The sequence below is a fragment of the Marmota monax genome, unplaced genomic scaffold (genome assembly GCF_021218885.2).
Source record: "Marmota monax isolate L192 unplaced genomic scaffold, Marmota_monax_Labrador192_F-V1.1 WCK01_AAM20220418_F8-fsc00040, whole genome shotgun sequence".
NCBI lineage: Eukaryota > Metazoa > Chordata > Mammalia > Rodentia > Sciuridae > Marmota > Marmota monax.
In genome coordinates, this window is record NW_026692782.1 from 1,262,413 (window position 1) to 1,334,501 (window position 72,089).

The 72,089-nt window shown below is 33.4% G+C and overlaps 1 pseudogene; it reads left to right on the forward strand.

The window, feature by feature from the left end:
- The first annotated feature begins 7,173 nt into the window (after positions 1-7,173).
- Positions 7,174-31,513, forward strand: LOC124094772 (proteasome activator complex subunit 3-like; annotated as a pseudogene).
- Positions 31,514-72,089: the final 40,576 nt, after the last annotated feature.

Consider the following 72,089-nt stretch of genomic DNA (forward strand, 5'->3'; position numbering starts at 1 on the left):
CCCAAACCATTGGTCCAGGGAGGAGGATCCCCAGTTTACTCAAAGATAATCCTCAGTTTACTCAAAGTACGTTTGCAAATTGGAAATGTGGGGATGGCTGTATTTCTACACAGATTTATTAAAATTGTTTGAATGTGAATCATTAAAAACTAGGGGTGAATTAAATGGTCATTTTTAAAGGGGGGGAAAGTAGAGATAAGCAGTATGTCTTAAAGGGAAGCTGAGCAAGCAAGGAGAAATGACCATTGAGGTAGAATGGGAAAAGTGTCCCTAGATGGGCAGCTGATTCCTGAGAGTGGGGTCCATTCCATTCGGTTTTGCTCTTCCTCAGTTTGGGAGCAAACTGAGTTCAGGAATGTAGGGAAGAGAGAGGTCTAATTAAAGCAGAGGAAAAAAAATGGGTGACCATGGAACCTCAGTCAAAACGAAGCTTTACAGTTCTTTTACCAAATGATGACTAGAAAGTGAATAACCCATTTTTAAAATGAATAACTTTCTCAGTAAATGAACACTAGTCGGGGTGTTGTTTCACATGTGCTTTGCTTATAATAGGAATAAAATGCAACTGCAGACCTCTATCCTAAAATCTGACAGAACTGATGAATTTATACCTTATACCCAAACTAGAATTATACCAAATGGAAATCTTGCTTAATGTACTCAATGAAAATCTTGTTTTAAAATTTGGATTGTGATTATAGAAAACCTATTAAAATATGTATTTATGATAGATGCAGCGGCACATGCCTGTAATCCCATGCACTCGGGAAGCTGAGGCAGGAGAATCACCAGTTCAAAGCCAGCCTCAGCAAGGGCGATGTATGAAGCAACTCAATAAGACCCTGTCTTTAAATAAAAAATACAAAATAGGGCTGGGGATGTGGTTCAGTGGTCAGGTGTCCCTGAGTTCAAACTGTGATATAAATAAATAATAAATAAATAAAAATAAATAAATATATATTTAGTAGGAAGCATTTAGTGACTTGTCAGACCTCATCCTTAATTTTCCTCCCTTCTCTCTTTCCTTCCCTCCCGTTCTTTCTTTTTTCAGTATAGGCAAGTGTTGTACAACTGAGTTACACTCAGTTCTAGTTTTGTTCTCAAATATTAAAATGATACAGCTCTGCAGCTATCAGTGAGAATAGGCTTTTTCTTCATATTTGTTTTGGAATATCAGCAGGTGATTCCATTAAACAAGAACAATGTTAATAGTCAAACATGTAAAGGAACCCAGCATGTTGCAACTTTTATTGGAATTAATCTACAAAATTTCCTGTGAAATATAACATATCCTCATAGTATATTTCAATAAGTGAAATAATCATTGAATTTCAAACAACGTTTCATATAAGATAAAGCCAGAAGTAAGAAATATTTAACTAACATTATTGATACAAGTTGGTGTCAATTTATTTTTTCATTCTTAGAAAATTGATGCAAACATAGAGAAATACATTTGAAATTATATTGATTTAAAACTTCTATAAAATATTCAGATTAAATTTAAGTGTAATATTGTAATATGTTTATTTCAAGAAGTTTCATAGTTAAATTAATACTTTTACCTCTTGAATGAAAAAGACCAAATCTTCCTTTGGATATCATAGCAATAGAGTACTTTTAAATTTCATCATTGTCCTAATAGAATATACTTCAAAACTAGTTAGATAATATTTTTCTTATACTTTCAAAAAGGGAGTGCCATTTAAATTATATAATGTAAATTTAAATTAAGTAGACACTACTGAATACAGTTAATACTTAATAGGGATCAACTAACAACTGATTAAAATGTTTTACTCAAAACTAACTTTTCCCCAAATTCTTTAGTAGCCTTTAAAATCTATTAAAATACTATACTCTTGGAAAGCATAGTGAATATTAGGCACAGATGAAGTTATCTTTACTTTGCATGGACAACTTTTATCCCATAGGAGATACTGACATGATTCTAATGCTCTATTTTATTTTTTAATGTATATGGTAATTCAATTTATATGTATGTAACTACTGAAAGCATCACAGTCTTTGATATTAGTATTTAAGGAGTCTATGTTTAGTCTTTGTCTCTAGCTCCTAGAACAAAACTTCCAAGACCTTTGCAACTTCTCAAGTGACAGGAGTAAAAAGAATGTCTTTTGTTATTCATAACAAGCCTTTTCCAACCATATCTGGTTTTATGCTAATTAGATCACTCTTGGAGGATGGCAGGTGATTAGCAGGTTGGAAGGTTTATTTCCATCCCCTGACCTCCAGGGAGGGAAGAAGAGCTAGAAATTGAATTCTATCAGCAGGGGCCAATGATTCAATTAATCATGCTAAGGACCTACCCTTAGTTTGTGTCCTATAAACTTTCTCCAGGAGGTAAAATGGAACAATTTTCAGACTTGAATCATGTTCTTAGGTCTAACAAATAACTGTCCTGTGCTGTTTACTGTCCAATTTCTAAAAACTCCCTTTCATGTATTTTGTCTGTGCTTTCATTTTACATAGCAGAGGGATGACTCCATCAAGGTTGAAAGCAGAAGTCTTATTGCCCAAACCAATAAGGTTTGTTGTGGTTGTTATTGTTATTACAGCTTTTATTTCTGAACAGATTCAAATAACAGAGTATTTCAATGAACCTAAAATGCCATTGATTTTTAAATGTACTATTATTTTATGTACCACTAAAAATAAATAAGGCTTCCAGTTTTATTTTTATATCCCATCACTATGTGCAGATTTCAGAAGTATAAAATTTGAAAAAATGAATACCAAGTTAATGAACTGTGATCACATTGACAATATATAGCAACCGTAATATGAGATTAAAATTCATAAGAAAATTTTAGCTAGTTTCACCCTTTCTAGTTTTTATAAGTAGATATAAATAAGTATTAATTTCTGTTAATAACTATTCTACTAAGCAAGCTCTTTGCAGAGTAAGTCAATGCCTTTTGGGAACTGAAAACTATATAAAAAATCAGAGTTCATGGCATTAATTGGGCGTTTAAAAGCTTATGATATATCTCTCTGCAACAATGACAAACTGAGAATCTCTATAAATTTCTTATACAATTAGAGACTTTAAATGGCACTGTAGTGTTTCCTTAATCAAGTTTTATGGAAAGAAAATATGAAAAGGGAATAAAGATTATGATGAAACATAACTTTTAAAATCTTTCGGGCAAATGCTTATCACATCACTATTCTGAAATTGAATATTCACATTATTATATTTCCAGCTCAGCAATCCCTGACTGGGTGACTGATGACATTCCAAGCTGAAATTCAAGTTTGAAATCTAGTCCAGTTCACAGGATCTTCTATAAACAAACTAAACTAACTCTCACAATTCCATGAAGCTTGGTTGCCTAAGGATATGTATTTAGTCTGTAACAAATAATTATCTGATACAAAATACAACAAATGAAAATGATGACTGAGACATCTATGTGAAGTTGACAAGTGCAAAAGAAAAACTATATTCGGATACTGTTTAAGTGTTAAGGGATTATCACGGCAGGTGGCAGGACTCTCTCAACAAGGGAGAATAATCAGGTTCAACACAAGAACAAGTGAAGGATTATAGCCAAGAAGCGAGCAAGGAGGTATCAACAGATTAAAAATCACTCAGGGTTGTCAAATATCACTGATGGGGAATAAATAATCTGATGAGTTACTGAAAGGGATCAGATATTAAGGATGCGTAATTCTCTCTAAATGGATTTAGCAGGAGTCTTGCTAAAATAGAGTGATATAAAGATGGACACAGAACCCCAAAATGGAAATTAAGGACATAAAAGGGCTTAGAGGATCCAAACCAAAGCCTGTTTAGGGAGAAAATCTTATCACTCTCCTCTTTTTCATCCGGTCACTTTTTAAACTAAAGATTAAGCTGAATTATCTGTTGAGACTTGGTCATAAACAGTATTTCTAGAATAGTGCAAGCCATCAGGCACATAAATAACGGTCAATTTCTATAATAACAAATAAAAGCAAAATTTAATGGATCCAGTTTCTGGTCCAGAGGATCCCCAGTCAGAGGATATGGATATCTGGATACTGGCTTGCAGCACCTTCACGTGGTAGCATGAAGACAGAAGCAGCAACCTTACAGATTTCCTGGTTTTCAATTTGAATGTCTTTGTTGATGTCATAGACATCAGCATCAAAGTCAGGTTATTGCTCATAGCAGAGCCCAGCAGTGTCCAGCTTCAGCTGGCAGAGCCTTATTAGATTATCCCAGTAAGGATCGGGGCAGCCAGGTTTCAGTTTTCAGCAGGGTCAAGTCAGAAGAGTAGGTGAAAATTGAAAACATTAATTTGGAGAGTTATAGCTAGCTATTGAAGAAAATTAGAACTGAGGAACTGGTAAGGACTGTCAAAATATTCAAAGACAGAGGATCCAGCTTACAAAGAGATAACAAAGTAAAAGATAAAATAACAATTCTAAGAAGTAAAAATAGGTCAAAGAATATGAAGAGAGCACCATAATGTAATAACCCACAGTGTTGCACTACAGTTTCTATTGAAACATAAAATTTCTATCTACTATCACGTTGTTTAATTCTTGCTTACAAAAAAAAAAAAGAAAGGTCTTATTGGGTTTGGACTAACTATTGATGTGAGTACAGAATAGTTATTGACCATGTAGACCTTCTAAAATTTGCTTAACTGAAACTTTCACAAGTAATCTCAGACTGGACGTTTAACATCTTGATGCTGGGAAGCAAAGCCAAGAACTGACCATTAGATTTCACCAGCAGCCCCTACACATGCTTGGAATTCTTCTTTTCCTGAGGTCCTAAAATATACCAAGATTTCTAGATTTGCTAGGAAGTAACTTTCTTAACTCATTGGTATCATATGTAAATAATATGAGTTTCTGAATTTTAGAAGGTCTATTAGGAAAAACAAAGTTCATTTAAAAAAAAAACTTATAAACAAATACATTGAATATCAGCCAATTTGACTACAGAAAATATTCCTTTTCCACAAACCTTCTAGAGTTTTCTCTAGCCATTTAGTTTTTGTCCTATCTATTTCCTCCTCCTCTTTCTGGATCTCCTTCTCTTCTTCTGCTTCCTGTAACACAAAATTTTACTCTTTTCTCTTAACAAATAAGTCTTTTATTATACATTATGTATTTTTCTTTGTTGATAATATATCCTGCTTTACTTTATATTTTTTATAGAATGTTGTTTTTCTTACTATATTTCAGAACTTTACTTCATATATTGGTTATAATTTTATTTTATTTTTGTTTTTTGTGTGTGTGGTAGTGGGAAGTGAACCCAAGGTCATGCTACCACTGAGCTACAGCGAGTTGCTCTCCTTGAACTTGCAATCCTACTGCCTCAGCCTCCTGAGTTGCTGAGATTATAAACATATGTCACCACACTTGGTTTATTGGTATAATTTTAAATCATTAGTATTTTTTTCTCTTACAGGAAATAAATAATTATGAATATATGTTGTATCTCAGCATTCTATAGCAGCAGAGCAAATTTACAAATATGCTATCTCATAATTTTGTGCTTCTTTACAGTACAGTTTTTCAGTATGTTAAAAAGAACAATTATTAATGAAACTTAATATCTTTAAGAATTTTATGACATATAAAAATAGAAAGACAAAATTAGAGAAACTAAAACTTGTCCTTAATAATTAAGGTTTCTGTAGTTCATCTCAGACATTATCAGGAAATTATTGTCAGGCATATTATAACATTAAACAAAGGTAATCATCATCTCAAAATATTTAACTGTTGATTTTTTATAACAAATGCATATTAGACAAATATCACAAGATCTCAAAAGAACAAAAACTGAATATGTTAAGTACATTTTTAGTTTTGATACTATGCTTAATACACAAAGTAATCCATTTTGATGAATCTTTACTTGCATATTTATTCTTAGGTTGAACTTACAATTTTATAAAATTAACATGTAGCAGTTATAATATTATCGCTTTTGGCTAATAAAACTAAGTAGAATAAAAATGTATGCTCATATTAAACGTAATATTGATAACAAAATGCAGAGTTGTTTCTATGAAATGAACATTATTAATCTTATCATCGAAGATTTACCCAAATTCTATGAAATCTAAAATGATTTGGATTACTTTCTGGAGGTTTTACAAATATTTAACTTACATAAACACTAATTTCTAAACTAACTTCAATAGACCTAATGAAGGCAATTTATAAATTAATTTTTCAATACAGTCCAGAGGCAGAAAAATCCACATATATGAATTGCAAATATACATATAAATCACACATACATAGAGTCAGATACATATAGATTCCACGTAGCTCCTATTCAAAAATTTTAGCCATGAATCACATAAACAAACTAGTATCGCTCACTAGTTTATATGAAATAGTTGACTCATCCTTTCTGCACTCTGTATTTCTTATCTGAATTATGTTTCTTGAAGACAGAACAAATTCAGTTTACCTACCCAATATGAGGTCTAATTCTTACCACCAATATTTATAGAGGAGACTTTTAGGATTTTCTTTGCCCTAATGTGTACTCTCACAGAGGCAGTGAACCACATTTAACTGAGAGGGTAAGGGCACATCAGGCAACTTTCTTGACTTCTGCAAAGTTCACCTAACACCTAAGTGGACAAAACATCAGACAAATTGCAAATAATTTTTAATTTTTTTTTCTTTTTCGGCCTCAGGTGGTTACTTTTGGGCGTCCTTGAGCTCTCTTAGGAGCTCTGGTGGGGCAAGGGCCCGCAGATCAAGTGACCACAAGGAGATGAGGAGCTGATGTAAGAAGGGAAAAGTCTGGCAGGGTGGACAGAGGATTGGAGGAGGTACAGGTTTAAGGAGAGACATACTGAAGGATTATAGGAAAATGAAGGGAACACTGAATATAGAAAAAAAAAAGAAAGAAAAGTGGAGATGAGAAGAAGAGAAGGTCTTAGCGGAGACATCCAGAGATGGTGGTTTGAGTTGACTAAGAAGTTCCCACTTGTTTTACAAGTGGTAACTTTAAGCTATGAACAAGAAAACCCAGGACCCTAACTCAGCCTCTGATCCTTATTACCAGTCTCTTAAACACAGAAACCCTGCACCTTAAACTAGTCTGTCTGTCTGGGACGCCAACTGAGTTTCCAGGATTTAGTCAGAATCTTAAGAATCACAATCCTTCCTTGTTATGCTTCAATGGACTCTCTATCTTCCAGAGCATGGGCTCAGGAGTCAGAACCACCAATGGATCTCTCATCAATTGTTCAGAGCAAAGAAAAACACTTTGAAGGTGCCAACTTGGGTCCTGGGGTTCAGCACGAGACCCTTGAAGTTGATCCTGTCAGTGACAACACCATAAACTGCTAAAGAAAACCAGAGATTGACTGAACTTAAGGAAGTAAAAATAGCTTTTACCTCGAAGCTATTTCAATGGGGGAATTGAGTTCATTTCTATTTTGAGGTATTTTTTTTCATTATTATTATTATTCCTTAATAAAGTCTGTTTTTACTGCTTTAGTTAGTGTCTAATGCTGGTTTTATTTGACACAAAATATTTAAAAAATGTACGTCCAGTCTACCACCATTACTAATAATTTTTAAAGTTAAGAACAAATGAATTGGGCCTTCAATAAGTATCATACCAAATCTGTGAACTCATAAAAGAGAATCACTGTGTTTTTAGCTTCCTTTATGATATTTGGATCATTATAAGCACTTAAATAGTGGTAGAACTGAGTCATCAATGAGCTGTAGAAAGGTAAACCTCTAATATCTCATAATCACAGTCAAACTCAATGTTCACTAATGAGAAAACAGTAGGCTCCTGACTCTATTTATCTGGGATTGTGCACTTTCATAAAATGTTGAAATAAACAAATAGGCAATCATTACAGAGACAATTTATGATGTGGTGGAACATTTTATATCATGTTGAGGCTTCATCACTAAGCATTTTTGTTAATGAGGTAACTTAGAGTGGTTTAACTATAGTTTGGAGAAAGGTCACCATGAACACATTTGTGTGTATCATAAAATAAGGATTGCACAGTAATTAATTTTATGGTCCATAACTATGTAATTAAAGATATGAAGCTATCAAATTAAGTGTAACTTCAAGTGATCATCCCTAGTGGCCATTTAAATTAAATACATTATTGTGCAGCTCTCTTGTATGACTGAGTGATAGTTTGGGGCTTTACAATAAATACACAGCCAAGTCTATGTAGCTCCTGGTTGAGTGCATCACATTCCCATTTTTATGAGGGACAGAAACTTAATATATTCAGAAATCAAAGTGGATTGATCAGTATCAGAAATAGAACATCAAGAGGGAACAGTATACAATTCATTAATTTATATCACATGATCTAACACATAGATTTGTAAATTTAAAGAGAACAAAACATTCTTATTACTTCTGTAATGTCAAATGTTCAAAAATCAACTCCTCATTCATATGAGAATATTCAATAAGTATCTGTTTTAGAATTCACCATCATTGTTGTTATTGTTGTCGTCATTAAGCATACATGGAACAACAAAATACACTCCTTTCCTTGGAGAATATAATAGACTTGGGCATCCCTTTAATCTATTTACTGAAGGAAATAAAATTCTATCACATTTGATATTGATATTCTAATAGGTTTCAATGGCAGTGAAGCAAATATCTGAAGATTTATGGAGTCATGACCATGATAATATATGATTATTAAAAAGAAATTCATACTGGAAGAAAAAAATTAAAAAAGGTTCTCTAGTAAATCATCCCCCCAAATCATGAAAGACTGATGGAATAGTACTCACTGCCAGAAATGGTCTTTTAAGATTTGGGGGTAACAGACAATGACTTACTTGCCTCTGAGAAGTGGAAGTGCAGCAGATTTTAATTCACTAATGGTTATTTTTATCCTAGGTAACATTTAGTAATAGTTATTGAATTTCAACTACAATCAATTTATTGCTACAGAAAAAAACTTCTTGGGAAAGAAAAGTATAGAAATAATTAGTAAATGACTAAAAGTTCCTCCAAGTGTTTTGCAGAGGAAGAGGCTTAAAATAGGAAAATTAAAGCTGAAGGGCTAGCGAGCTGGAATGCAGATCAGAGACCCTGGAATTGCAGGAGTAGCAGGGATGGACTTGGAGGTCAGCCTCACCCTTTTGAGACTTTTCCAGAGTATGCAGAACTGTTGGAAGTCAGAAATGATAGCATCCGCTACCAACAGTATCAACGTGAATAGTTAAGACACCATCCAAAAATGGCAGATCAATCACAATGTCTAACATCTGAGGATCTCCACATGACTTCCCAAAGTCTCCACACAGAGATATTGGTCTGTCTTCCACATCTTTCCACTCTGCATTTTGCCATTCATTAATGGATACTGACAAGAGCTCTCCTAGCAGGGGAGTTGGGGAAATTAAATTTTCAGGCTGTCTACCTTCATGGAGAAGGAGAGAAGCTTTTGAAATGGCACCAAATATGAACAAATATCTGGGCTCTCCTTTCACCATGCTTTCATATCTGCCTTGTTAAATCAAGTAATTATATCTTGGTGTAGTCCCTTACATAATTATGAATGTTTGTAAAGTATGTATCTTTGACAGCAGTGTCTTGGGGTGATGCACTCACGCTTCTTCCATTCCAGCAGCTGGATGCAGCCCCCCTATTGAAATTCTTCCTGCTAATGGCAACAGCCTAGTTGCCAATGCTCATGGCACCTTTAAAATTCTTGTTACGTTTTCCTCTTCATGGTATTTGTAATTCTCCATAACCTTGAAGACCCGTTCACTTGATCTTTGCTTACTTGACCTTTATTATTGACCTTGTTCGGATTCAGATTTTCTATTACAACTTCTGCTTTTGCCTCTTTCTGGCTCTGCTTCCTTTACCAATACTGTATTTTATTTCCCTGAATCTTGTTTTCTTCTTTTTCTACTCTATAGATTATCTCTGTACTATCAATCCACCCCATGATCTCAGTGATGGTTATAATTCACACAAGTTCATATATATACTCTCAAACTCTGACCTGAATAGAGATCCATAAATTTAGCTTTATACAGAATAACTCTCTTCAAATATAACACAAAATTTATAACTAATAATCTTTACACCAAACTTCAGAGTAGTTTTTTTAATCTTCTTTTCCTCCAGTGCCTGATTTGGTTAATAACTTCGTTATTTATTCAGGGAATTAAATGATAAATCTAATTACCTCATGGTCAGAGGCAAAGATGAGAAGTCTGTGTTACTTGTCACCATGGTTCAGAACACAGAACACTGATGGCTAGGAAAATAAATTGAGATATTTCTCTAAACTACACTACAAAATATTGTGTAAATGAAGTTGAGAAAATGATATGGAAGTAAAAATGTTCAAAGCATCATTTGATAATAATCATTCCCCAAATCAGATCAACTCATTCTGATAGAAGTGTGTGATGATGATTATCAAGATGGGAATACCCAGGGGTTCACATTAGTGAATATTTATTTGTACATGAATGAATAATGTACATTTTTTTATCAAAGGGATATGCTTATCTCAAAAGTGCTTATGTTAATAAAAGGAAATTGGCAGATTACCAAATGCTTGCAGAAAGTACATGGAGAAGACAAGTCACCTAGTTGAGTTGGTAAAGGGAGTTATCTGAAAAAAAGGTTGCAGATCAGGAAGCACACATACAACTTGCATTTTCCATTTGCAGGAGACTCATATTAGTATCTTTAATTTAGACATAGGGATTATTGACAACAACATATCTATGCTAGCAGTCCGAAGTTAATATTCTTTAATATTTAAAGGCTCACCTTTCTTGACACACCAAATATGCATTGAGTGTTTCATGTCACTTAAAAAAAATCATGGTACATTGTCATAAATCAAACATCAGTTTTACTACCTACTGTACATTGAAATTAACTGGTTACTTATGTGCCTTCATATGTATTGGAGAATGTGCTCAATTTTGTTAGTTTCAGATAAATGTATATTGAAGCCACAACAGGAGGTTGCCATGCACTTACTAGAATGGCTTAAAAAATGGCAATACTTAGTGTAGGCATTGGAGAAACTGGATTTCTCATCATTCCTATCAGTAATCTATGGTACTTCATTATGATTTAGATTGACATTTCCATAATAAGACTAATATTTTGAGCTTCTTCTCTTCTGTTTTTGGTTATCTATGTATCATCTAGTCAAGTTTTTGCCATTTTTTTTAAAAAAATAGGGCTATTTGTCCTTTCATTGCTAAATTTTAAGTTATTTATGTATCCTGGATACTATCTTTCTGCCAGATATATGATTTGCCAATATTTTCTCCCATTCATTTTTTTATTTTTGTATATTTACTTTTCATAATGTCCTTTTCTGCAGAGAAGTATTTAATTTTGATGAAGTCCTACTTACCCATTTTTTTCTTTTTCTTCTAGTGCTCTACTGTTATATCTAAGAATCCATTGCCAAACCTGGGGTCTGGATACTTGTCCTTGTGTTTCTTTTAAGAGTTTTATGGTTTCAGCTTTTATATTTAAGTTGTTGAATGATTTTGGGTAAGTATTTTATGTGGCATGAAATTAGGGTCAAAATTATTCTTTTATATGCGATTCACTAGTTGGCCGAGCACCATTTGTTGAAAACACTAAATTTTTCCTCAGTGAATAGTCTTGAAGCCCTTGTCAAAAATAACTGGCCGTAGATGTGTATGTTTACTTTTAGATACTCAGTTCCATTCCATTGTACCATATGTTTATCCTTATGCTAATACCAAAATCTTTTGATCACCATATCTTTGAAGTAAGTTTCAAAATCAGGAAATATGAGTCTTTCAAATTTATCATTTTTCAAGATTATTTGGGTATCTGGGACACTTCCAATTACCTACAAATTTGAGGATGGGTTTACTCTTTGTCAAAAGAAAAAGGCCATTGGAATTTTAATAGGGATTTATATTAATCGTTAGGTTGCTTTGCTAGTATCAACCTTCTGAGTCTTCCTATCCATGAACACTAAACGTCTTCTTATTTACTTAGGTCTCCTTTAGGCAATGTTGTATACTTTTTTAGTGTTCAGGTTTTATACCCCCTTGATTAAATGCATTCCTAGGCATATTATTTTTTTGGATGTACCTGTAAATTGAATAGCTTTCTTAATTTTCTTTTGGGTCATTTATTGCTACTTTAAAGAAAAGTAACTGATTTTTATGTATAGATCTTGTGTCTTGAGCCTTGTGGAATTTAGTAACTCTAGTAGTTTTTTTCTTCTTCTTTTTTTAATGGGTTCTTTATGATTTTATCTATATAGGTTCATGGCTTCTTGAAACAAATAATTTAATTCTTCCTTTCTAATTTGGACACATTTTATTCCTTCCCTTTCTCCTCATTGCTCTGAAAATGTACTCAATAAAAATGTTAAACAGTAGTAGTGGAAGCAGGATCTTTATTTTGTACTCTATCTTAAGGGGAAAATATTCAATCTTTTACCAGGGAGAATGTTATCTGTGAGTTTTTTGTTTAAAAATGTTCTTTATTATTTTGAAAAATTTACTTCCTAGGGTACTAAACACCATAATCATTATTTACGAACAAAATTTTACCTGTAATTTTCTTTCCTTTTGATGTCTTAATCTGGGTTTAGTAATTGTTATGGTTTGAATATGAGGTGTGTCCCCAAAGCTCCTGTTAATGCAGGGATATTCAGAGGTGAAATGATTGGATTGTGAGAGCTGAGACCTAATTAGTCTGTTCTAGTTTGAATAAACTGGGAGATGACTGTATGCAGGTGGGGTGAGGATGGAGAAGGTCACTGGGGGTGTACCCTGGAAAGTTTGTTCTTCTTGTGGCCCCTCGCTCCACACCTCCTCTGCTCTTACTGACATGAGCTGAGCAGATTTCCTTCGTTGGGCCTTTCCCCCATGATGTGCTCCTTCAGTTGGAGCCCAGAGCAATGGAGTTGACCTTGTATGGACTAGGCCTCTGAAACTTTTGAGTCACAAATAAAACTTTTCATCCTTTAAGTTTTTCTTGTCAGATATTTCGGTCAGAGCAATGCAACAGTGGACTAAAACAATAGAAGTAACGTGACTTTGTCTTCCCTCCTCTTTTATATTTGGAGTGGTTTGAAGAGATTTGTGTTAACTGTGTAAATGCTTGGTGATATTTAACAGTGAAACCATCTTGTCTTGGACTTCTCTTCTTTGGAAATTTTTTTGGTACCGTTGCTTTGTTTCATTGCTGCTGTTGTTGTTTGTCTTTCTCTAAAAGTTGCTTCTTCTAGCTTCTGGCAATTTGTTTTTCATTGCTTGTTTTGGTAGGGAGTTCGGTTGGATGAAGAATTTTAGAGTTTCTAGATCCAGTCATTTCACTGTTGTCACCTAGTAGTTTCTTAAATGTGATTCGCTATGTCTAAACTAACCTCATGCCAACAAACAATAAGCTCTAGGAAAATGAATTTTGTTGGCTATCCAGCATCAAAATTTTGATTTCCAATGCTACTCTTTTGTAAAAGGAAATGGGAATCCTTGAGGAAATCATTGTTTCTGGGGATGCCTGGGGGCTACCCATGATGGCCTGGACCTTCTTACAGTGTCAGTAAGTACACATAGGTATGTACACACACCGACACAATGACATGTGTATGCTACAGTGATCTAGGAACCAGTTCAGTTTTTGTTGTTGTTGTTGTGATGATGATGATGATGGTGATGATGATAGAGATTGAACCCTGGATTATCATGTACTTAGCAATGTTGCTAGTGAACTAAACTCCTACCCCAGAAACCTATTTCAAAAAGGTCCCAATGGCCAAAATTGGAATAATTTGAAGAATAAAATCAATGAGGGAGGGTCATTTCCTAATCTAAATTATGAAACAAAAATTCATGAGTCCACACTCATATCAATAATTGAGTAAGTAAATAAATTCCAACAAAGGACAAAATTCTTATGTAGAGGGATTTCAAATAATTTATGTAGATATTAACCCTAAGATTAAGGGTGTAAATAATATTTCTTTTATGATACTATGTTTGGAAAGGAAGAAGAAAGGGTAACTTTACAGTGAAGAAATCTATAAACATCCCAATCAGGTCTGTATCCTTGAAATGACTTAATGAAAATGGTGCTTGACCTTTGAGGTTTATCCATTTCCTGTCCTCCCACAAAGTTCTCTTCACCATAATTGATGTCTAACCCAGAGAAAAAACATCACATACACACCCAAATTACAGAACAATCTATAAAGTGCCTGGTAGAATTCTTCAAAACTATTGAGAATTTTTGAGAAACTGTCACAGTCTAAAAGAGCCTAAACACACACCACAAATTAAATACACTGTGGCATCCTGGAGGGGTCCTGGAACAGAAAGTGACAGTAAATAAAGACCACAGCAGTTTGGATTAAGTTTTCCTTCTACTTAATAGTGGTATACAATGCCATTATTCCTGGGTGACCCTGAGCGATGGATTATAGAATCCTCCTGTATAACAAAGTCCATGGGTACACATGTCCTTTATATAAAATGGTATATAGTTTATACATAGAATCTATACATATTCTTCCATATATGTTAATTTCCTCTAGGTTACTTACAAAATCTAATATGATGTAAAGAAAAGTAATATCTAAGACACCTAAATATTACATGAATTTAAAATGTTAAGATTCACAAATAAATTTTATTAGCGTGTATACACAACTAAGTTCATTAGTTTGTTTTGCACTTGGTTTTTTATCCAGGCATAATAGTTAACATTATATACTAATAATTAAGCTTTTTTTCGCCGAGTTTTTCAAATGTATACATTGCCATATTTTGTTATGTAATTCTAAAACTCATGGATTAATTTTACCATGGATAGTATTAGAACATTTTTTCATTGAAGCAACCATTGTATAACTATGGTAGCTGAAGAGTTTTATATATGCTTTAATTCTCCTCATAAAGAATAGTAAACCTATGTAGACATAAGAGTTACCATTTTATTAAAATAAATAATATTATACTCAATTATATAGAACGTTTGCCAAGGTCACCAGGGAATGTTCCACCTTGTTCAGAGAAGACCCACCCTCCCAGGAATGAGCTCATTTAAATCCTGCTCCTGCCTTCATCCTTTGTCACTGGCTAAGACTCCATAAAGAATTTCATAGTTTAACAACTGGGGCCTACAGTCAGAGTTCTGAGACACACAGTCTCATGGCTGCAAACATCAAGAACATTTTTAGGGAAAACTGGAATTATTTTTGTCTTTCATGCAAGTGTTTAATAGTCATGAGTACCATGTCTAACAGTACACTTATTGTAACCAAAACCAACACATTGTTCTGCCAAGGCATTGTTTTACCTCCTAAGTACAAATATCAACACAATGAAAATGGCGAATAATGTCTTAACATTATGATGAAAAAAGCTTTATCTTGAGAACCCCCAGAAAAATCTTGTAAGTTGTCTCCTCTTTTTTCCTTACTCTAGAGATTATGAGAACTGTTGTGTTAGATCAAGATAAAGAAATATGTGGCCACATTAAATTGCATATCATTCCTTTTTATTGCTGAGCAGTATTGCATGGCATGGATATACCACAGCTTGTTCATTTATCCTCCAGTGATACATAGATTTTTTTTTAGAGTTTTGAAAAAGTATGTGTATTGTTGCTATAAACATGTGTAAACATAATTTTTTATTTTCTCTGTGTTAAACTTGTAGGAGCAGAATTGTTGTAATTCTATTATACTTAATGTTTAAATTTCTGAGGAATTACCAAACTGCAGCATATTTTTAATTTCTACAAGCAACATCTGAAAACTGTAGTGAAAAAGAATGTATCAATCATGGTCAGTGATTCAGAAATTATAAATGTAAAAGGCACCACTTTGGTGGTAGTTTGGGGTGATGACCTGTTTTTCATTCTGATTATGGTACATTATATAAATATACCTAGGCAAAAAAAATCAATGAATTGTGTGTAATAAAATAATCAACTTTACTGTATGGTGACATAAAAAAATTAAAGCAAAACTAACTGATTATGGGGGTAGTAATTGAAAAACAAAACCAAGTGAAAAACAAAACCAAGACTTGTTTTAATAATGTTTTGTTTCCATTTGCATTGTTACTTCTTTGTTGTGGCATTACATAGAAAAATGCAATATATTTTATTATTATATAAAAACCAAGAATCAGTGTTTTAAAGTACAACCTCAAATATATGTTTCTTTGAACTGAAACAGAAACAAGTGGATACAGGCACACTGCCATCTAAACAGATGGGCTTGATTCTCTGTCAGGCATTTAGATATGTGTTCATGTATATCAAACAGACAAGCATCCCTGTTCTTAAAATCAGAATTTATGTTACTTTAAAATTACCCATATATTTTATTGTATATGTTGCTGATGTAGTTATAAAAAGTAAAGAAAATAATATTGTAAAGCCAGTTGATAGCTAGTATTTCCAGCAAAACCCGAAAATCTTTTCATTTTCTCCTTTCCTGGTATCCATCACTGCTTTATTTTCTGTATTAAAAATAGTCTGCAACAATATTGTATTTTGTTTTGTGACCTACAAATGTCCTTTCTCAATATGTTCTGAATATAATTTTTTGGGAATAAAAAAGCCCAGCCCAGGCTGAGATGCTGTGCTATCAAATACATATGAATCTCAGTCTTGAAATCAATTGACATAATGACTCAAACATAAAAATATTTCCTATAATAAAGCGAAATAAACAAAGTAGAACAACAGAATGGGTTTTCCTATAGTAAATGATACCTTTAGTGATTGCATAAAAGTGTCCTATAAATTATCTCATTTGAGCTTAATGGCCAACCATGGAAATAAGTGAAAAGGTATATGATTTTCCCAATTCTAAAAGATAATGTAGTAGAAAGGAAAATGCCTGCTGCCCAATGATACCAAGGCCTAGTTTATGGAAACTTATCTCTTACCTTGCTTTGTGAAAGGGACTTTGGAAATACGGTTTTATGGATTGACTTTGCACCATCCCCCAGGCCGTGGCATAGCTTCTGGGGTGGACAGAGCCTCGTGCATGTATACAGGCCCCACCTGTACTGAAGTTGAGCAACACCCCAAAGCAGGCTGCCCTGGGTTTTCTCCCCAGTGTCACTTGGTGTGCTGGTCTAACATGTTGAAGTACATCCTGCTCTAGGCAGGTGCTGCAACAGAGTCCTTATTTATCTAGGAATATTGCAGTTCAAACATGTTCTACAGTTATTCTTAAGAACTGTAAGTGAGAAAAAGAGAGTGAGGAATTGAGTCACTCTTAGGTCACCAGAACCATCACGCAAGTCAAATGAAGTTTTTTTTTTTTTTTTTCCTAAAAAAAAAAAAAAAAAAGACAGAGGAATTGCCTATAAAGTAGATTGCCCTGAACTTTTAAATTCATTATCTTTCTCTCATTCTCTCTGCATAGAGAGGCCTTCTAAGTTGTCCCTATCCTTGACTGGATCTTTCCACTGGAAAATGGATTTGAGTGGAGATGTGGGAAAGTCTTATTTTATGTTGTGTTAAGTGCTGCATATTTTTTTGTAGCCTCTGTGCTTTGAGTAAATAAAAAAAAATAATCAAAAAGACTTCACATTTGCTCATCATTTAACTTCCCCTAAAACTATTTCTTACTGGAATGTTTTAAGATGATATTTTGTTACTAACTTAATCTCTACTGTCTTGGATATAGCAAAAATATTGAAGTTTTTTAACTGAGAGGGCAATGTTGAATTCTTTGAGGTCTTTCGATCTTGATGAACCTCATCTGACATTCATTATCTGTACCCAGTTATAACTCATTGATAGAAATAGCTTCTCAATATTCGTCCTGGTTTTACTGCCCCAATCTTCATCTATCACTTCTGCTCTGTTATTCTTCAAGGGGGTTAAGTAGAAAGGGGATGTCTTACTTTTCTGTAAAAATCTATTCAACCGTTATGGAAGCTATCCAAACTATGCACCTCAGAACAATGTCTTATATAAATTGTACTCCCTTCCTACCTCTACTTTACATAATATATATTTCCATATTATATAATGTTGGTTAGACTGTGGTTTTAAAACTAGATGAAATTGTCTTCTTCTGCATCTGATCATCCTTCAAACCTCAACTCAAGATTCTTTACCCACCTATACTTGTCTGGATTCTCTAGAGGAACAGACTCAATAGGAAATATGATTATTATTATTAAAAAGGGATTTATTAGATTGGTTTATACCATCAGAAGCTGGATAGTTCACAATGGCTGTCTGTAGGCTGGAAAGCTGGAGGAACAAGTAGCTTCACAGTCCAAGATGCTAACACCTCAGAACAAGTGGAATCAATGATTCTATTCCAGTCCAAAATTTTCCTATTAAAATTTTAATAGGAAACTCCCTGGAGAATCAGAGTTTGCTTTGGAGAGGGAAGGAATGAAAGTCTGAGGTCTTAAGGTGATCCCAGCAACAATCAAGAACCCATTCAAGAAGAATCTAGCTTGTATCTTCAGCTGCTTCTTTGTTCTTCCAACTTTTTATTCTATCCAAGCCTCCATTCTTTTGGATGCCTATAAGTAGGAGGGTCTCCACTTAAATTCACTGCCTCACATGTCAATCATTCCTAAACACACCCCATTGACACACCCAGAAGGTTCTTTATCTTAAGCATTTCTTAATCCAATCAAGTTGACAGTTCACATTAACTATTACCCTACCTTTGTCTGTGTCACATTTTTGAAACTTCTAGATTCATGGCATCAGTGATTAGTAAATGCTCTTATTTTCACCAACAATCATAATTGATTGCGTGTATTTATTTCTCTCTATAAGACTATGAGTACTTTAAGCTCAGTGACTAGTACATCATCCAATTTCAATATCTTGTGCCTAGAATTTCATACTATAGGGATTCATGTGATAAATTAATTAAATTGTTATTTTTTTTCTAAAATAAACAAACCATTTTTACCTCATACGCAGAAATGGAATCAAAATTATAAATTGGTCAAAGTAACTGTAATTAATTAATAAAAAAATGTTTGAAAGTTCACATGCTCAGTCTAATTTCAGTATTGTATTATTTTCAAGGTACATATTTTTGGAAGCAAACTACCTTGCTCATTAATAGATTTGTTTTTCTGGAAGAAATTATTTTGTTTGCCCAGCAACATCTACTTTTCACTTTAGTTGAAATTGGCAAAACTGCCACAGGGAAGAATTGACATTTTCCATCAATTTCTAGAAAGTGCAGTAGTACCAAATGTCATCAGACTCGAGTTATACTGGGAATTATTTTGAACCACTCATGTACATGCCTGCAAAGTTTAATGTCAATCCTAGTGGCATAACAAGTAGGGCAATCTAGTGTCTAGAGCACCAGATGAGCTCTAATGACTGAGTACTATATTCAGTTCAATCAATCAAGTACTTTTGGACACATTTTATGATGCTAATGTTGGACTAAACTCAGTGGGAATCAAAAAGAAGTTGGGGATATAGTCTTTACTGACAAAAATCATCAGTCTAGATAAGAGGCCAAAATAATCCACATATAAAAAGTACTGAATAAGAAGTCAGAAATCTATTCTGTATAGCTAAGAAAAATGTGTAGTCCTACAGTAAGTGACAAAGTTTTAAGGACAGGTGGTATTTTATAAATTGTTGGATGAGTAGTTCAGAGAGTAACAGCATATGTTCTGGAAAAACTTGGGATTCAAGTCCTTTGGAAGTATCATATGGTTTTTTGACTCAGATGAGAGGTTTGGGAATATAGGGTAAACATTACATGAAGAGGTTGGGGTGGAGGATAGGAAATGGAAACAACATAATCAAAAAGATAGAAATAGGATTCAGCATAGAGTAGGCAAAGGGGGACCCATTTTCTTTTCCTACTAGCTAGTGTCAGGTTGAAGGTGAATCAGAAAACAGGCCTGGGCTACCATTTCTTCAGGTGTTGTAGAGGGAGAGGTCACCAACAATCTGAAAGCCAGTTTTACCTACCATGTCTCCAGTTTCTGGCTTGGCTATTTCACTGTCTTGTGCAACAGTGACCTGAACTTTCAATTCTTGTTTTCTTTCTTTTTTTTTTAATATGTAAAATAGAAATAACCACAAACTCCCAGTTTTACCTGGAGAATAAAACGAAAGCAAGCATGCATGCAGATTTCCCTGGCATAGATCCTGGGAAATACTATACAATTAACTATTTTCTTCTTGTCATGCAAGGAAAAAGCAAAAACAAGAAACAAAATCAATAGTCAGTCAGAAGGGAAAGTCACCTTTTAATTGATTAGTCACTTTTACAAAAGCAAAAACAAATTACTTCAGGATCCCAGAAGACAAGAGCATCTGTATAATATTTTAAATACATATATGCATACATACTGAAAAAAAAAATATATATATATATATATATATATATATATATATATATATATACACATATATATCTACATATATGTGTGTATATGTATATATATATATATATATATATATATATATATATATATATATATATATATTTATCAAGTATTTATGCCTATAAACATTTCAATATGTGACATACAAGTGAATATCCATTTTTAATTTTTTCCTTAAGTAGAATTAACCATGTTATTCCATTTTGTAAGAAGGTGACCTGACATATGTAAAGATCTAACTGTGAAAATATAGGTCCAATTTGGATGGATTAATCTAAAATGTTATATAACTATCTTGCCTAAAATTGATATTTTAATCTCAGAAATACAAAAATACAAAAATGAAGGCATTTAAAGAGAATTTGTTTTTAATTCTGCAGTGATATCCAGCGTATGCAGTGAGTCATGAATACCTTTCCTTGAGACAACTGTTTTCTTTTGAAATCTATGATTCCTACATGTCAGGGCAAGTGCTGCTTGGAAAGTGCCCTTCTTACCTGTAATTAGGGCAGTGCACAGGAAGCACAGCACCTAATTTTCTTTGGCAGCAGCATGACAGCAGGTCGCCACTTCGGTATTCTCCGGACAAATGAAAGGATGATGAAGCACAGCTGTTCTAAAAGGCAACCCAAACTAGAGACTGAGTGGGACAAATCTACAACATGTCAAAGAATAACTCAAGGAACACAGTGAAACTGTGTCAAGCATAAAGGGCTAGTAGAAACTCATAAAAAGCAAAAGAAGCTTGTGGAAAACAGTCTTTAAAGGTTTTTATTCAAAAGGTTTTGTGGGATAAGTTTTAGATTGCTCAGAACTTGTTTCTCATTTAGGAACACATTTGATTTGCTTTTACAAAAGAACCACAGGGTATGTTTTCTAAAGCTCTCTAATGGAACAGTAAAATCTCACTCTAGGTTATGCAAGAAGATACAGGTTAATATATTTTTTAAAAAGCACTGTACATATATTTTTATAATATTACAAACTTATAGGTCATATTAGCTCTATCAATGCTCACAAATGTTTTCCGTCTTAATTTCTATCTATGATTAATTAGTATCAACTTCCTGCTACTGTGTTGATGATTTTGATGCTACATTTAAGATGAGAGAGAGAGAGAGAGAGAGAGAGAGAGAGAGAGAGAGATGTGATGTATTAACAATGTCTGAATTGACATCAGATAAGAATGGTTTCAAACATATTATACATTTGGAGATCTCATTTTAATTGTAATGGATTAGAATTTCTCAACTCAAAAAAGAAAAATTTTTAAGAAACTGGTAGGTCTCCTTTATTTAATTAAATTTTAATGAATATACATCACTATAAAACATTCTTTTAACCAAAAAAAGTGTTAGAATAAAGCAATCACAACAAGAAAACAATTTGCCAGTAGAGGTATTGCATTTCATAATTCCACCACACTGTGTCTTTGTATGAGAACTTGCCATACTAGGTGTTCTACTCAAAAAGGATTGTGAGTTCTTTGGGCTCATTGTATCGTTTTCCCATATATGTTAATATATTTTCTGTGATATGATTTGTCCTCTCAAACTTTGTTGACAGAAACTTGAAATGATAGAAGGATAGAAAGTGCCTTTCTTCTGCATTTTGGTCTCTCTGGGACCCAAGCTCATGGATGACACTTCCCTAAAATCAAGGATGAATCTTTCCCACTCAGTGTACAGACACATATAAAAATCTCTTCTTGAAATGACCTCACAGATATGTTCAAAAATAATGCTTTACCAATTTTCTAGGCATTCATTAATCCACTCAAGGTGACACCTAAAATTAACCATACAAATAGATTTATAAACTGAGGTCCATAATATATTTAAAAATCTTAGAAAACATATCAGAGGTAAATGAAGAGAAAGCTAAACTATAACATTTTGTTTTCTTATTTATTTATTTATTTTTGCTACTCTACTTGTTGTGGAAGTATAATCTATCCATTTTTCCTTGAATGACTAGTATTTTATTCCAAACCAAGTTTGACATCAGTGTAGGTATTACAAGAGCAACCAAAGTCCAAAGACTTGCCATTAAATATCCAGTTTGGGGAACTACTAGAGATTTGCATTAAAATATTCCAGGACATAATATATTATATGCATGCATATATTTGCTTTAATATACAACTGAAGGATAGTTAAGTAGAAGTGAGATAACTGAATTAGGAATCCATGCTCTCAAGAGTGTTTTACTCCAATCAGGAATCCATGGAATAGGAATCCATGGAATAGGCATCAATGGAATCAGTGCAAACTGTTGTTTAAAATTTAGTTTGTTTCTTAGCAGAAAGCATGCAAAAGTTGGTTGTTTTTGTTTGTTTGTTTTTTGTTTTTAATTGTGGAATGAATGTCCTGGGCTTGAACTGGTAGGAATTGCAATGGTATCTCAAACTGAATATAGAAAAGACATACAATCTCACCAAACCAAGGTTACTAGAGCACTACTCAAGTACACAGTCATGTCTTTCCTGCATCCCACCTTTGCAGGAAGGATCTGCTACTTCTCCCAGTTACAGCACTGACTAATCCTTCTGTCTCCATAGTCTCTCATCTGCCTATAAGTTGTCCTGATGCAAAGTGTTAATTATAATGCCTTGGTCAACAAATGGAAATTCTCAGGTTTCAAACAGGAATATGCCTGTTTTTCCTGTTCTTAATGTTTGAATTCTTAGAGAAATTTGACCTTAGTTTTACCTTTATAGTGTATTTTCACCTGGATATTTAGCCCCCAAAATATCTATCTTTATCAGCTAACAATATTTACAAGAAACACCTTTTACATATTGAATCACCATATTGGCCTAGGTAAGTTCATAGCAATCAGATTTTCATTGAATGTTTTCTTTGCCAACAAACTATAATCATTACCATCAATATCATTCTTTTGCCCAAAGAAGTATGCATCCTAAGAAAGTAGGATTTATTTTTTAATTCACATTCTAATGTATAATATAGGCTTATTCCCCCACTTTTGTCCCCACTTTTTTTTTTTCTTTTAGGAATCATTTCTGTTGGGATTGAATGGAGGGGCTCTCTTTCACTGAGTTATACCCCCATCTGTTTTAATTTTATTGTGAGACTTGTTCTCACTAAATTACAGAGGTTATTCTTTAACTTGTGATCCTCTTGCCTCAGCTTCACAGGTCACTGGAATTATAGGCTTATGCTACCACACTCGACTGTACAAGGCCTCAAATAAACAATTTTATAAAGAATAAATGGGTAGAAATCTTGAGTCATTCAGATAGGAACATAAATATTCAAAACTAAAAGTCATCCCTGTTGGTTAAAAGAAAAAAGTAAAAGTCATCAGACTTTGATGATTCCTAATAGAATATAAAATAATATTTACAATGGGATATCAAGAAGGCAATATAAACAATACTTCTTCAGTGGTCACATTATGGTTGTAAAATTAGTAATAATCCTCCTATTAATTTACTATTTCTTTTATTACCAGTGATGTCTCAGCCCCAATTTATTTCTCTTTTCTCCTGAACAAATTGACTGAGTTATTCACGCAGTGTACTTGCTACTTGTCTGTACCTAGTACAGAGTTGTTCCTCACTTTTCCTTCTTTAGAATCATTCTTCAAAAGCCAAATACTTAAAAAACTTTACCCCATTCTAATTAAGCCATTTCCAAGACACCCTCTACAAGGTATTTTCCCTTATTGCAACAGGCTAGGCAAACATCATTTACTTTACTATGGACATGTTTCAAAGGTGCTTTGGTTGATGGGCTTAGAATGTTTACTAGGATGAAAATATGTATTTTTTATTAAAAAATAAAAATAGAATTTTTTTGTAAGTCTAAATTGTATTTTTTAAACTGCAATTTTAATCTCTAATAATTGTAGATTTTTAAATTACACAGAGTATATGAGGAAATATATTAAATACTATTTATAAGTATAGTTCTCAATTTTCAATGTTTAACTTATTATTTTAAGGTCATAAACACTTTGGTGTCTCAGCATCTGTGACTCTTCAGACTTGATTTTGCATAGTATGTGTAATCACCACTAAAACCCCACTATAATAATTATATATTACATGAATTGTTTTTTGATAGTTTATGTTCATGTATTTATGTTCTTTATTATGTAATAAGCAAATTATGTGAAGGTTAAGGGAAAAGAACAAAATATGCTGTGCCCTAATCAGGACTGTATTTTCCAGTTGTCATTTTAAGGACCCTGGATAGTTTTCTCCCTTCCAACAAAAATTACTAAAGTTACATTACCTAATATGCACAAAGGAGCAATAAATTTTTTAAAAATGTTAGAAAATTCATTTTCATGGAAGAATCAACAAATTCCACAGATATTTGGACTTCTTATAAATAAACTAGTATTTTCATACTGGAATGGAGATAAGTGTCTGAGTTTAGGGAATTTTATAGCATACACCACTATAATGGTAGTTCAGGATTGGAGAGGACCCTTGGGAGCGTGTATATTCTAATATCGTATGAATTTAGCTGCTATATACGGACCAAAATATCATTACCATTTTTTAAGTTCACTTTTCATGCAAGATATTTGTCTCATGATAGAGGAACAGGAAGTTAAAATTTCAGTGAGGCTATCTGATAGAGAAAATATGACTATATGACAACCTGGAGTTTGTTTGACAAAAATATTATTTATGGCGGCATAATCAATTCAGAAACCTGCTTTCATAATATACCATTTGATAATCAGATTATGAGGGATAAAAGTTAGAAGATCCACCTAATTATTAGTCTAAGAAATTCTATTCATAAAACCAGTGAGCAATTTTCCTGAGATCAGACAAACTGACTTAAGTCAATTCACAGTGTTCCCTTTCAATATTCTAAACATCAGAAATTTTCTTGAGCACACCAGATCCTGATATTGTGAAAAGTGAAAAGCTGGTATGTTAAAGAGAGGCATCTTCTCTCCTGTATCGTCCTTCACTGGGTTGCTATGGCAAGAAGCACTGTGCAGAGAAGGTGGATGTTAATGGCCAAGTTCATGTGGCTGCCAGCAGGAGAAGAAATAAAAGGACAAATGTGGAAAAGAGAGTAGTGTAGAGAAAGAAGTAACTGGCTGAGAAGCTATTAGAGGAGCAATTCAGCAACAGAGTTAAGTCACCTTTTCTTCCATATAATATAGAGTATGGGTACCCTTGAAAGAGAGAAGACAGACCTGAGTTAGTGAAGTAGAGTTTATCTTTTACATCCAAAACTGTGTGTGTGTATGCGTGCACACGTGTGTGTTTGAGAGAGAAGAAAAGCAATATCTAAGAAATAATTCATATACTGAGTCAGTGTCTTTTAGAACAAAATATTTGAACAAGAAGGTACTCTATACATCACCTTATCTCTCATAATACAGACAAGAATTTCAAAGGAGGGAAGTTATAAATGGTTCATCACAATACCATAGTGATTAAGAAGTAGAACCAGGAATATAGCAAAGAATTTAGTTGAGGATATAGGTTTAAACTTGTGTTTGATTCATTCCTATTTTGGCCACTTCCACTTATTTAAATTTAGTGTTCTTCAGTTTTCCAATGCATAAAAAGAAAATAATCATACTAACCTGTAAAGTATGTTTTGAGAATTAAATGTGATTTAAAAGCATTTCACATAATATATATTATCTGTGTATATAATATATATATAATATCTGTATTTATAATATATAATAAATATATATGTATATATAAAATATAAGTGCAATATATTTTAACATATATATTTAAAAATATATGTGTTATACACACACACACACAAACACACACACATTTGTTTTTTTTTCACTGCTGTGCAATCAAATCCAAGGCCTAATACATGATAAGCAGGCACTCTACCTCTGAGCTCTGAGCTACATCCCCAAATCTTACATTATGTTATCATTTTGGAATATTTTGACAAAGATATTTGAAGGACAAATATAACAAAAATTTAGTTTAAGAATTTATTTTAATCAAACACTGAATATTATCAATTTAGTTTTAACAGCTTTGGGTAAGAGGAATCTGAATAAAAAAGGGTTCCAACATTTATGTTTACTTTGAATATTTTCATTTTACTTAAAAAAATCCTTATGTCCATTTACACATGAAGAAATGAAATTTCACAGCTGATAATTTGTTTTAATTTTACAACAAATAACTAGAGGAATGAGCTGTGATGCTATCTTTTTGATCTTGAGTTTGATATACCAACACAGCCTCTGTGTTGGGATAAAAACAGCCCAAAATATGATGGTGACTAGGTAACTTGTTGTTAAATAAACAAAAAGACAGCATTGAAAAGGCCATGTTGTTTACAGCTAATGATTTCACAATTTATCTTTGTGTGCACTACAGCCAACCATACCTACTGTTCAAAACAATAATGACCAAAACTGAAAAAGAAAATTCACTTCTTCTATACTACATAATTCTTATTATGCAGTGCTTAAGGACATTTAAGTTTCTCCTACACAAATAATAAAAACTGTCACAGAATTTAAAAAATCATAAAGGGCACTGCTTTTGAAGTATAAATACCAATTTTTATAGTGAACATAAAAGCAAATACCATTGAATCATTAATCTGAAAAGAATTTCAAAAGAACATTTAATCCATCTCTTGCCTCAAGATAGCACTGCACCAAAACTATTTCTGTGAGATGCTAAATGCATCCAGAGAAATATTTCTTAAACTTTCCAATAGTTCAGAATTGTAGTCAGCCTGAAAGAAGGCTACATATTATGTACTGTATATGAAATTTATTCTGCCAACTCATGTGTACAAGAATGATTTTTTCCTATAATTTAATTTTTATTTTCAGCCTGACCCCCATTGCTTTTAATAAATTTTCTCAGAGTTGTGAATTGAATCATTGAAAAGGTATTTGGTGATTGAGCTAGGAACTGATCTTTGGACCACCAGTGTTAACAGGAATTTGCTGAGATGCTGATTTTGTTTTTCAGCATGACACCTTTCATCCCATGGTTTCTGTGTATTCTTTCACTTAGCTACTTTATTTCCAGACTCTTTCAGAATAGAAGCAGCACACTTATCTTCTTTTTGAGGTCTTGTCTCCTCACTGCCCCCGTGCAGAAAGCTACTCTCATTCCCCGCAGCTGTATAAAAAGCATTGGATTCTCATTCCTTCCCCACCTCAGATTTGCTTTCTTCTAACTTACCTGTATTCCTAGGCCTTTCTCATTATCTTCACCAAATTGATTGTGGTGGAGAGAGGCATCTCTTTTGTATATTACTGTGCAACCTGCAAGCTAGTAGATAGGGGGGAAAAGATATTTCTTGAAATAAAATAAAAATTCTTCATTTCACACTTGGGTACAGACATTACAGGAAAGTACTGTGTTTTGGAAATTACTTCTTTATCATTGATGTCAACCATAAGAATGAATCCACAAAAGGAAATATCAAACTAAGAAATTCTTTTCAATGTGTGACTATTTCTGTTCCTATTGCTAAAAAAGGAGCAGTAAGTGCTATCTAACCAACTGTTCAACAAGTATCTTGGGGTAGGAAAGTACATACTGATAGCAATAAATCTCACTCAAGGCTGGGACCTTGAATGGGGCATGACATAGGGCTTTTGTTGAAATTCATCAATGCCTTGAATAACCTCTTCTCTGAGATAACTATGTGCTGAATGACCAAAACTTAAAGATGAAAACAAATTCTTTAAAAGGAAAAATTCATAAATTTTTAATAAAAATAAATAATTATCTTCAAATAATTCAAAAATGATTTACAGAGAGATGAAAAAATAGATATAAGTATTTATTTACAATTGTATTTTAAAATTTGGAAATTTTTCTGAAGTATGTATTCGAAAGGAGCAGATCAAGAATAAGCTATAAAGAATTTGGGCAACATCATTGTATAAAATGACAATATTTTATACACATAATAAGTCCAGAAAAAAGGGCTTGGCTAGATAAATTTATACAACTAACAAAATATACTAATTCAATAAAAATATGGTTTCTAAGTATTTATTAGCCTAAAATGAGTTTACATTATCATGTTAAATATACGGTGTTTAAATTTACAAGTAACAACTTTGATGACAACTTTACCAAAAGTAATATGTATCTGAGAATGTATTTCTATGTGTAGGAAAACATAAGAAGTCTACATACGTGACAAATTATTAACAGTTTCCTCTAGGTGAAGGTAATAAGTTATTTAATTTTCTTTGATTTCTTTATATTTCTATTTCTCTATATAATCATAAATATTAGTTTTAGCTTTATAATGAAACACCACAAATATCAACTGAAGGTTATTTTGAAGTCACAAGGCCCCCCCACTCAAAAATAGAATATTCTTTATATAGATTGGGTATTTATTCTTAAAATTAGATAATTGAATTTTTATTATTTGAATATTTAAAGTCTTACATTAAATATCAGGGAAGAATTCCTACTAATAAAGTGGAATATAAAATGGTGAATAGGGGAACTAAGGTATCAGGAGGCAGATAAAAGGCAAAAAAATCCCAGGGATATAAGGAAAGAAAATATTCATTTTCTACCCATTTTGCTTAGATGACAAAATCATCACTAAAATTTGTCTATGATCTATTTGTCAGAAAGTGTTGTAAAATAGGCATGATATCCATACAGATAACTTTTCAACTCAATTTAAGAATGAATGATTTATATTTCTAAGTAAAGTTTAAGGTACTTTTCAATTGGAACTTTCAATTTAAAGTTATGATTCTCAAAGATTTAAAAGGTGAATAAGACCACACTGGGCAAATATCAAAACAATCAACTTTTCTTATTCTTGTGAAGATGTAGTGAGATTGAGAGGACGTTTTCTCATTGCAATAGAGGTTACATATACTCATCAAAGAAGGACTGTAAGATTGATTTTCAAATATCAATCCTCATACCTCTCAAACACATACATAAATTCCATTAAAATAAAATTACATTGCTCAGAACTACATTAACTATAAGATAGTTTTAAGTTTTTCTATTGCTGAGGAACTATGTTCAAAAATACATTGAAATATTTTTTTTCATTTATGTATTTTTGTTCCCAGTGACTCCCATTTAGTTACTAGATTTTTACCTCTAATTTCCAATAAGTTTGTTGAGTCTGTCTTTCCCTACATCATTATAAATATTTTTCTAGATGTGGGCAGAGGTGGTTATTTTTTATCAGAAAATTCCACAGGATTTAAAGTTAAGTCCAAGATATATATATATATATATATATATATATATATATATATATATATATATATCAATGGAGTGCATAAGTTCCCTGAAATATCTCATTTGCAGAAGAGAAACATAATTATGTGACTGAAATGTATGAGCTAAAATGGGCCTGCAGTAAGTATTTTACAACAGAGTCAGAAAATAGTTTTCCTTATATGGAAACAATAGGAATCTAATTTAATATACATACCTATAGAGTTCTAATAATTCAGCTAGATTTTTTTTTAGAAACTTTTACCTTAAACAAACATTTTATATTTCTAGCAATGAGCATTTAATAAAATTTATTAAATGGAAGTCTAGAATTGCTTTTCTACTGTTTTAAACATATAATATATATATATATATATATATATATATATATATATATTTGTTTATATATATATATATATATATATATATATATATATATATATATTATATATGAAGGAATAAAGAAAGCAATGAAGGAAAGAAAGAAAAGATGGCATGTTGTGAAAAATCATCCAAGTATCATGCTATTTAATAAAATATTTAATTTGAATGACTGAAATTTCCACGTGGATTAAGATAGAGATTAATCAATTGATAAAATATTGGAAAAATGAATAAAAATCCTGAAGGAAAATATGTTAACAAATTCCATTGGTTTAAAAACTTGAGATCTGTCATATAGAAAGGCGACTATAGTCAATAATAAAGTATTGCGTGTTTCAAAATCACTCAAAGAATTAATTTGAAATATCACCATGAAGCAGGATAAGTGATCTAATAGACATGCCAATCAAGATGAGTTAATTATTACAAATTGCATACATCACTATCAAATCATATTGCACCCTATAAATGCATACAATTATGATTTGCCAATTAAAATAATATTTGCCAAAAAATTACAAGTGGAAATATATTTAACTGATCATTAGAATGCAAACAAATATTCAGAGATAACTTCAGAAATATGGTGATCAGAAAACCGGGAGGGCAAGAGAGTGAGCAGCACAGAGAAGTGGTAGATGGACAGACACCATGGAGGGAGAGAGAGACTCAGGGGTGGGCATCAGGTCTGGAGAGCAGCAGGGATTCCTCAGATCCCTCTTGCCTGCTCCCTGTTGTCTATAGCACCTCTTGTCTCTACAGAAGAGCAGAAACAGCCTGGCTTGACTATGGCCTCATTTTTGTAGGGGGATCAAGGTGTAGAGTTCAAGGTTGATTCTTCACAAGTGAGGCAGAAGACTTGATGGGAAGTATTTCTCAAAGTTGTTAGAACTTGACATTTTTTTTTCTTTTTATAGGAATCAAGCCTAAACATCCAGGACTTACTTTCCATCCACTGAGACACAAATTTCCTAGTACCTGACCTCATTCTTTGCACCAACAGCACAATGGACTGGATGTCCCACTTAAGAGAATTGAATTTGGGGTGGTTATGAAGTGGCCTTTCAAAGGACAAAGGTATTAATGATGCCCAGCAGAATGCTAAAAAGCTACCACTAGCTGGTGGGTATAATGGAGAAAGTGAAACCTGAGATACGATTGTTAGTTAATCAATGTGTCAAGGCTAAATGTGGATAGAGTTCTTGATTACCAGGATAAAAGATGAAAACAACTTCAGAGTGTCCACTTGGAAGGTACAGTTGCAGAACTAAGAACTATTGAGAGCATGCATCTTACCTGAGCCAGATTTCTAGATATTATATTGCACGAGCCAAACTGGTTTCTAAAATTGATATCCCCATGTGAAAGACTATCATCACACTGTGACAGTGATTGATGAAAAAAAATACATCAGCCTTCATATCATCATACTGGAGCAAAGAAAACAATATGTCACTCTAACATGAACTGATCTTGAAAAATATCAAGTTCAAAAGGCCTCAGAACAGCAATGCAGAGACATGATACTAAAACCAGTCCCAGGACTAGGGGCTCTGTGGGACTGGCTCAAGATTGACATCGTCATGATTGTGACCTGACTGACCTCCTTAGCTAGACATAATAACCTCACCTCTGTGTCTTTAGGTCAAATCTGAAGAAATTCTTATCTAGTTATAATATATATATAATGATTGGATCTATAATCTGGAAGTATTTTTATATTTTTCACTGATGTGAATATTGGTGAATAATACATTTTAGCATAATATTTTCTTGCCCCTACACTATTTTTTTGTTTGTTATTTTTATGTTAGATATGGTAAATTTCCTGTAAGTCATGTTATAACTGATACCACTAATATCACCAAGAATGATTTTATAAAATTGTTTGTATTTTTATCATTGATCACGACATTTTTCAAGGAGAGAATAAAGGATCCGGATGAAGGATGAAGAGTGTATTTCACCAGGCAGTGAAAAGTAGAGTAGATGTAGGAGGTTGACACAATTTGCAAATATCATTAAAATATTATAGTTATTTCAAAATTATCAATGACATATTCATAATATTTGCTATAAAGTCCTTTCTGATATTTTTTCTAACTTAAGAAATCATGGTTGAATTTTAACTTACATAAAGATGGAAGTGTTATATGAGAATAGTCACTATCTGATAAAACTTTAGGCATATTTTACTTTGTAATAACTTAAAAGAAAATTCTCTGTAATACTCTAGCCATCTCTAATGTAAGGGAGAAGCAGTTGGACAGCAAATTATCTGTTCTGTGCCAATATGGTCTGAGCAGCCATGTAAACAAAGAAATCTGCTAATCAAAAGCAATTTCTCATGAAACAAAGACAGCAGCTAATTGAGAGCATCTGAGGCTAAAATAAGATTAACTTCAAAATGAAAACCCTTGCAGCTTCTTGTAGAAAAGCTCTAGGGATAATAGGGAAACTTATTAGCACTTTAAAAGTAGAGACATTGGTAGAAATGCTGTTTTTCACACTGGCAAAATATTTTTACAAACCCCATAATTAACTTGTTCTCTAGTAAAACTAGAGAAATAATAAAAAAGAAATAATTGACAAAAAATGAGTACCTCATGGTCAGAACAGGAATGGCATATTGTAGACAAGTCAGTGATGGAATTGGCCGGCCTTGGCCTGCTTGATGTACCCTTCACAGCTGCTGTTTTTGCCTCAAGGGCAAAGGTGGGACATTCTTGCTGGCTCTGACCCTTTTTGCTTCAGCAGGTGGATACTACAGAGACAATAACAGCAGCAGATTGTTAGAACTGAAAGAGTCACAAGGTAGAAGGCAGGCCTGAGGGAGTGGGAGACTGAGAACAGATGAGGCATAGGTAGGTGGTAGAAAACCCATCAGCATATATTGTGCTGAGTAAAGATTACACATTATGGTGTTTCTCAGTGCCAGACCTTACTGGTTAAAAGTAGAAAATTGGTTCTAAGAAGTCATTTCATCAAAAGGAGAAGCAGAAGTTAGTGCCACTCTCACCACATTACACAGATAGGATGAAATAGGAATTCAAAGTAACAGACTTAGATTCTCACTGAAATAGGACAAAACTCAAACACATTGGTATCACTGAGTTATTGATTTCATTTTGTGTCAAAAATGAAATGCTACATCCAACCTGTTCTTAGGAATATAAATGCATGTGTAGTGTGTATATATCCTCTCCCTCTCTCTTCTCTCTCTCTCTATATATATATATATGTATATATATAGAGAGAGAGATAGAGATAGATATAGATATAGATGTACACACATATATATGTGTGTGTATATATGTATATACTAATATACATATGTATCAGTATTATATGATGCCATTGTTTGTTAACTAATTATTAATAACACCATTACTTATATATTATTAACAACCATATAGACTCAACACTGAGAGAGTGCACATTCATATATACAAACACATGATATATAAACAGAGGGATAAATTAATAGGGGAGAGGAGAGGAGAGGGAGTAAGAGAAGAACAGAGGGAGAGAAGGAGAGAGGTATAAAAGGGGAGAATGGGAAGGATGGAAGAAGAGGATGGTAGAAAAGAGAAGAGAAGAACAAGCTCATTTTTTTCTACACAGAACCAAAATTGAACAGAGAGATATAAGTTACTTAAATCTATTTCTAGAAAAGGTGTTCAAAAATTTATTTTTAATATTCAGGTAAATTCTAGTTTATAATAAACATCTTGTATGTATACTCCTAAACACAGTTTTATCTCCATAAAATATTCCTCTGTCATTTGTTTCCTCTTACCAGATGATCCGAGTCCTAGAAGACCTCACGTGTCAGCCTGGTTTTCAAGGGGAGAGACTTCAGGTGTTAGGCTCTCTGTCATCAGCTCTTTGGTGTTTGTGTTTTTTCTTATGTTCTCTTTCCATAACACAAACAATGATTGGGTGCTTGAAGTGAAGTGGAGGTTTCCACTGATGACCAAGCCCTGCATCAGGTCTCTCTAGCACCATAGACTCTTCCCACAGAGGCTTATATGCTTCTACAATCTGCCACTAACCTGATCTGTCAATAGTGTAGCCTCCAGGTTGAGCTCTCCATGCTTGGACTAGAACCAAGACCACATCTACACCACAGTCACAATAGATATAGCAAATATGGAGTTCTGAGGTCTATTGAAGGCTCAAAATGAATAAAAAAAACCTACCTAACTGTCAGTACAGGTATAATCTGAGGAATCCTGTATTTGCAATGTTGATAAGTATTATTACAGCACTCTGTTTTTCCCCTTATATCACTATTTTCCATTATATAAATTCTGCAGTCTTTTCTTAATGTCTCTCCCCCTTGTTTTCTAAGGGGAATTAAACTGTGCCTTGCAAAAACTAATTTTATTTTTGTTTATGTGAATGAATTTATGAATGGATGAACAAATAAACATTGCAAGACTAGTGAACATATTCTATTACATGCGAGCTAGTTCCTATCTAAAATTATTCAAGGAGACATATTCTGGTAGAGTAGATGACTTCACTGTCAGCTTTCACAAACAGTACTTTAATATGCTGATGGGGCTACTAAGCTGTCAATAATAACCACCATCAAATTTTATCCAAATCTAAAAAAAACTATAAGGTCAGTTATGGAATCCACATCACCATCCAATTTTCTACTTGAAAGTCACCATTTGGGGATTCCATTCACATAATATCTATTTTTCTTATAAATTCCAACCCAACTGCTCTCTAAAACTTAGAATACCATCTTGGTGCCATGACTTAAGGTGATGTCACTGTTTAAATATAAATATCCTTTAATGGTTGATATTTTAAACCCTACAACTTGGCTTACTTATTTCCATTTTAAAATATCTAGTTTAATCCATTATTCATTAAGGAAGACTTGAAAAGGAGTGTTATTTCATATATCAATGTTATTGTCAGCTAATGGATACTACATAATGCTTTCTGAATTTTGAATACTTATACTGGAGTATGGTTTCAGGGGGGGAGAAGAGACATCATAAAGCCATGAGCAAGGGAAAGTGAAGCAGCCTCCTTCAGGGTGATTTTGCAGAGAAGTTAAGTACACAGAATGGGAAGAACTGACAGCATGATCTTTGGATGTGATTTTACACTCTGGCCCTCCTGTGTGCTTTCTTTCAAGTTCCAATCAGAAAACACTTAAAAGTAGAGGGTTCATGTGCTCAATTCAAACATTTCACTAAAAATAATACCTCATATCACAATTTAATAGGAGACTTATTAAGAGTTAACAAAAAAAAGTTCTCTGCAGTAAAAAAGAACAATACTGACTTTTTTTGGAAAAGAATTGCCTACACAGCCCACAGAAATGCTCTGTGAGCCAGAAGGGCAAGGCAATATGCTCAGATGACTTTTTAAAATAGAGAAAATGAATTCTAAGTACTTAAAACCATCTAGAAACCAGTGAGAAAAAGAATGGTAGCAACTAATATTAATCCATTCTGTTACCAGAAATTGATTAACAATCATATTCCTGGAAGAGAGGCTCTTTCAGTATCTTATATGATTTTGATAATACAACCTTACTTTCTGCAGTGAGAAATTATTTCCCTCAATGACTACTTCTTAGTATCATACTTCATTATATGTTAAAGCTTCTTAGGGTACAAAGAAAATGCCCTCACCTCAATCCATTACTGTAATCAATAAGAAATTCATCATTTTTTAAATGATGACTACAATTATTTCAATTTTTCATGCTGTGGGCATTACTGTGGTTTCTACAAATCACTACATTCATATTTTTCAACTTCACTGAGTATGTATAGTATAAGTTATTTTGTCCTAAATACAATTTCCAAAAAACTTTTGTTGGTGAAGAGAAGCTATTTGTGTAAAACATAAGAGTATTTTCAGAAAGGAATTTTCTTTTAACTTACCAAGAGTGCACAGGATACACACAGGGGGGCTAAGGAGAATGAGTGGCAGAACGCAAAACAAACAAAAACTTTAAGAAAACTCAACTTGGCTTTATAAAGATGCTTATCTGAACTACATGAGGCTAAGATGTTTAACAATGATTGTTATTTTACAGCTTATTATTTGCACTCCTATGTCAAATATAAGCAGAATGTATTGTTTCCCTAGAAGAATTAATGTGGCAATGACTTATCTATATTATCCCTATTTACCAAAGCAGCACAAATGTAGCTGCTCAAGGAGATAGAATGTCCTCAAAGGCAAAAGTTAAATCAAGAAACACTGACCCATTCGTACTCTTCAACTAGACTAGAAATTTTCGAAATTTATAATTCTCTGCATTCTCCCACCTTGGGTGGAGCACAGTGAGGACACTGCTCATGGTAGATAAGAAAAGAATGATTTCTTTTTAGAAGAGATGCTACGGTCAGTTTTTTTTACCCACAGAAATCCTGTATTGACCATTAGACTTGCCTCAAAATCAAACTCCCTCGTTTAATCTCATTTATTTTTTTTAAACAGAAGAAATAATTTGACTCAGAGATTAAAAAAGAAAATAAAAGAATAGTTAGGAGAGGAATATTTCCTAGTTGAATTGAATGATTTGCTTTCTCTGTTCTTATTTCTCCCTAGCCTACCACAAAAATTTAAAAGAAGATTTGATGGTGTCATTAAGCATGTATAGGGATTCCAGTGTGTCACTAGTGGGTCTTTCATGATTGCACGTGGAACTGAAATCAAAGTCCCCAAGGCTCCTGCTCTTAAAAATATACTTGAGAACCCTTCAGCCTGGGAAGCACACAGCAGGGAGCCATTCTCTTTCCTGCATCTTTATTTTCCTTCTACTGCCAGCAATATGTTCCCATTTCTCTTCTGAAAATCTCTAGGTAACCAAAGTACAGATTAGCTCTTCCTGGAATGGCACTCTTGCTTCTCTCAATTTTTAATTTCCTGGATATAGACTTTACCGTATAGGTATATTTTTAAAATGTTCCAATCTCCATCCCTCCCCCCGCCTTTCCAGTTCCCTTTTCATCTAGACATATGCTGGCCTGTATTCTTGCCTTGACCAAGGAGTCATCTTCCTTAGCTATTCTCGTCCAACTCTAACCCAAAATGTCCCCTGGTATCATGAGTTTGTTGTGTTCGCCTTGTGTTATAACGACACAGTTTTTACTTCAAACTGCAGCTCATTTTCTATACCTATACACTCTGGCATGTACAGTTCAGTGATCCTCACATTGTTTCTTTTTCCTGGCTTGGTGAAGTACAGCAGCTTAAGTTTGGGGAAAAGGAAACATAATAACCTTCTGCATGGTACTCTGGTCAATCTAACCTCCCCAGGAAAGAGGTGGGTGGGAGGAAGGATAGGATTGGTGGTTCTGAGAACTGTGATCACTGTCACCTAAACATAAAACTTCAGTCGTTCAGCCATGTGACTGAGGACTGGAAACGGCTCCTCCATCAAGAGCTGAAGTGGGTCAGCCCTAAGTAGTATATGAAAGAAAAAAAATGAGGACACTGTGAAGCACAACTTCCAATAATGTGGCCCTGCTAGGAAACCAGAGTATTAACAACAGAGTCCTGGCTACCGCAATCAAAGATGAAGTGGGTGTTTTTGATGTATGGCCACAGCCTGGATTTGAGGGAGAAAGGGAAGCTTTCAAAGACTGTCAGGTCCTTCCTGCACTAGCTGCAGTTTCAAATCTAAGAAAAATCTTTAGAAACAATACAATAATTGTGTCAGCTATTTCTGTGCAGAAAGGCCAGTATATGGGCTCACAACTAAAATATTAAAACCGAAAATCGGTGTTCTCGCTTTACTTGTATTCACTTGATGAATATTTCATGTTAAGAAGAATACATTTATTTCTATAAAATTATTTATAAAATGAGCTATAATTGTATTCTCAATGTGGACTGCATAACATATATATCACAAAGATAAGATACAGATACATGTATATATTATGATAAAAATTTTTTAAATGAGCCAAGTGCAGTGTTGCATGCCTGTAATCCCAAAGGCTTGGAAGGCTGAGGCAGGAGGGTTGCAAGTTTAAAGACAGCTTCAGCAATTTAAAGAGGCCATAAGCAATTAGCAAGACTCTGTCTCAAAATTAAAAAAAAAAAAGAAAAAAGAAAAGAAAGAAGAGAAAAGAAAAAGATCTGGGGATGTGGCTCAGTGGTTAAGTGCCCCTGGGTGGGTTGGGGTGGGAATTAATATTTAACAGAAATGAAAGAACTCTTTTCAGCACTTTGTATTTAATGTAGGTGATAATGACCAGCAGACAAAAAACTTTAAATGAACAGCATTTTTTCACTGATTTAACTTTATGTAATTTTGTTGATTTGCTCATTACAGTTTTCTTCCTCGAAAGCAATCATTTTTGAAAAATAAATACACACTATGGCCCAAAATCAAGGTTCAAAGCATAAAACATAATATGACACACTTAAATAAAAAGATCACCATCTGTAAAATTCTCCGTGGAAACAGTCTCTCACTTAAGACTTCCCTGAATGGCATACCTATTTGTGAAGAGACACAAAGACCAGCAACCTATCTCAAACCCTACTGCAAGACATCAAAGCACTTTCTTTAGGACCATTAAGCATAATTGCTTTGCCTGAATGTTATTTTGCTTTCTTTGAATTTTGAGCACTACTGGCTTACTGGAATCTCACATAATTTAAGGGGCATACATTTTATGATGGCAGAGGAACCAGATGAAATTCTCATTCACTTTCATAGTTCTTGGAAATCTCAATATGTCAGTGTGACAAGTAGTTAATATACTTGCCTTTCAAACTTAGGGTAATTAAAAATAACCATTCTACATAATACTCTTTAGTAAAAATTATAGATGATGTAATATAATCAGACTTAAACTGATTTTATTCTCCACTGAGGACAGAAAATTAAAGAGCAGGTTCATTGGTACACAAACTATTGATCTTATAACTGACACTTAAAAAGAATTTTAAGACTCATTTAAAAATAAGTATCATCTAAATCTTTTCAGATACATGTTTTAATTAAAGTTTAATATATATACAGAAAAGCTCAATAAATTGTCATTAAGTCAGCCCACCCATGTAACCAACAACATCTACATAAAGAATATTTCAATATTTATATCCAGAGAGTTTCTCCCAATAATTACCCACTGGTTTTTCCAAGATTACCACTATCCTGATGTACAGTTTCTATATAACTATGGACTTTTTTTATATTAAGTGAATGGAATTGTAGAGTCAGAATTGACTATGTAAGTTGGGGGAGGGCATGCAAAATGAATATGATAAAGCCATCCTTCAAAAGTTATTGAGAACTTCAAAATGGTGACAGTAGAACATTAAATCAACTGGACTCCCTGTGCAACTGTATAGATTGCAGACACGTACTATCTACCTACATATATATATATATATATATATATATATATATATATATTATGAAATTAATTATTGTTGCTTTAAATTCTATGCTTCTATTCTTTTTTTTTTTTTTTAATTTTTTATTGTTGGCTGTTCAAAACATTACATAGTTCTTGATATATCATATTTCACAATTTGATTCAAGTGGGTTATGAGCTCCCATTTTTACCCCATATACAGATTGCAGAATCACATCAGTTACACATCCATTGATTTACATATTGCCATACTAGTGTCTGTTGTATTCTGCTGCCTTTCCTATCCTCTACTATCCCCCCTCCCCTCCCCTCCCCTCCCCTCCCCTCTTCTCTCTCTGCTCCCTCTACTGACATTCGTTTGTCCCCCTTATATTATTTTTCCCCTTCCCCTCACTTCCTCTTGTATGTACTTTTGTATAACTCTGAGGGTCTCCTTCCATTTCCATGCATTTTCCCTTCTCTCTCCCTTTCCCTCCCACCTCTCATCCCTGTTTAATGTTAATCTTCTTCTCATGCACTTCGACCCTACTCTGTTCTTAGTTACTCTCCTTATATCAAAGAAGACATTTGGTATTTGTTTTTTAGGGATTGGCTAGCTTCACTTAGCATAATCTGCTCTAATGCCATCCATTTCCCTGTAAATTCTATGATTTTGTCATTTTTTAATGCAGAGTAATACTCCATTGTGTATAAATGCCACATTTTTTTTTTATCCATTCATCCATTGAAGGGCATCTAGGTTGGTTCCACAGTCTAGCTATTGTGAATTGTGCTGCTATGAACATCGATGTAGCAGTGTCCCTGTAGCATGCTCTTTTTAGGTCTTTAGGGAATAGACCGAGAAGGGGAATAGCTGGGTCAAATGGTGGCTCCATTCCCAGCTTTCCAAGAAATCTCCATACTGCTTTCCAAATTGGCTGCACCAATTTGCAGTCCCACCAGCAATGTACAAGTGTACCCTTTTCCCCACATCCTCTCCAGCACTTGTTGTTGTTTGACTTCATAATGGCTGCCAATCTAACTGGAGTGAGATGGTATCTTAGGGTGGTTTTGATTTGCATTTCTCTGACTGCTAGAGATGGTGAGCATTTTTTCATGTACTTGTTGATTGATTGTATGTCCTCCTCTGAGAAGTGTCTGTTCAGGTCCTTGGCCCATTTGTTGATTGGGTTGTTTGTTCTCTTATTGTCTAATTTTTTGAGTTCTTTGTATACTCTGGATATTAGGGCTCTATCTGAAGTGTGAGGAGTAAAGATTTGTTCCCAGGATGTAGGCTCTCTATTTACCTCTCTTATTGTATCTTTTGCTGAGAAAAAACTTTTTAGTTTGAGTAAGTCCCATTTGTTGATTCTAGTTATTAACTTTTGTGCTATGGGTGTCCTATTGAGGAATTTGGAGCCCGACCCCACAGTATGTAGATCGTATATGCTTCTATTCTTTTGTGAGCAATATAGCATTGTTTACCATTACTTGAAACCATCAATTTTTTTGTCTGTCAATCTTTTGTGATGGAAATTTGATTTTTTTCAATAGGAATGATTATGAATAATGCTTACATCAATATCCTTGGGTATGGTTTGGGTAAATATATCCTTTGGATTTGTAAATATTAAGTTCAAAACCCCTTCCTCACACTCAAGTACTAATCTTCCATAAAGTAAGCCATACTAATCTACCATGATGTGTGGGAAGCCACCCTGCCCATGAGCTAAGATCTTCTCTCAACCTTGAGTAAAGGGAGTGTTGGTCTAGCATTGGAAGCCACGCCCTGTGCAGGCCCTTTGCTGGGCGAAGAAGTTTGCTTCAGCTCTGGACTTGAGCATTACCAAATGGGATTGGGCAACCTGCCTTGAAACCTTATCCCCTGCCTTATTTGGTGTAGAATATTCTATGGAAAATCCTGTGTGTTTTTTCCCTATAAATAAAGCGATTCTGGGTGTACTCTCTCTCTTGCCTTCCAGCATGGAAGAGGAACCTTGAGGTTGCAAGAGCAGTTCCACTCAATATGAAAATTATTTATGTGTCCTGTGCCATTTTCTTAGCTTAATGTTACAGCCAGCTCTTTCGAACCCAGTTTATCTCGTCAATGCAGGTCGCTGGTGAAAATGATGGAAATCATAATGGTGTTTCCCTCTGGCCTAGAGATGGGTAAATTTACATGGTGTAGGGGGATTATCTTGGCTTGGTCAAGAAAGATTTTATTGGGGCATTGGAAATATTCCACTGATAATATGATTTTTACAGATATAAAACACATGAAACTGCATTTAAAAAATCTATAAATTTTACTGTATCTCAGCTATACCTTCCATACCCTTTGGTGATAGGTAGCATGTAATCATCAGTCAACGGATAAATAAATGAATCCATTGGTTTTGCTATACTTACCCAGAGCTGTGGTTATTCACATTGAGGGATAGAAATATTGATTATATGGAGGGCAGAAAGGCAATATAGTAGAACCAATGCCTCTTTAATTCTCAAGAACACTTTTAGTCATAGATGAGTACTCAGTGGTTTGAAGTAAGAATTGTTGTCAGCCAATGACCTAAAAATTACTTTCCTAACTTGTGTGCAATAATTAAAAACAAAAATTGAAATTATCATAAAGAAAAAAAAAACTGACAAACTTTTAATCTTTCAAATTCTCTTCCAAAGTAAAATCTGTAAAAGAAGATGGGTAATTTTTAGGCTATTCTTCAGCATTAATTTCTGTTTTAAATGTCTCTACTTGATTTGTAAAATTATTAAAATTCAGTAATATTATAGGTTAATTTGATTCAGGTAACTAGTTATAAAGCCATCCTAAAGCATTACAGTATTGTCAATGCTTTGAAAACATCTAATAACAAAAGTAGATATTTTTGAAGTACAGTCTGTAAGTGAAATGTAAATGTCTAAAGTATCCCTTGCATATGGTAAGTCATTTAAGGAAAAAGAGATGTCCTGATCACTGTAGCAATAATGTCAAGAAGAAACTTCATATTATTATATTCACAGCTAGATAAACCATATTTCCCCTTCTGTTCCATGGTTAAGCATATCTGGTAATGAGTTTATCTCCATACTCATTTTTCAATTTTAATACATATGGTTGTTGCAATTATTGTCTGAGATGAAGTATGTAGAGATTAGATCACAAAGACGAGCCAAAACTTAGAAGTAGAACTGTAATAAACCCCTCTTTCTCTACCCTAGACTTCATCACACTTTTTGCCATGCTTCATCAATCATCATGCACAATTGATTATTAAACCCCAACTCATGATAAGTGTAGCTTTTTAACCCAAGATATCTAGTTAGAAATGACTTGTGCCATATGCCTTCAAAACTGCCTTCACAAATTCCCACTAACTGGTTTGATTTTAAAGATTAATGGAAAGTTTAGGAATTTGTATTTGTGATATTCGCCTTTTAATATTGAAAAAGTACTAAAAGCAAAGGCAGGCAAAAATGCCTAAACTTTATGAAAGAAATATGAACAAAGAATATAGACTATCTTCATCCTAATGCTCTTTTGCCCCAAATTCTTCCTTAACTCCTGGTGCCAATGATTTGTACTCCATTCTTAAACCTGTTCATTTAAAAAATATCGTGTAAATGGAATTATATAGTATGTAATCTGTTGGGATTAGAATTTTGCAGGTGGCTTAATTCTCTGAAATTTATACAGGTTGTTTTGCAGGGCAATAATATGTTCATGGCATGAATGCACAATTTGTTTATTTATCCATTGAAAGACATCTGGGTGATCTTCAGTTTGGGTTATTATAAAAATCACTGCAAACATTTGAATACAGGTTTTTCTGTGAGCTATGTATCTTCATTTCTCTTGGGAATATAGCCAAAGAATGCAATGACTTGCTTGGTAACAGTATATTTGTATTTTTTTAAAAATCCAATTTTCCAGAATATATGTGTCCTTCCCAACAGTAATGTATGAGTGATTAGGCTGCTCTGTATCCTTTGCATTTGGTGTTATTAGTATTTTATTTTAGCCATTCTTATAGGTATATCATTATGCCCCGGTGTGATTTTATTGCATTTTCTAAATAGATGATAGCATTTGAATTTTTTTGTATACTTAGTTGCTATCTGTGTATACATATCAGTGAAATGCCATTATCTCTTGCGTATATATGATTGATTTTAGAAGTTTCATTTCATAGCTCTTCACATATTTGAGATACTAGTTTTCCTAGTATGTAGCTTGTATTTGTGTCTGCTTATTAAAATTTTTCATACAACTAAAATTTGTTCATTGGTTTCAATGAAGTACCATGTATACATTTTTAATTGATGATTCTTTCAGTATCAAGTTTAAGAACTGTTTAGCCTTCCCATATGAAGATTTCTGTCCTATATCATTTTCTATAAGTTTGATAGTTGTAGATTTTACATTTCAGTTTGTGGACCATTTTTAGTTAATTTTTCAATAAACAAATTGAGGATTTTGTAGTCATTGTTTATCTTTTTTGTTTGTTTGTTTTGCCTGTGAATATCTAATTTACCCAACAGTATTTGTTATTGAAGATTTTCCTCTTCCATTGAATTGCTTATCAAAAATAAATTTAGCATATTTATATGGGTCTATTTCTTGGCTCTTTGTACTGTTTCATTGGTCTATGTAATTCCCTTTCTGACGATTTTTTTTTATTTTTATCACTATCTAAGACTGATATCTATAATAATATCTTGCAATTGTGTAGATCGTCTTCTCATATGTTCAAATAAAATTTTTAAATTTTAAAACATTCCTGTCCTATTTAATACAAAATCTTTGAGAAGTTAATAGCAGTTATATTACTATACTATCACTTTGGGGAGAAATCAGTTTTATTAATATTGAGTCTTTCAAATTTAAAAAATATCCAATGTGTCTCCATTTTCAAAGATATCCTTTTCATCAGCATTTTGTAATTTTCAGCTCAAAACTCCTGTACATCTTCATAGATTTTATAGTAAGTATTTAAAAATATATAAATGATATTGTATTTTAAATTTCAGAATACACCTACTCATTTGATAGTATATTCTTGATTTTTTATTGTTGATCTTATAACCTAGGCTGTTATGGAAATCAGTTAAGAGTTCTGGATGATTTTTTACAAACTTTTATTTTAATATTTTCTATGTAGATCATTGTGTCATCTTCACATAAGGATTGTTTTATTTCTTCTTTTCCAATATGCATATGTTACATCTCCTCACTGCAGCAGCTGTAACTTCCAACATGATGTTTAATAAGAATAGTAAAAAGGCATACCATGGCCTTATTTCTGAGCTTTGGTGGTAGGGGGAGTGAGTGTTCAGTCTTTTTTCCTTAACCATGATGTTAGCTGTAACTGTTGTTACAATTTTATTTGTCTGTAGGTCTGTTCAGTTTTTGCCGACTTATTTTCTCTAATATGATCTCATTTTTTTATTTCTATTGCTTTATCTTCCTATTGTCCTTTCATTTTCTTGGTACTCTCATACTGCTATTGGTCTTATTCATGAGGTTTTTATTTTGATTATTTTGTTTTTCAACACTAATATTTGTATATTTTTCTTTATGCGTTCTATATCTATATGAGCAAATTATATTACCTTTTTTAAAAAAAAATCATTCTTTACTTTCAAATGTGTTTGTAATAGCTTTTGGAAGCATTTTTACAATGGCTACTTAAAAATATTTCCTTTAAGATAGTACACACAATCCTACAAACACATATATTCTTTCTAGGCTGCCTTTATTTAAATATTTATGTTCTGTATATCTTACCATTTTGTTGATGACCAGTAATATTTTCTTTTAATATTTGTTTCCTGGACTTCCTAGGGCCTTATAATCCAACCATAGAGTGATTTTCAAATGTCAGATGCATGAACAAGGAAGAAATTAAAATCAAACATTTTTAATTAAATTTTTATTTAATATTTATTTTAACTTTAATTTATAAAAATAGTTTTGAAGATTTAAGAAATGTTTTCTTCTTAATTGTCCATTATCATATTATTGATATTATCTTTTAATGATTGCCCTGAGGTGTTAATGTTTTTATGATATTACACGTATTAAGTTAGCTTTTTTATTGCTTCTATTAATCTAAAGTACATTTAAATTCTAAGTCACTGTTAAGAGGCAAGGGAAAACATCTCCCCATCTAATCAATTTATTTTTTTATTTTTTCATTAGTTGCTCAAAACATTGCAATGATCTTGACATATCATACATTTGATTCAAATGGGGTATGAATTCTTATTTTTCCACACGTACAGACTGCAGGATCACATTGGTTATACAGCCAATTTAATTGTTCATTCTTACCAAAAATTATTGTATACGTATATGTTACTTTCAGAGAAAGTGTGTGTGTGGGGGAAATCCCCAAACTGTACTGACTACATTGCTTTGGTAATAGCTTCAGAATGTGACAGAATTTTGTTATTCTTTCATTAAAGTTTATTTATAATACTCACTGGTTAATTTTAGACATTTTTTTTTACTTCAGGTTTTCACTATAAAGATAGGTTTATGTGATTTTTCTCTTTAAATTTCCATTTTACAATTTTAAATTGAATGATCATCTTTCCCTGAGAAATTGTGTACATTCTCAAAAAGAACCCATCAGTGGAAAATAATGATATTCCTCAAAATGGCAATCCCACAGATTCAGAATGTACTTAGTAAATATGAAACTATTGACTGAATTTATTTTCAGGTCATATAAAATACAACAACAACAAAAATATTCTGAACTGAAATCTAAGAGAATGAAAACATGACTAGAGATGTTCATTAGTTGAAAAAATGTATCATCATTAATGATTTGGAAATATGCTTATTTATGTTACTACAAAGTTGCTTATGGCAAGTTCAAGAAAATGAGAATCTCCAAAATTCTATGCAGTAAATTTTCTTCAGGCAAACCTCTCCTGATTGTGGCTACTATAGCATAGCTGGACTGACCTCAGTGGACTATAGGAACAGAAGAAATCAAGATGGTTTCCAAAGGCATTTAAAAGTAAAACAGGATTTAAAAGTAAATCAAAATGCAATCATTTTCCATTTATTTATGCCATTCTTTTGAAAAACACTTGGTTACTTCAAAATAAAATTATTTTTCTTTCAGTCAAAACCATGCAGAATAAGCATTTCAATTTAAACAATTCTTATTACACTAAAATCACTATTTACTAAATTCACCCACTAATCCATCATATCTACAAAAGTGTTACTTTTGAAATGGATTGGAGGCTTGAGGGCAATCTATGTCCAAAATCAAAACAATACTTGGTTGATGGAAAAAAAATTTAGTATTGGAGCAATTATATTATTTAGGCCTTGCCACATTACTATAATTTTTTTTTTCCATTTCCTTTATCAAGAAGTTTAATATCACAAATTTATGTAGTCTGCCTTCCCAAGATTACAGTAAATTAATGAGGTATTTGAATCCATATTCGCTTTACTTTTAAATACATATTCTTTTTAAAAGTATTTTTTAGTTGTAGTTGGACACAATATCTTCATTTATTTTTATGTGGTGCTGAGGATCAAACCAAGTGCCTCACACATGCGAAGCGGGCACTCTACCACTGAGCCATAACCCCAGCCCTAAATACATATTCTTTACCACTTAATTGATGTTGCTTCTCTATATGAAAAGTCTCACTACCTTTTCATATATTTATTATCCTCTTCTTTTAATGTGTTCTAAGAAATGTGTGTGATATGATAAAATACCATCAAAGCCTGGTTTGAACCATTAAAATCTTCAAACTGCTTTACCATCCAAATGTAAAAAGTAGATCAAATTGTGAAACTTTCTAAAACTACTCAAAATTCTTCATGTCACTCAGAACAAGATTCTTAGCAATTAACAAGAATGCATAAAGACCAGTATTGAAATAATTTTGTAATCAAAGTATTTATGACTGACAGAAAATGAACACACGATTATGTCTCTATTGGATTTTAAAAGTACCACAAAATTAGCAAGTACTTTTATTTATGTGATAAAACTGGCTAAAAAATATTCTATTTATTTCTCATATATTGGATCTCTTCTTTTTTCCTAGCATAGAGGAAAGGGAAACCAAATGAAAATCAAAAGGAATGCGAGCACCATATTTGCATAATGAATATTTCCATAATAGACTCTCTATATTAAGCACTTTTCTATGCATTAAGCACTCTATTTCCTTTGTTGTTTCTCATTCTGTTTCAACTCTTTCATTTACTTCATGACTTTCAAAACACTGAGCTTCCCCTCTCCTTTTATTAAATCCTGATCATCAAATAAGGACATTTGAGAGCAGCAGAAAGAATTTCCGATGCCACCTAACTGAACAATTTGCTACTTTCACATCTGATATCACACCTGATATATTTTTTTAAAAAATAAAATCAATTTGGAGAATACACACTTTCTAGTTTGTCTCATCTTTCTGAATCATGAACAATTGTCTATAGATAACAATATTCTCTATATTTCAGAAAACCCAAAGTGATTGTTAGGCACATAATTTTAATTTAAAATATATGAACATATTACACAGGGAATATTAGCATTAAGTTAGTTTATGGCATTTACCTGGTTAACAGACAATACAGATAGAAAATGAAGAAATAAAGAGAGAAAGCAGACTGGCTTCCAGAAGGTTACAGGCTATTGAATCAGACTGACCTTAATAAGAGACCCATGGAACAGTTCACCTACTGGTAATGAAAATGAAATCTCTGCTTAGCAAGGTTGGCAGCTGTCACCTCACTTTGAGCTTTAACAAGTCTACTGATATACATGTGACCCACACTATGAGGAGGAGAGTCTGACTTCACTGAAAGATATCCCATCCAGAAAATTTCTCAGAGAGATAGCAGTCAAACAGCCAATGTACTCTTGGTTTAAAGGGGATTTTGACTAAGGCTGTAAAGTCATGACAGTGTGTTATAGCAGCTCATTATGCACACCTCACATCATCTTTGAGGGGACTGTCTTCGAGGCTGGGATGAGTCTCTTAGATTACTTCTCTTTTTGAAATAAATTAGGGGAAAACTGCATTAATAAGGGGAGTAATTCAATGTTTAGGGATATGGGAACTAATTTGTACAAAGTAACTATTGTGTGGCTATTTTTACAGAAAACTTATGGAAACAGTTTAGAAAGGGATAGTTTAAAAGAAAACAATCAGATCCCTGCAGAGAATAACTGCTTTCTTACTTTTTCCTCAAACTGAAATACCCTTCTTTCAAAAATAAATTGGTAATGACCAGATTTCCTGGTAATCATGAAAAACATTACTGATTTTGAATGAACATAAAAGTCATTTATTTTAAAAATGCATCATTCAAATGGGTGTAAAGCAAATAAACACACACACACATACTCACACACACATACTCACACACACATACACAGATTGTTTATAAATATTTCTTTATTCAGTTGTGAAACAAACCCAGAAAAGCAGCTCAGATTTGTTGCCCCAAGCTGTACTCCCTCAGACTTATGTTCTTAAAGATGTAAATAAATTTTAGAAATCATATTTCTGAAAATGTTTCTCCCAAAACTTTGAAGAAATGAAAACCTGAAAATATTAATTCTCTCTGTACCCATCTACTGGAAGAGATGAATTCAGTGTTGATTAGTTATGCTTGGGAAAGAAATGAAGATGGCTGTATTTATGTATAGGCATTTTATGTCCCCACATATAGAGATTACATTTATATGTATATGGACTGATTTATGCTCTACACAATTCCTGTGTTGAAGCCTGAGCCTCCAGTGTGACAGTATTAGAAAGGCCATCAGAGTAATTAGGATGAGAAGAGAATATGATGGTTGGGCTCTGTAAGGAACAAATTTGGACGGTGTGTTCCAATACGTTCCCAAAACTATCAGTGGGGAGTATGCTAGACCTTGGAATATATCCCTGCAGATGACCAGAAACACCCATGGAAGCCACCAAATACACCCATTGGACCAATGAATGTTGAGCTTAGCACCATTTAAACAGAAGGTAGAAGACCTGTGGCAGCATTTGAGGACACCCCAAGGAGACTGATCACCCTGTCATCATAGGAAGACACTGACTCCCCAATTCTCTCATCAGAAACAGGCTGGAAGGAACCACTGGACAACTTCTGCCTTTTCGGCTAAGAGAAGTAGTGTGGACTCTGAGGTTCACTGGGACTTGTGGTTATCCCTAGGGTTGACTCTAATTATTGGATGAAGTGTTCATCTGTGTGATTGTATTGGAATTATTGCTGTGTAAAGTTAGTGTGATCTTAATATATTCATTGCATGGAAAGACAATCTGTCTCCCAGTTATCATTCAAGTAAATCAATTGTGACAGGCTTTCATGAGGGGACTGGAGTGGTGTCCTTATAAGAAAAGACACTTCTAGATCTTTCTCCCTCCACTATGTGAAGAGAGAAGGCAACTTCTGCAAGCCAGAAGAGATTCCTCACCAGACCACAGCAATGTCAAAACCCTAATATTGGTCCGTTCAGTCTTGAGAAATGTGACAAACCTCTGAGTATTTAAGCCACTCAATTTGTGGTGTTTTGTTATACTAACCTGAGCAGACAAATTATATGCAAAAAAGGGAAGCATTTGCTAGGTGGTTCCGTTTTATGTGTCTATGTGACTCTGTGTGTGTGTGTATGTGTGTGTGTGTGTAAAATATTCCTTCTTGCTTATAACTCAAAACAGTGCCTTACTATTTGAGACATTAAAATCTGCTGTAATAAAACACATGCATTTTCAGGTTTTATATAGTTATAAATCAGAATGTCAAAAAGGATAATATTGAAGTTAATGACAGGAGCTATATAAGATCATCACTAGATTGGTGCTTGTCACACAATCCTTGGCACATGTCTTCCAAAAATTGTTATTTAATGGTTATGTTTTTGGCAAAAGAATATTAACAGAACTTTCACAATTGACCTCCATATAATCTTATATTTTCTATTAAAATATAGAGATCTAAACACATACATATGTTTAGACTATGACTAATTCTAAGTATCAAATATAGTGCTATAAAAATCCATTTAGATCAGGTAAAAAATGTGTTCAGAATTTACAGTATGCATTCCCTATTTCAAAATTGTACTTTAAATGAATGAGACTCATGTAACAAAACTGCTAGCAAATGATCTCATTTTGCATTTTTGATTAATGTCCATAACAGATGTAAACTGTGGGACAAAGGAAGTGCTTTACATTTGTGAATTTATTTCCACCTGTATTGTAAAGGGAATTTAAACTAGGAAATATTTCTTTTATCAGATCTCCATTTCTTTACATGATTATTTAGATAAAGAAATACACATGCACACACGTTCCATTTAAAATTGAACTGTGACATTTTATTTCATGTAATAAATGTTATTAATAACTATTAAAAATAAATGCAATTAATCTTGGTAACCATAAGGGATTGTTTCTAGAACCCTCAGTGAATATCAAAATATGTAAATGCTTGAAAATGGCATAGTATTTGCGTATAACTTGGGCACATTCTCTTGTATACTTTAAATCTCTCTAGATTACAAACAATATCTAATATAATAATATACATTACGTAAATGATTACAAGTATTTTTTTAGAAATGACAAGAAAAAAAAATCTATACATGTTCAGTACAAATGCGATTCCCCCCCCCCAAATATTTGCCATCTGTAGTTGATTGAACCTGCAATGTCAAAAGCGAGGATGCTGAGCACCAACTATGTGCTGACTTTTACCATATATCAACAGTCCACTAGTTTCTAATGACTTACAATTTCACCTTCAATTTTATTGCTGTCATCATTACAAATTCCTACTTAATAATTGTTTTTTATAACAGAATTGCTATAATTTCAAAAAGTATATTTATCAATTGTAAGGATTCTGGCTGAGGAAATGTACAAGACAGTGTTCCTCTGGAGAGCAAACTCCTGGGGGATAATGGGTGTACTGGTTTCCACATTTGGAATTCTGCAGTTTCCCCCAGGAACTAGTAATGTGCAATGCCTAGCTATTGTAGCAATGCCCTACATGAGGAGCCTCTGTGCTAGAGTCTTATTAGCCTGGACCTTGATCTCAGACACTCAGCTCCTGGGAATAAAGGAACTCTCTTTTTAGACAACCACAACGTTTCACCAAGCCCAGCTGAGCCTGAATCTATCCACATAACAGTAACTTTAAACAATGGACTTTCTTGAGAGCTACACAAAACTCCTAACATTGCACATTAGAACTATAGTATGTAACTGAGAAATAAGTTGCATTATGGTGTTAACTCTGTAACCTGCCTAATGACACATTGAACAATAATGTACTACTGGCAGTCACCTAACATAACCTATTGATATAAATAAAGCTGGCAATTTGGACAAAGGGCTTTCTGCCATCCTGCTACTCTGCAACTTTTCCTCTGTACTTTGCTTCTGTCTCCTTTTGATTTTCTTACAATCAATTTTCTGAGTAATCGAAATATCCACATAAATTTCCAAATCAGATAAATATAAGAGTAAGAAAAAGCAAAGTGAATATACTTCAAACACTGTTCTGGTCAATATAACTATAACTATAACTATATATATATATATATAACTATAAATATACACAAATATATATTTGTAGGCAGACACAATACCTCTATTTTATTTTATTTTTTTTTTTTGTGGGGCTGAGGATTGAACCCAGTACCTCACATGTGCTAGGCAGGTGCTCTACCACTGAGCTAAAACTTGAGCTCTATTTTTTTATTTTTTATTTTTCTTTTTGCCAGTAAATAGATGGATCTGGAGATTATCATCAAGAGAATTAAGCCAGTCCCCAAATGCCAAAGGTTGAATGTTTCCCTGACATAAGAAAGCTACCCACAAGAAAGGTATGGAATAGAAGTTCAGTAGATTAGACAGACAAAGGGGAATGAAGGGAAGGGAGAAGGGATAGAAAAATTAAAGACAATAGAATGAATTCAAAATAATTTTTGTATGTATAAATATGAATACACCAGAGTGAATCCCACCATCAGGTGCTTCCACAAAAATTGGTTCCTAATAAGAATAAGACATACTCCATGCTTGTATAATTATATCAAAATGAATTCTACTGTCAGGTATAATTTAAAAGAACCAATTACAAAAGAAGAAGAAGGAGAAGGAGAAGGAGAAGGAGAAGGAGGAGGAGGAAAGAAAAGAAAAAAAAAAACAAGAAGAAAACCAGAATACCTCCCTGAATATTGAAATTCTCAGCCCTAATCAAATGGTGGGCTAAAAGTTACAGCAGATGGATTGCAAATATAAGTTTAAATGAAGGTTTCCCTACTTTTCTAGAAGGATTTAAGATATTTTCATAAAATGATGCAACTTCACTTGCTGAATCATTTGTAGTATGATTTGATTCCCTTTTGATCACCTTCCTTATTAGTTGAGAACAAAATGAAATTTGAAAAATACACTAAGAAAATTTTTTTCCTTATAAGTGTAAAGGATTAGTCTTTTCCTTAAAGTAAATATTCTGTGAACCATTTGCTATGTTTTAGCATATTAACTAAATTTTCATATTTTTGTAATACATTACTTTTAGTAGAAAGAGTACCACATTTATTAAAGTGTGTTGAATACTGCTATGTTTTGTAATCACTAATAAAATGCATTGAGTTTTCAGAGACGATTAAAGGTTAATTTAAGAAAATAAAATATTATAAATTAATATGTTGGATTTTGTCAAGTAGTTTATCCATACTTATTTTTTCAATAACCTAACAATTTAAAAATTTGAGCTGTGGTTAAATAAAAATAAAACTACATACAAAAAAATTAATGACTTTAGCTTGACAAGAAAGAAATTTCTAAATGAGACATTCACTCTGATGCTATTTTTAAAGAATTCTACTCCTTAAATTCAAGAAAATACACTAACTATACCTAAGCACTGATTTAGGTATCTCTAGATAAATAAAAGTCTATTTTCACCTATGCTTTTAAAATTAATTTAAAACTAAAGAAATTATAACTAATTCTCTATAATTGATGCTGATGCATTTTCAAAAACAAGAACCACTCAACTGGCAAAATCCAATTTTCAAGCAGTATTATAAAATTTTTGCTTTAATCTATTTATAAGAGGCAGAACTCTACTGGTATTGTAAACTTTGTTAAGGATTCCACATTTTGCTTTGCTCAATGGCTTGCACCTGTAATACCAGTGACTTGGAGGCTGAGGCAAGAGGAATGCAAGTTCAAGACCAGCCTCAGCAACTTAGCATGACTCCAAGTAACACACATTTTGCATAAAAAAATATTTAAACTCTTTCATACAAGTATACAGTGCATAGTATAATCATTGTACTTAAAAATTAAAAATCTTAGCCTGACACTTTGGAATACACCTGTAATCCAGGCCTTGGGAGACAGAAGCAGAAGAATCACAAGTACAAGTCTAGCCTCAGCAACTTAGCCAGATCCTCAGCAACTTTGCAAGACCCTCTTTCAAAAAAAGGGCTGGAGATGTGGCTAAGTGGTTAACTGGCCTGGATTCAATCCCTAGTACCAAAATAAAAAAATAAAACTTTACAATATGAAAAAAAAACAGAGTGGCATGAAAAACGATAAAAATATGGTAGTCAAATTAAGAGGCTCTAAAAGTATATTAGGTAGGTGATGTAGGAAGCATGAACTAAACTCCTAAATTCTCAACTATTTATACATTTATATATTTATACATTTATATATTTATACATTTATATATTTATACATTTATACATTTATATATTTATACATTTGTTGCAAGGAACAAATGTATGTGGAAGATATTTAGAGAGATAGAAGGAGGCAGGTCCAGGGTAAAAAGAAAGGAAAACATGGCACTTTGGGCTATCTAGATTTAGTTCCATAAGCCTAGTGATTTATTATTATTCGAGATACATAATAATAAACCTGAATGAATGCCAAGTTAGTAATTGGGTTTGACTTGGATATGCATGTTAAGCAGTCATCCAGATGGATTTTGTAAACATACTGACTGGTGTGAGTCAAGTCCCCATTATTTGCTAAAGGTGTGACTTAATCAAGTGCTATCTTCAAGTCCTTCCTTTGGAAAATGGGGCTAAAAATTTATGTACTTTAAAGATTAATTGAAAGAATTAATGCATTAGTGCATTTAAAGCACTTAACCTAGTGTCAGTTGTAAATGCTCGATAATATTAGCTATTGCGATAATGCTATTCATTCAGATAGGAAAAGCAGATTTGAATAGGAAGAGTCTGTGATGATTTTATTTTTAAATATGCATGGTGGATTGCTCTGGGATATCCTCCTGGATGTGTCCTGAAGGCCCTTGCATGTGTTACTCTAATCCCTGAAGGAGGATCTTACTTGGAGTGATATTGAGATGTGAAATTGACAGTAAGGAGATGATAACTCTATTCATAGAAGAATAAGAATTCATTATAAGATGTATGAATAAGAAAAGAGAAAATAAGAGGGCTTTGTCAGAACACCAGGGAAAACAAAAATGTAAGTGACAGAATGAGGACAGTGCATAGTAGAATAAAGCCAACCAGAGTGGGTACCAAGGATGAGAAATCTCTGAACATGAGGATCATCTTAACTAAGGTCTACTAAAAAGCTGGACAAGGTGAGGGCTGAGAGGTGAACATTAAACTTGGCTGAAAAGATCTTGAGAAAGGGTGTCTTTGAGAGGAAGTTTTCATGGGATTAAGGTGAAGGGGCAGGAGGCTGGTGGGGGTGGGTTGAGAAGTGAATGAGAGAAAGTGAGGACTAACTCCTTTCAAGAAGTTGGGTAGATCAAATATGACAACAGGAAAGGAGATACAGGAGGAGAAATGATTTTGTTTTTCTATGTTTAATATGTTTTGAAGATTTAAATATCCATATACCTTATGGATAGTTATTGTATTTTCTTGAATTTAAGGAGTAGAATTCTTTAAAAATAGTATCAGAGTGAACGCCTCATTTTAGAAATTTCTTTCTTGTCAATCTAAAGTCACTAATTTTTTATATGTAGTTTTATTTTTATTTAACCACAGCTCAAATTTTTAAATTATTGGGTTATTGAAAAAAATAAGTATGGATAAATTACTTGACAAAATCATATGGGAGTTAACTTGTGAAGAAGTGGAAGCCGAATACAAAGAAAAGAGAAAGGAGAGTAGAAAGAAATCTTTGCGGTTGGAAGAGTGTTTAGGTCAAGACACAAGTGCAAAGATCAGGCATAGGCAGAAAATGGATTCTATTTCCACTGTGGCCGAAGACAAGGGAACAAGGATCAGTGTAAAACTGGAATGAGTTCCAGTCTGCTGCCTTCTGTCTTCCTGATGAGGGAGAAGGGAGAAAATGACACTTCTGGAGAATGAGACCCAAGAGGTGGAACTGAAGGTGTGAGGTTTAAAATAGTCCAATGGAAAGACATGGCAGGCTAACTCATGAAAAACAATAACTTGTTCCAACAACAGACTGTGACTGGAGCTTGCCCACAGAGTTTATAAATGACCCAGGATACTAGGTCACAAAAATAAACACCTCCTTCACAAAACAATTAAAACCAGGTACCTCCCTGAGCAAAGGAGTCCTTAAAGAGCTTGTCTAAACACACACAATAGAACAAGGCGCTACTGTCTCCACTGATACCTGTATGCACCAGGGTTTATGGAGGAGCAGCCTCCATAAACCAGTCATTCCCAGGAATGACCATCAGGGATATCAGCACCTTAGGGTCCTACTAGTCTCTAGTAGCTAGAGACCTTTATGCACTGATCAAACTTTATGGTATTTAATAAAATCCTCAAAGGACTCCACACTTTATTCACTCTAGTGGCTAAAAATCCCCAGTTTCTCAAAGCAGGCTTCAGCCAAGATGCCAATCCACCTTCTTGACTGATTCACATTTTATCCAGGCTACTTTCTGTCAAAATCAATCTACTTTACTGGTCATCTGGTCACCAACTTCAATCTATTCTATGTGATAAATAACTCTTGGAATGGAGAGGTTGATTTCATGTTAACATAAGATTTTTCACTACTGACAGGAAACCAGTGCTAAAGATTTTCAATATGTCATCTCCCTTGTAATATGGCTAATAAAACAGAGCTTGACCTAATATGTTTAATCATAGTTTAGTGGCTGACAGTTTTTGGTATCAACTTCAGATTCTTATTTCTCAGGATACTTTCTCAATATTTCTTAATACTAGCTTTCATTTTTTGTTTGAAAAGATTGATGGGATATTCAGTCTTACACCATAACATGAAGAACTACATTCGTTTCATATCTATTACTTTAATTTTACACAATAAAAACATTTTCATATATAATTTCTTTTTCCATTATTCTTTACATTTTAATGTGCTATTTTTCTTATTTTCCTCCTCTTGTAATTTTTACATTTAAGTCATTTTTTATTATGTTATTTTCATTTTGATTTTGGCAGTTAAGTATGGAAATTGAGAGAACAAAATATAGTATCTTTTTAAATATATTTGATCTATTAAGAAAACATAAAATCATCTTCAAAGCATGTTAAGTTGTAAAAAAAAGTTAAAGGATTTTTTTTTCAAAATCTAGAATGTTCAAAATATTTTTTTTAGAAAAGGACATAAGATAGAATATTAAATAAACAAACATACTATAAGTCAGTCCAAATTTGACGGTGTTTACAGTATACTGAGAGACTGTTGAAGTTTGGGAAGGATTTAAGCCATATTCATTGGAAGTAGAGAGACAAAATGATAAGAAATTCTGAGAGGTGGAAAATTTGTATAATTATGAGATAATTAAGAAAATACACTAGAATAAAGGATAATGTGGAGTGAAATGGTCCATATATAAGACACAAGAACAGGACATTTTCATCAACAGAATTATCTTATGCCATAAATATGGACAGTGTTTTTCACAAAGCCAAGAGGCATCCTTTGTCTTAATGAGGAAGATATTGTTTGTAATAAACTTTAAAATACAGCCTAACTTACAAGTTCAGTGTTCAAAATAAAGATGAGTTGTATCTAGAAGCTCAGCTTATTTGGGATGCTTGAACCAGCCTAGGTAAGTTTCTGGGAGAAATTAGAGAGTAAATCAAGAAAAAGCGATTAGATTTATAACATGGCTTTCTTTCTTCAATGTTGTTTGTGCTTTTTGTTTCTTCCCATGGTGGGGGCCACATAAGGTCTATGTTGTGTGTCTAAATATGATTGGTGAGGGCTACTGCAGGAAGAGCAAGGATCTGATGGCTATGTTTTCTTCCACAAAGACTGGGAACTTATGCAAGCTGAATAATGAAAACCTTAAATATATTAGTACTTTTAAAAACTCTTACCATTTGAGTCTTAAGTCATGCTCCTCTTTCTCAAAATCCATCCCTGACTCCATTTTACAATTAGCAGGGTCATTATTTGGTCCCATACCAAATAATTCTCTTATTGTTCATTATATTTTGCTTTCAACTTGGGTTCAACACCTTCACTATCTAAACCTCTAAGTTTTCCACCAGCATGTATTACCAGATCTTTTAATTCTTTTAGCCTGCTTATTTTCTCCTAAAGAAAGGAGTGAATTTCCCCACTTTCTTAAGCATGACTTAACTGATATGCTTGAACAAAGATTATTCAGTAAAAAATTGATAAACATGGCATATAATAGCAAAAGGGGAAATGCTTAATATTAAGATCTTATGGGACTATAATCTATTATTGGGATGAGAAAAGCACACATAAACTAAAAAGTAAAAGAATGTTAGTTGCTAAAAAAATGTGAATCAAATATTAGTTTACTATGAAGATGAAAAACATGTTCCATTTAAAACAGATTTATTTTTCTTTTCAGATTAAACCCACGCTCACATACATGCCAGACTAGCAAGCACTTTACCACTGAACAACATTCCCAACCATTTTTAAGACCAATAAGTAACAGAATTTCATTGCTTTGTCCTCTTTTGGCCTAACTTCATACCCAAATTCAAATGGATTTTTCTCATTTTGATATTTTAAGCACTTAACATAAAAAATACTCATTATTGTACAGTTAATAAGTGGCATGTGACTTGTTTCTAACAAAAATTGATTTAGAGGTTAAATAATTATAGCAATATGTAGAATGCAAACGTCATACTGAGTATGTTGTTTTATAAAAACACCCCTAGGGAAATTTAAGCAATTACTTTAAATTATAAGAGTTGGTTTTCCTTACAAAGTCTTTATTTCTTATTATCCCTGAGCTTATTTGTATTTTATACATTCAACAATGGATTGCAACTGGTTGAAGATGCTAGGACATTAAACCCCAAGTCATGTAATGGTAATCCCATACCAAATAATTCTCTTATCGTTCATTATATTTTGCTTTCAACTTGGGTTCAACACCTTCACTATCTACACCCCTAAGTTTTCCACCAGCATGTATTACGAGATCTTTTAATTCTTTTAGCCTGCTTATTTTCTCCTAAAGAAAGGAGTGAATTTTTCCGCTTTCTTATGCTGAGACTTGACCCTGCTGATTGTAAAATGGAGTCAGGGATGGATTTTGAGAAAGAGGAGCATCACTTAGGTCACTGAACTACCTGCTTCAAATAAGATATTTGCAGGGTCTTGAGTATAGAATAATCTGGAGCAATTCTCTCAGCCTCTAGGATGCAGATAATCTGAGGTTCAAAATCCTCAGGCTTTTTTGTTTGTTTGTTTTAATCTTTTTATTGTTTCGGTTCTCTATTTCATTGATCTCTATTCTTTTTTATGTAATTTTTTATTTATATATGACAGCAGAATGCATTACAATTCTTATTATATAGAGAGAGCACAGTTTTCATATCTCTGGTTGTATACATAGTATATTCACAACAATTCATGTCTTCATACATGTACTTTGGATAGTAATGATCATCACATTCCACCATCATTAATTACCCCATGCCCCCCTTCCTCGCCAACCCCTCTGCTCTATCTTGAGTTCGTCTATTCCTCCCACACTCCCACTCCATATCCCACTCTGAATCAGCTCCTTACATCAATGAAAACATTTGACATTTTTTTAGGGGGCGGGATTGGCTAATTTCACTAAGCATTATCTTTTCTATCTCTATTCATTTACCTGCAAATGACATGATTTTATTCTCTTTTATTGCTGAGTAATAGTCCATTGTGTATATCAGCCCTTTTTAAACAAAATATCTGTCTAATGTGCAAACTCCCAAAATATTCCCACAAGCTTCCTCATATTAGCATAGGAGACTTCTCAACCCTAATCACTTAGGCTTCTTTGCAGTTCTAACAATTAAACACTAGGACTCATTTTCAGTAGTTTGTGCTACAAATAAAAATGATATAGGCTTATTTAAATACTTCTCTGGAGGCATTCTGGCTTTGTATGACTTGAATTGGTGTTTGGGTGATAAAAAGTCAGGCTCTGTATAACCATGTTTTGATCAATAATGGACCACATATACACTGGGGGTTCTGTCAGTTTGCTCAGTGACATTGTAGCCATCTCAGCTCATGTAAGCACACCCTACGATGTTTACATAATGACAAAAATCACACAACTAAGCATTTCTCAGAATCCACCCCAGTCATTAACAACCCATGTATACATGACTCTCTCTATCTAAAGCTGTACAAAAGTATTGAACTAGCAAACAATTTCAGCTTTTGTACCTAATGTTACTTCTGAAGTATTCTGTCGTATAGCTTTATCACAGCTCTCAGCTCCATCTTTTATCTATGCCAGTAAATTTCATAAAAATTGAGACACTGTATGACAAGTTATTACCATTGGACTTACTACCTGCAATGGATTTCCTGTCCAGCGAGTTATCCAGTTCCAAGATCTGTATAAAGGTATATTTTCTAGGATCATTAAATCTACCAAGTAGATCTACACTACAGATACAAGTACCCTGAGAAATGGAAGTCTGCCACACAGACTTTTAGCAGAAACATAATTGAGGACATATCTAAAGGCAGCTGGAATAATCTTGCTTGGAGATTTCAGGGAAGTAGATAGATTAACCTCCAGTATGCTTAGGAAAGAGTTACCTCCCTTGGTGAAGGGTTTTCCCTGGATTGTTAATGTCTTCATAAAGATTTGTACAGGCATGTCTGATAAGAGTTTCTGCCCCAGGTGCGAGGTCCAAAGAAAGAAGGTAAAGTTACAAGGGGCATGTGCTTGAAGTGAAATGTTTATGAACTATCCCCTGCAGCCAGAGCTAAAGTTAGAGGTCAAGTCTAAGGAGTGGAAGTGAAAGCACCAGAAGCATTCTATGCACTTCAATGGCCTGAACTGACTGTGAACACCATCTAACAATGCTTTTAGATGGGCTGTTAATAGGGTAGTATTGCTTTTTGTGCAGTATTTCATTATTAGCATCTTATCCAGTTCTTGAGGCTAGACAGTTATAAGATCTTGAAAGAACACAAATGAAGTAAGCAATTTGCACACATCCAAGCTATTCTTCTCTCACATCCTGAGGTCGGCCTATTTCCAGCCATCATCCTCAAGAATGTACCCACCCATTCATCCTCTGCTTTTTATCAACTTATAGTACATTTCCTACTGTGTGGGTTGGATTCGTCATCAAATTAAGTGTCAGTGTTTAGGAAAAAAAAACAATAGAAAACAACATCATATAAATAGAACTGGACCCTATTACCACTCTGTAGTAATAGTCTGTCTGTAAGCACCTTGTGTTTACTCTTTGAAATATCAACTACTTTAAATGGTAAAGGAGGGCATTGGCAACATAGGAATAACCTATAACATCCCTTCAAACCATAGTCTAACACTCCATGTTCTAACATTGCAAAACTAGCAAATCCTTTTCAAAAGTAACATATACTTTCACACTTCTTGTCATCACTGTCAACTGTCTAGGACAGTTTTCTCTTCCTTCTTAGCGTCAAAATCACTACTTAAGAATCCTCATTTCAAAGCTACTTTCTTTGTGAAGTGTTCTCTTAAGTTTCTTTAAGAACAGTTATTCATGCCACTGGATTTTCCATAAGTCTTATTTTCTATGGGATTCACATGCAATTTACAATAGCACAAGTCTTCTTGAGACCCAGAGCACATTGATCCTGATATCCTTAAAATTATGCCAACTCATAGGAGAAACACAGTTCTTGATATAATGGAAAGAGAGGAGGAAGGTAGTGAGTGAGTTAGGGAGACAGGAAGCAGGAAGGAAGGGTGGTGGGAAACCTGTAAGCTTCCTGTAAATATCCAAAGGTCACAGAAGCAATCTGTATGTGGCTACCTCATTCACCCATCTTTTTAAATCTTTCCACTTTTTCACTTCAAAAGAAAGGTCTCACAAAGACTTCTTTTGGCCTGGCTTTGGTACATGCCTATACTCCCAGCAATACTGTGGGTTTAAGTAGGAAGATTGTAAATTTATAAGTTAAGCACCACTGAGTTCAACCCATGGTCCAAAAAAAAATATTTTGGCCTCAAAGGTAAAACAAGTCACCCTCTATATTTTCCAACTAATGGAAATGGAGACAGATGGTCAGGACTGGAAATTCTAGCCTTCAACTCAAGTCATGGATTAATGGAAAGCTTACAGCATGTCTTAGGAAAACAGGGGCCTGACTGTCCTTATTCTCCTGAGCATTGCTCTGAGCACCATTGTGAACATACGGTGTAGAATGTAAAAGAAAAAAAAATACCTTAGTTGCCTTTGTCTTGTGTCTGTGCTCTGTAAACACAAGAACACCTACACATACACATACACACACACACACACACACACACACACACACCCTTCTGCACACTTGTCAACTCTCATTCACCCTCCCAAGAAAAAAATGCTTAATAATAAAGCTGTGCTCTATGGTGTTCCATTATAATCTTGAAGCACCTGATTCCAAGATGCTTTATCTTAATCCCCTCTCTGCTGTGATCTCTAAATTGTCCCTTATCCTAGATTGAGTGTTGAAGTGCATCTCTTATTGTATACCAAGACTTCACTTCTATTTATTACACTTAGCTCACTCTGGATCTATTAGGACTAATCTCAGACTGAAAATTGGCACCATATATTTTTCTGGCCGAATATCTTAGTTGTGCTCCTTACCTATCTATCTTGTCTTGCTTACTCTGACTGCACTAGTTTTCTCTTTCTCTGAATTGACCTACAATCAGATTGGCCTTCTAAATCTCACCATGACCACCACTGTCATTCTAACTGGCCAGTCAGTCTCACACCTCTGAAAATGTGGACATCTTCCTAAAACCCCATATACAAATGATCAGAATTTTGTTATTAATTCTACATGCTAAATAGTTGGTAACTTTTTTACTGTTACTGCTTTTATTAAAGTTCTTTCTGAAAAGTTGGTTTTTAATTCACCTAGTACCTCACGCACTCTAAGCACACAATAAATATTTGACAAAAGAACTGATTAATAACACTCAAGCTGAAAAATTTGTCTTTATGGCTCCAGTCTCACCTCCTCAAATGTGGTATACTATATGTTTGCCAGAGTGTTAGTTTAAAATAAAAAAATAGTATATTTCTGTACGAGCCATTTCCACTAAATATCAATCCAAACTCTTTTGCATGACATACAGGTCACATGCCATCTGAGCTCAACTTGCACAGTCTTCTGATAGCTCTGTATAACAGCAACTTCCCTTTCTTCTTTTAGGGATTCTATTTGCTTCTCTAACCTGGTAGGGTTTACTTGTTCTTCAAGGATTTTTTCATATAAGACTTTTTGCATTTTTTAAATAATAATAATAATATAAGGAATTGTCCTTATTTCTCTCTTTAGCTAGATATGAACTCATTCAAGCAAGGATTGCCAGCACAGTGCTTGGCATGGAGCAAGTATTTGAGATTTTTTTAAACAAACTGTATTCATATTTCTCCGCTTTATGTTCTGTCTATTATTTTCCTTCAACCCTATCTTAACGAATATGTGCAGTCTGTACCATACTCCTGCACTTTGCTTGCTTGTAGCTTGGCATGTCACACTGTAGTGTTATGATGATCCAGTCATTAAAGAATCCAAGATTTGAGATTTTTCTAGTTTCTACAAACCTCCATCATTCTCATTACTCAATTCTTTTGATTTGGCATGAGTGTGTACCCTGGAAGGGAGGTCAGTTTTCTTTCATAGAACGTTAAAAGTTTGCTTTTAAATCTTACTTCAGGTTTAATATTGTCTTATATGAATATAATAACAAAAATAACTTAAAATTAGTCCACTTGCAGATTATAAAGATAAGCATATTGTTTTGAAACAACAAAGGTTTAATTAAGACCTTTTCAATTTAATTCAGATTATTTGCCATGGACACATATTTTCTTTATCATTATTTATTTATTATTTTTTACTTGTTCTTTTTAGTTGCACATGACTGTAGAATATATTTCGATATACCCTACATACATGGAATGAAACTTCTCATTTTCGTAGCAGTTACACTGATTGTGTATTCATATATGAACTTAGGAAAATTATGTCTGATTCATTCAGCTCTCTTTCCTCTTCTCATCTCTGTTCCCTTCCCTTCATTCCCCATTGGATAATCCAATGAATTTATGTTCTTCCCTCTCACACAACCCCATTTATTGTGAGATATCATCCAAATATGAGAAAACATTTGGCCTTTGGATTTGAGGGATTGGCTTATTTCACTTAGCATGCTAGTCCTCAGTTCCATCCATTTACAGGCAAATATCATAATTTTGCTCTTCTTTATGGCTACATATGTATATATATATCTTTATGGCTATATATGTATATATGTGTATATATACAACATTTTCTTTATCCAGTCATCTCTTAAAGGGCACCTAGATTGGTTCCATAATTTATTGTGAATTGAGTTAGTATAAACATTGATGTGGCTTTGTCACTGTAGTATGCTGATTTTAAGTACTTTGGGTATAAACCAAGGAGTGGGATAACTGGGTTAAATGGTAATTCCTTTGCAAGTTTTCTGAGGAATCTCCATACCACTTTCCATATTGGTTGTACCAGTTTGCAGTCCCACCAGCAATGTATCAATGTATGTCTTTCCTCACATTCTTGCCAACATTTATTGTTGCTTATATTCTTGATAATTGCCACTCTGACTGGAGTGAGATAAAATCTCAGTGTAGTTTTTCATTTGCATTTCTCTAATTGCTAGAGCTGTTGATCATGTTTCATATATTTGATGACCGAACATATTTCTTTTTCTGAGAAGTATCTGTTCAGTTCCTTTACCCATGTACTGATTAAGGTTTATTATTATTATTATTATTATTATTATTATTATTATTATTATCTTGTGTTAGGTTATTTGAGTTCTTTATATATCCTGGAGATTAATGCTCCATCTGAGGTGCAGGTGGCAAAGATTTTTTTCCCTTTCTGTAGGCTCTCTCCTCACATTCTTGATTATTTCCTTTGCTATGAAGAAACTTTTTAGTTTGTTTCCATCCAATTTGTTGATCCTTGATTTTAATTCTTGTGCTTTAGAAGTCTTCTTAAAGAACTCAGTTCTAAGCCAACATGATGTAAATTTGGGCTTATGTTTTCTTCTATTAGGTGCAGGTTCTATGTTCTAATTCATAAGTCCTTGATCCACTTTGAGTTAAGTTTTGTGCAGGGTGATAGGGGTTTAAATTCATTTTGCTACAAATTGATTTCTAGTTTTCCTGGCACCATTTGTTGAAGAGGATATCTTTTCTCCAATGTATGTTTTTGTCTAGTATGAGATAACTGCATTTATATTGGTTTGTCTCTGTGTCTTCTATTCTATACCATGGGTCTACATGTCTTTTATGGTACCAATACTCATGCCATCTCAGTTACTCTAGCTCTGTAGTTTAATTTAACGTCTTGTGTTGTGATGCCTACTGCTTCACTTTCCTTGTGAAGGATTATTTTGGCTATTCTGGGTCTTTCCTTTTTCCAAATGAATTTTGTGACTTCTTTTTCTATTTCTATGAAGATTTTCATTAGGATTTTAATAAAAATTGCATTAAATCTGTATAGTCCTTTTGGTAGCATGACATTTTTGGCAATGTTAATTCTGACTATCCAAGAGCATGGGGATCTTTCCATCTTCTAATTTCTTCTTCAATTTCTTTCTTTAGTGTTCTGTAGTTTTAATTGTAGAGGTCTTTCACTTTTTTGTTAGATCGGTTTCCAATTTTTTTGTTTGAGGCTATTGTGAATGGGGTAGTTTTTCTCATTTTTCTTTCAGTTGATTCACTAATGATATATCTGAACATAATTGATTTATGGGTGTTGATTTTATAATCTTCTAATTTCCTGAACTCATTTATGAGTTCTAGAAATTTTCTGGCGGAATTTTGTGAGTCTTTCCAATATAGAATGATTTAGCTAATAGGGATAGTTTGAGTTCTTCTTTTCCCATTTATATGCCTTAAATTTCTGTATTTTGTCTAATTGCTCTAGCTAGAGTTTCCAAGACTATATGGAATAGGAGTGGTGAAAGAGGGCATCCTTGTCTTGTTCCAGTTTTTAGAGGGAATGCTTTCAGTTTTTCACCATTTAGAATTACGCTGGCCTTGGGTTTAGCATGAATAGCTTTTACAATGTTGAAGTATGTTCCTATGATCTCTAGATTTTCTAATGTTTTGAACACGAATGGATGTGGTATTTCAACAAATGCTTTTTCTGCATCTATTGAGATAATTATGTGATTCTTTTCTTTAAGTCTACTGACATGGTGCATTACATTTATTAATTTCCATATATTGAACCAACTTTGCATTCTTGGGATAAATCCCACTTGATCATGGTAAACTATCTTTTAAGTAGATTTTTGAATGAAATTTGCCAGGATTTTTGGATCTATATTCATTAGGGATATTTGTCTGAAATTTTCTTTCTTGGTGTATCTTTGTCTGTTTTTGGTAGTAGGGTGATATGAGCTTCATAGAATTCGTTTGGAAGGGTTTCCTCCTTTTCTACTTCATGAAATAATTTGAGGAGGATTGGTGCTAGTTCTTCTTTGAAGGTTTTATAGAACTTACCTGACAAGCCGTCTGATCCTCGGCTTTTCTTTTTTTGTAGGCTTTTGATGGTGTCTTCAATTTTATCACTTGAAATTGATATGTTTAAATTTTCTATGTCCTCCTGATTCAATTTGAGTAAGTCATATGTCTCTATAAATTTGTCAATGTCTTCAAGATTTTCTATTTTGTCAGAGTAAAAATTTTTAAAATACTTTCTGATTATCATCTGTACGTCAGTACTGCTTTCTTGATATTTCCATTATCATCACAAATTTTGGTAATTTGAATTTTCTTTTCTTTTTCTCTTCATTAGTTTGGATAAGGACTTATCAAGTGTATTTATTTTTTCAAAGAACAAACTTTTTGTTTCATTGATTTTTAGGAAAATTTTCTGATTGTTGGTTCGTGTGTTTCAATTTTATTGATTTTAGCTCTGATTTTAATTATTTCCTGTGTTCTACTGCTTTTGGTGTTGATTTGTTCCTCTTTTTCTAGGGCTTTGAGATGTAATCTTAGGTTATATATTTGGTGATCTTTCAGTCTTTTAATGAATGAGTTATCTTCACAGTGTCCCAGAGATTTTTTGGGGGGTGGGGATGGGGGTGTACCCGGGATTAAACTTAAGGGCACCCAACCACTGATCCCTATTTTTGTATTTTATTTAGATATAAAATCTCACTGAATTACTGATTCTGGCTTTGAACACACAACTCTCCTGTCTTAGCCTCCTAAGCCACTGGGATTATAGGAATGCACCACCACACCCAGCTTGTCCCAGATATTATTATGTTGTTTTACTATTCTCATTTAGCTCTCTTTTTTCATCACTGATTTCTTCTACTATCCATTGGTCATTCAATGGCATATCATTTAGTCTCCAAGTATTAGAGTAGCTTCTGTTTTATTTTATCATTAATTTCTCATTCATTTCATTATTATTTGATAGAAAGCAAGGTAATTATCTCTCTCTCTCTCTCTCTCTCTCTCTCTCTCTCTCTCTCTCTCTCTCTGTCTCTTTTTTTGTATTTACCAAAAGTAGCCTTTTGGCCTAGGATATTGTGTATTTTAGAGACGGATCCATGTGCTGCCAAGAAGAAAGTGTATTCACTCTCTGATGGATGTAATATTCTATATATGTCTGTTAAGCATAAGTTATTAATTTCATTTTTTATTTCTATGTCTTCTTTAATTAATTTTTTGTCTGTAGGAGAGAGAACTGTGTTAAAGCCACCCAGTGTTATTGTATTGTGGTGTATTTAATTCTTGAAATTGAGAAGGATTATTTTGATGTACATAGATGTTCTTTTGTTTGGGGAAAAATATTTACAATTATTATATCTTGTTGATGTAAAGTTTCCTTAAATAGTATGAAAATTCCTTTTGTGTCTTCTGATTAACTTTGGCTTGAAGTTGACTTGATCTGATATGAGGATAGATATCTGTGCTTTTTAATGATATCCATGTGAATAATGTTTTTTCCCCATCATTTTACCTTCAGTCAGTGGATATCTCTTCTTATGAGGTGAGTATCTTGGAGACAGCATATTTTGGGGTCTTGCTTTTTAATCTAGTCTGCCAGTATAAGTCTTTTGATTGATGACTTTAGGTCATTTATATTCAATGTTATTATTGAGAAATTATTTTTATTCTCTTTCATTTCTATTTTTTTTTTTTTTTTTGTGGTGCTGGGGATTGAACCCAGGTCCTTGTGCATGCAAGGCAAGCACTTTGCCAACTGAGCTATATCCCCAGCCTTATTTATTTCTGTTTTTTACTTTAAATTAGTTTCTCCTTTGATTGACTATTCTAGTGTAGTTCCTTCCTTTGCTGGTTTTAAATTTTATTTTTATTTCTTTTTCATTAACTATTTAGTATATTTTTTAGTGCAGGCTTTTTAGTTATGAATTCTTTTTGCATTTCTTTATCATGAAAGATTTCTATTTCAACAACAATTCTAAAGCATAATTTTTCTGTCTACAGTATTCTTTTCTGGCATTCATTTTCTTTCAGAGTTTCATATATATTGTTTAAAGATCTCTTAGCTTTGAGGGTCTGGGTTGAGAAATCAGCTGAGATCCAGATTGGTTTTCCTCTAAATGTAAACTTTTGTTTTTCTCTAGGAACCTTTAAAATATATCCTTATTATGTATGTTAGGAATTTTCTTGTGTGGGTTCTGTTGTAGTTTTGTATATTTGGGGTCCTCTAAGCTTCCTTTATCTAATTTTCCATTTCATTCACTTAAGGTTTGAGAAATATTATGATATTATTTCATTTAAAAGATTGTTTATTCCTGAGGTCTGTGTTTTTGACCCTTCATATATCCTGATAAATCTTAAATTTGGTCTTTTTATGTCATTCCATATTTCTTAAAAGTTCTATTCATGGTCTCTTATTATCTTCTCTCCATGATAAGCTTTATTTTCTAGATTATATATTTTATCTTCACTGCCTGATTTCTGTCTTTCAAGTAGTCTAGTCTATTTGTAATGCCTTCCATTGAATAATTTTAGTTTGGTTTATTGATTCTTTCATTTCAAAGATTTCTGATTGTTGTTTGTTTTTCACTTCCTGTATTTTCTTTTTACTTCACTCCTTCCATCATTCTTTACCTTGCAGATTAGTTTAAGTGCACGCATTCTAAATTCCTCCTCTGACTTTCTTCTACTGTGATGTCTATAGATTCTGTTAATGAATTATCTCACTTTGTTTGGGGAAATTTTTTCCCTTGCTTTTTCTCATTTTTTTGTGTGTCTACACATCTAACAGTATGATCTGAGGCAGTGGAGTTTCTACCCTGTAAACTTATAGATTCCCTGAAGGTTTCCTGTGCCTCACCATATGGGGGAGACAAATAATAACAACAACCAATGCTAACATATACAGTATTAGACCAAGTAGCTCCTGCTGGGATGACTACAGTGTTGTCACAGAAATAAAAATGACATGATCAATTATTGCCTATAATAAAAACAGTAAGTTTGCAAAAGTGTTTACAATTTCCAGTGGTGGACATGGAGAAAATTAAAGTTATGTAGGATGTGATGACTATGAGGGAGCTGGAGAAAGGATAAAAGAAAAAAATAAAGAAAATGTGAAAGAGAAAAAAAATAGAGATTGGCTTTTAGCAGAACAAAGGAGAGGAAGAGGATTAAGGGAAACAGGTGACAGGAAAAAATATATAAGGTAAGAATTTTTTAAATTAAAAATAAGAAAAATAATAATAAAAGAATACAAACGAAACTGAAATATACTAATCAAACATTCTAGTTCTCAAAAAACTGATCCATGAAAAACAAGTGATTTCAAAAATACTAGAAATTATAAGAAAAAAGCAAATATATATAAATGTCTATGAACCATTAAGGTCACAATCAAGTAAAGGAAAAAATGATGTCTATGAAAAGTGAAAGCATTGTTTCCATTGGAGTTCAAAAGATTCTCACCTTTCCATTTCAACAGTGTTGGGGTTGGGTATTGTCTAGATTATGATGCTTGCTCTTCCCTCAGGGTGGGGTTGCTGGTGTGAGAAAGGGTGGTGTAATTTAGGCTTAGGTAGGCTCCAGGATCTTCACTGAATTCCAATTGATCTGGATATTTTAAATCAGAGCACTTCCAGGACCCAGCAATTTTTGGTCCATGCTGAAAGTCTGCACCCCAGAGATGTCACCTGGGTTCCATTCATTTAGTGGAGGAGCCAATTCTTAGTCCTCTATGTCAACTGAGGACTGAATGTTTCTTGGTCTTGGATTCAGTCTCCAAACTCAATCTTTCCCACCACTGCCCTTTTAAATTCCTGGTTGGGTGTGTCACTCAAAGCCTGTCCTCTGCAAGCAGCAGCACTGAAGGATGAGGGTGAGAGCCAGCTGGGTATTCCCCTGTGTAAAAACCACTCACATTTGATTTTTTCCTTAGTCACTTAGGCACACTCTATGTCATGCAGTGTGGATTTGCCAGGCCTTTATTTCAGGCCAACCTCAGATTTGCCAGGAATCAGCTCCTTAGCTGTCTGCTCCTGCAAAATGTTTTTTCCTCTGTCCTCAACACATGGCTGGGAGATGTAGTTTCTTTCCTATAAAAGGATATTGTGCAGTGGCACCTTTCAGTTTAGTCAGGTTGTGTTTTTGCTTTCTAAACTGTCTTCACCTAGACATGCCTCTGCCCTCCTAAAAATGTGGGTTTCTTTTAGTCCCTTATCATTCCACTGTGCTCACAGAGGGACCACTCTGGCTAGTGCCTCCAGGCTGAGGTAGCATCTGTGGCTCTGCAGATTCTTACTTATCACATACAGTCTCCTGAGTCCCATGCTTTGAATGTTCAGTATTAAATTCCAGTAAAGTTCTCCAGCCCCCCCCCCCTTTTATTTTTCTGTTCACCTACCTTACTGAGAAGGTGACTATTTCCTTTCTTGGTTTAACACCATGAAGCAGGCACGACAGTGACATTCTCTATTCTGCCATCCTGAAACAGAGCCCACATATTTTCTTAAAATATGGTATTGCCTAATTCAAAGCCACTGTTTTGTATTTTTACTGTCATTTTGACATCTTTTTTCTCCTTCATAAACAGAATATAATCTCAAAAATATTATCTGCTTTCAAGAGACCTGATCTATCAAATAAATGGAATCTTTATACCATTTTAATATTTTCACCTCATGCATCATCTTTCGATATTTCTAAATATGCCCAGATATTAGAATTGTAAATGTATTTCAAAAGTATTTATAAGCTATTTTCCTCTACTGCTTTTTCTTTGCTCCCAAACTTTACAGAATGATAGTAATTTGTGCCCTTATGTTTTTCATTTTTTAATTAAAATATCATGAGTAAACATACTTCAAATGTTCTATGTGGCCGAAAATTTAAAAATCATTGATATCAATCCATTCAACCTGCAAATTTTACTATTCATAGCCAATTGTTTTCTTTTCTATTTGTCTCTCGTATTTACTTCTTTAGTGCGCCATAATAAATACTATTTGGCTTTCTAATATTAGAGAGAATCTTATATTTTACAATAAAGAAGCAAATTTGTCTCCATTTTATCAGTGTCCTTTCCCCCTAAAATATATGGTTCTCTGCTCTCTTCATAATTTAGATTAAAATGTATGGTTAACTCAATATTCAACATTTGCATAATTTTACTAATCATGTTCAGTGCCACCCTTATTTTATTTGTATGATTATATTTTCCATTTGCCCATTATTTCTTTCTAAACTTACTACTTACATCATTTTTTAGCTTAGACTTTTTACTTAGTGAGCCATCAATAATTAATATAATAATATGAAAATCTTACCAGACTCTAATAGGGTCAAGTACACAAGGTAATAGATCAATTTCTGTTTTCCTGCTTATTTCTCTTAAGAAGTCCTTAAGCTTCATATATTATCATTTAGGACATTCTCCTATCTTTTAAGAGTGGGGACCTCTTTATTTTTTTCCTTTGTTATATCTTCCTTTCTAGTTCCCTCAAGTTTCTTTTTCCCTTCCTCCCCAACTCTTTGCCTCCCCTACCCTTTCCCCCTTTCTTTCTTGTGTGATTTCTCATTTCTGGACCATGTCTTATGGTAACTTCATATCATACAAAGGCAGATTTTCAAGGCATTTCACTTTTGAAAAAAAAATGTTCTCACCTAATGCATAATTAAAATTTTAGCTTAACACGTAATAGTAGGTTAAAAATAATTTTCCCTTAGAATATTGATGGGATTTCTCTGCTTTCTCCTATATTTGAATAT